The following is a 72089-nucleotide window of genomic DNA, read 5'->3' on the forward strand; positions in this document are numbered from 1 at the left end:
ACCCCTCCACGTGTGATAACCATCTCATAGCAACAATCGGGTCCTGAACTCCATCAAAGGTGGGAGGCTTCGTATTATCGAAGTCCCGATACTGAAAACCCCGACCAACTCCTCCCCCTTCCGCTGCTACAGCCGCTGTAGCCGCCGCGGCAGCCGTCTCTGTGAGAGCTGCATAGCGCTCATCAAAATACTCAACCATGGCGGTCTTGATCGACCCGAACTGTTCCGGCAACTCAGCCCGGAACAACACAGCAATCTCATCACGCAGGATCTCACGAATCCTCGCATCCAACTCGCACGTGCTCATATGACCAATAACCTCGGGCGGCACAGACCCGTCCGGAACTCCCTCTCCTGCTCCCGATCCTGACCCAGATCCACTCCCAGCATGCCTCGGAATCTCCATACTGAAAAATACCACAAAATCTCAGACACTTCCCACTATCCCGGGAACTAACTCTCTCAACCCAACCCTAGAGGTCATGGTTTCCCTGATACGCGTATGGGTCCTGTGGTTTCAGTAGTACGGGCCCATACTAACTTCCACACCTACCCATATTTGTATGAAGTACTACCACAACACCCTAGTGAAAACATGCATAACAATGCTCAACCCTCACTACTAGAGGAACAATGGAAATCTCTCACAAGGAAACCCTAGGCTACAGGCATCACAAATCAGGCAGCATTATCATGAAATCCTGAAGATCCCTAGCCTAGCACTAGCATGCTGTTCTAACAAAGCTCAAAAACAAATATCATGTATGGTATTTTGGGGTTACTTACTGGCTCCGGATGATCGTACCTCCGCGTCCTCCTTTACTCATATTGAAAACCATTTTAAATTCTCTTTTGAAAACTCTCCTCGATTTGAGACTGGAGTCACACGAGTGTTCCTCCAATTCACTCAAACCAAGGCTCTGATACCAACTTGTAACACTCTAAAAATTTCAACCAATTTAAAATTTTCGAAAACAACCTGATTCCATTAAAGTTATTACAAAAAGGTTTTCAATACAATTTATTTTAAGTATTCCCAGAATCTCATCACAACATAAACATGAGGAGCGGTACGATCACGCCTTCGCCTTGCCACGGCCTCCTAAAGAACCTGAAAAACATAAAACCACAACTGTAAGCCCGAAAGCTTAGTCAGATATCCCCAAAATACCAACCACATATACCATACACGCATAACATGCCATAACATATCCGATCACAGAACAGCCATGCACTTCGGGTCTACTGTGTGACTGGTCCGCAGTACCGGCCAACAGTCCACCTGGTCCACCCTCCGAGTCTAGCCATATACCTCAAGTCTGCAGTGTGATTGGTCCGCCCGCACCGGGCCTTCAATCTACCTGGTCCACTCTCCGAATCTAGCCATATACATCGAGTCTGTAGTGTGATTGGTCCGCCCGCACCGGGCCTTCAATCCACCTGGTCCACTCTCTGAGTCTACAGTATGACTGGTTCGCCCGCACCGGGCCTTCAGTCGGCCTGGTCCACTCTTCGAGCCTCGGCACGTCTGGTCCGCCCTCTTGGGGCCTACAGCCTATCCGGACCGCTCGCTGGGCCTTCGGGACAACCGGTCCACCCTGGGTATCTTGGCCTACAGCACAAAGCAGGACCCGCCTCAACCCAACTCCAGTCCAAACAACCATGTGCACATAAACATACAATCATATAACAATTCACAGTCAACAAACCGATCAAACAGATCACATAACATATCATCATCCTAACCAGGATACCGACCTAACCGGTCACTAGCATAGCATCACCCTACATCTCAGGATACCGATCTCAACCAGGTCTCTAACATATACCATCCTAGCTACCAGGATGCAAACATATCAAAGCAATAACATAAAAACAAATACCCTGATCTCAATCCGATAAGGGCCGGCCTTGGTGCCTTAAACCCTGTTGATATAGTGAGGATAACTCACCTCGAAACTGCCGACTGAACAGATAACCCAAGCTGCTCCGATTACTGATACGGTCTCCACCACTGGACAACTACCAAGGCACTGAACTCAAAACAATATTCAACAATTACCAAAATGCCCCTGGAAATCAACTGGTCAACCCTTGGTCAAAGACAAGGTCAAAGTCAACCCCAGACTGACTCTACTCGCCGAGTCAACCCGATGACTCACCGAGTCCCCATGCTCAGCATTTCCTTCAATCCGCGACCCAACTCGCCGAGTCACCCCGAGAATCGCCGAGTTCAACAACTCTGAGTCCACTCGCACACAACTCACCGAGTCACCCCTTGACTCACCGATTCACGGCTCAACCGGAAAAGATTGGGACTCTTCGACAAGACTCGCCGAGTCCAAGAGCAGACTCGTCGAGTCTAAGGCTATCTTCAACCTACTCGCCGAGTTGTTCTTCCAACTCATCGAGTTCCAGGCCATCTTCATCCAACTCGCCGAGTTGTTCTTCCAACTCGTCGAGTTCCAGCCTATCTTCAAGCAACTCGCCGAGTCTACCCATGTGACTCGTCGAGTACCACCGGGTCTGAATCCATACAGAGGCTTTCCAAGCCATGCAGATGATCCAAACCATAGATCTACCCTTCCTAAGGCCAGCCATCATGTAAAGTGGCAAACTTTACGTGAATTCAAGGAGATCTAGGCACTTACACTCTAGGGCTAGGGTTTGGGACAAAATAGCTCCTTCAAACACTCATAAACAGGGACTTTTATGCATTCAAGCCTTTCTCCATTCCAGATCTGAGGTAGCAACCTCAGATCTAACCTCTAACTCCAATACACCAAAAGATATGATCTCTAGCACCCCCAAAAATGATGAATCTATACAATAGCAGCTCAAACAATGAAATAATACCTCAAAAGGAAGCTCCAAGAGAAGATTAATCTGGATCCTTGTAAAGCCCTTTGATCCAAGTCTCTTCTCCTTCAAGATTTCTTCAACAACCACTTCTCCAAGCTCCAATTCACTCAACGATGGGGTTTCTTCATGAAATTAGGGCTTTTGGAACTCAAGGGATGATAAGGAGGCTGGGGAGGAGACATAATGTTCTTTATATAGGGCTCAACCTCCGGATTTAGGGTTTTCTCCACTCAGCACCAACTCGCCGAGTCCACCCATGCTACTCGCCGAGTTGGTCACTTAACACGCGACTAAAGTCGCGACCCAACTCGCCGAGTTGCCCTTTCCCATTTACTCTTTTAACCCTTCAACTCTACTCTTGATATTCCGGGATGTTATAGTAATGATCCTCATCCAATACCAAGCAAAACCCCGAAATTTTGCACACAGGTGCATCACCATGTCGTGGAAAAGACTGTCACATCGTGGTGAGCAATCTGATGCAAAAATGGCAGAATTTCAACTTTGAAAAAACATGTAGTATCAAGTATAATTGAAAACAAGCCTAGGCTTTGATACCACTGATGGGTTTTGAGCATTCTAACACTCCTACGGTGTGCATGCAACCCTAGAAACCTTGGATCTATGTTTTCTATATTATATATGCAAACTTTCATTTTTCCAAGGTTTCATCCTAACTAGCATATCATGGGGTATATGTACTATAAAAACTAGTAGAATGACATACCTTTCTTGTCGCTTAGATTCCATAAGACTTAGTGAGCCTAGCACCCCAAATGTCATGCCTCAAATGCTTCACAAAACACCACAACTCTTGGAATAACATGAGAGAAGAACACTTGAGCACAAAATTGGGCAAGCCCTCACCTTTTTCTCTTAGTGTCAATTTTGCTTGCCATGGGACTCTTTATATAGTGTGCCACATGTAGGGTTACACCATGTGAAAAGACTTTTCATTTCCTCCATGATCCATGGGTTTTAACCTCCATGGAGCACCCTATGGGTTTTAGCCCAATCTAATGAATCATGGATCATAAGCCCACTATATTAGAATGGATGATTTACCAAATCAATCCCCATATATTTAATTAGTCTTTTGATCACAAAATTAATTCCAAATTAATTCTTGATCAATATTAATTAAATAATATGATTTCATATTAATATATTAGAGCTTATAATATATTAACAAATCATAAGTGTCTTTTTTCTCATTTTGTCTATCCAACTGCTATGATGTCATGCAGCCCAAATAGACCATGCTAAATCGGGTCAAGCATATACCAAATATAGTTATGGACTTAGACACCTTATCCAACAGGTGACACATGGTGAGGCAAGAGGTTTTGGATCTGGATCGGGTTCGGGCATGGGTACCAAACCAATTGATGAGGGACTATGAGATTTCATCGTATCTGAGATTACGTGAGGCATAATTGATGTGACCCCGGTGATGTTCGGGTCGATCAAGGAGAGGGTATCATCGAGTTGGTAGAGGATTATCTCCGAACCTTTAGAGTCGAGGTAGTTGTTGGTCAGTGTGGAGCCCACACTCTCTCCTTCAACGATTTCGGGGGGGGGGGGGGGGTGCGTGGCACAAAGTTCTTTAGGGAAAAGCACCCCATCACCTCCAGACGATGGATATCAGATATGGAGTGTGCTAAGATGACTAGCTTCTTCCCAAAGGATTTGAAGGTGAGGTTTGCTACAGGTTTTCTGAGGGAGAAAGTATGGGATTGGTGGGAGGAGGTTGGTTATGCCCTGGGAGACCCAACCATTGAGGCCGTGACTTGGTCGGATTTTGTGACCCGGTTCCAAGCGGAGTTTGCACTGGCTGTTGAGGTGCAACAATTGGCAAGGGAGTTTCTAGATATGCGACAAACGACTAAGATCGTGGCAGAGATCGCCACCAAGTTCTAAGATAGGGATTTATTGGTAACCTAATATCCTACAGCTGAGGATATGAGAAATACTCGATACCATGACATGCTGAGATTAGATATTAGGGATTTTGTTAGTTTTTCAGCCTCTCTGACATGGGAGGACATGATATCCAGGGCCCGGGAGCAGGAAATTGATTTGGAATACATCGGGAAGAGGAAGGCAGAGCAGGTGTGGACAACTGTGGTTTTAGAGAAGAAACACAAGGGTTTTGACTCTAGATCAAGGGGCCAGCAGGGTCGGGGCCGCTGTGGAAAGTAAGGCAAAATGCATGACTGAGTTTTCAGTGCGGGTGGTTTGGGTTGTTATAAATGTGGCCAGACAAGGCACTTAAGCAGGGATTGCACTCTTACCATCACCAACATGTTTCATGTTTGATCTGCTTTCATTACAATCAGACGGGCCACAAGAATGCCGATTACCTGAGTTTGGATGGATGAGTGGTTGCAACACCCGCTCTAGCAATGTTTAGGACCACTGATAACCAGGAGGGCAAGTAGGTGGCCCCTGTAGTGAAGATCATGGTTTTCAGCTGAAGGCCAAGGAGGCGTGTGCAACTCCTAACGTGGTTACATATATGTTTTCCATTCATTTATGCGCTTTCATTATTGTTATTGCTTATGTTTCATGTTGTGATGTTTAGACGTTCTTAGTGAACAAATTGCATGCACTGGTTCTTTTGTATTTGGGCGCTACCCGATCGTTTTTATCCAAGAGGTTTGATGATGCTCCTGGGAGCTAGATTATCCGTTGGAGGTGGAGATATTTGATGATCATTCAGTGAGTGTATCGAGAGTTCATCGAGTTTGTACTCTTGAGTTATTCTGAGAGAGATATCTGATTGATTTGGTTCATATTCCTTTGCATGAGAGCAAGGTCATTGTAGGGATGGACTGGTTAAGCCCTAATGGGGCGATGATTTACTGCGGGCACCAGTTAGTGCAGGTTCAAACCCTAAGTGGGGGGAGAATTAGTTATTCATGGCAAGGGTGCTCCGTGCGGATTGACTCTCTGTTCAGTCGTGAGAGCCATGAGATATCTTCAGCAGGGTTGTTCGGGTTTTATGGATTACGTTTTAGACACTAGGATGGAGATGAAAAGAATGATTGAGGATGTGCCAATAGTTCGTGAGTATTCATACATGTTGCCAGTGGACTTTCCTGGAGTGCCTCCAGAGAGGCAAGTGGAGTTTCGTATTGATATGGTCCTAGGTGCTGCTTTGATAGCCAAGGCACCTTATTGGTCGGCACTGTCAGAGATGCAGGACATGTCTACATAGCTACAGTAGCTTTTAGACAAGGGGTTTATCAGACCGAGTAGTTCACCATGGGGAGCACCGATTTTGTTTGTGAAGAAAAAGGGCGGCTCCCACAGGATGTGCATTGATTATCGGAAGCTGAATAAGCTAACAGTGCAGAACTATTATCCGCTTCCAAGGATTGGTGATGTGTTCAACCATCTGCAAGGTGCGTCTTGGTTCTCCAAGATCGATCTGCGTTCAGGCTACCACCAGATGAGATTTAGATATGATAATATCTAGAAGACTGCATTTAGGATTTGATATGGTCATTACGAGTTCGTGATGATACCTTTCGGTCTCACCAATGCCCCAGTCGCGTCCATGGATCTCATGAATTGGATGTGCAGACCAATGCAGGATCGGTCTGTTATTGTATTTATTGACGATATATTGGTTAATTCTAAGACCAAGGAACTTTATGAGGATTGTCTGTAAAGAGGTTTTAGAAACTCTGAGGAGGGAAGGGCTTTATGCCAACTTCTCCAAGTGCGAGTTCTGGTTGAGCAAGGTTTAGTTTTTAGGTCACCTTGTGTAATCAGAAGAGATATTGGTTGATCTTACCAATATTAAGGTCGTGATGCAGTGGGAGGTTCAAAAGTATCCATCTGAGATTCAGAGCTTCTTGGGCTTAGCAGGGTATTATTGGAGGTTCATGGAGAATTTCTCTAGGATCGTAGTTTCGTTGACTAAGTTGACGAAGAAGACAATTACTTTCTGTTGGGAGCCTGTTCAACAAGCGACATTTGAGACTTTGCAGAAAAGGTTGTGTGAGGCTCCGATTTTGAATCTTCCAGAGGGTGTGGATGATTTTGTGGTATACTGTGATGCGTCGATCACAGGTTTGGTAGTGGTGCTGATGCACAGGGGTCGGGTTATTTCTTACACTTCGAGGTAGCTGAAGCCTCATGAGGTGAACCATCCCACTCATGATTTGGAGATATTGGTAATACAAAAGGGTTTCTAGGAGATGTTGTAACGCATGGTTCCTATAAGTACTTAAACTTATAATTTATTCAATTTTATTGAGCAACTCGATGAGTTGGTGACCCCGAACTCTCCGTGTTGAAATGATATGTACCGTGTATTTTAAGTGACCAACTCGAAGAGTTGGGAGGTCTCAACTCGATGAGTTGGCTGGAAGAAATGAAACCCTAATTCCTTGATTTTGCACCCTATTTAAATAACTTAAACCAGACAAGCTGGCCTCATTTCAATCCTCCATTGTCCTAAACCCTAACCTCGAAACCCTAAGGCACTTTTGAGTGTTTGTGAGCTATTTTGAATGCTTTTGTGTGTGTTTGAAGCCACTGAGAGAAAGGGAAGTTGGGCGATACAAGAAGGAGCTGCTAGATCTCGAATCATTGATTCATTTTTGACACTTTTCTGGTATAAAGTTCTAACCCTGCCCAATGTTTGATTGAATCTCTTTTTGGGTTAGTTTTGAGGTTTTTAGCCATGTTTGGGTGATTGGTGGGGTTGAAGGTCGTCCCAAGTGCTATCTCTCCAGATCTATGGTCCTCATGAGTTTTTATGGCATAAAGGTGCCAACTTTATGGTCCTAAGAGCTCCATGCATCCTTTAAGCCTTTGCTTTGGCCTTTTAAGCTTCATTTGGCCATGTATGTGAGTAAAGTTGAAGACTTTCGTGACCTTTTAGCCTTTAAGGTCCAGATCTGTGTTCATGAGCTCAATCTTGAAGATATGGTGGTTTTTGAATTAAGACATAAGCCTTTTAGGATTAAGGTTTGAGCTTAATGCCTTTAGGGTGGTTCTTAATGGATAAATTTGGAAACCTTACCCTTCTAGGCGTATTATCAGTCTAGATCTAGAAGATAGGGCTTCGGTTTGAAGAATAGTAACTTAATTCATTAAGTGGGTTGGCCGATCGAAGAACTCAACGAGTTCTTAAGGGATCTCAGCGAGTTGAGTTGGGATTGTCTCGGTTCTGTTGAAAAAGGAGGAATTCGACAAGTTAAAGGGAAACTCGGCGAGTTGGATCAAAATATTGCGATTCAGTGCTTAATGGAAAGTAGGCGAGTTGTGGGATAACTCGACGAGTTGAGTCAACTAGGAGCATTGACTTTGAATTTGGTCATGTTTGACCTTTAAGGGGTTTTGAAATATTGATCGGTATCTAGGGGATTGTTTTTGTTTAGGGGTGAGTAGAGCTGTTTCTAGGGTCGGGGATTTATCCAGTTATCTTTCAACATTCGAGGTGAGTTTCCTTATCGGGTTTAGCGGGTCGAAGGCACCAAGGCCGGCCCATGTTTATATTCTGTTGTTAGTATGCTAGTTTGTCTACGTGACTCTTTCATGTGTTGTGTTTATATGTTTTTCTGGGTCAAGGCCCGATGCTGGGCGGGGCCCGATGGATATCTATATGTTATGTATTTTCTGTAATTATTGCATTTGTATGTGTTTATTTTAATATATGTTATTGTACGTTGGGTGGGGCCTATTTTACCGAGCTCAACTCGATGCCGGGTGGGGCCCAATGTCGGACAGGGTCCGAAGCCGGACGAGGCTCGATGATGGGCGGGGCCCACTATTTTGCTTATTGTATGATTGTTATGTGATATTTTGGGGGAACTCACTAAGCTTCGTGCTTACAGTTTTCAGTTTATGTTTAAGGTACTTCTGGTTCTAGAGGGAATAACTCGGGATGACTGCACCGCACACACCATTGGATTCCGCACTCGCTGGTTTACTCTGATTTTTTGACAATTAATACATTATTTTATCTATTATTAAAAACAAAATTTTTGGGACCATGTTTTAGGTGTTACAAGGTTAGTGTTCACCATTGAATGGGAAAATAAGACGATGTGAAAGCAAGATGAACAACAACGAAGACTAGGGTTAATGTCGAGGGCAAAGGTTGACCGAGAAAGGGAAGAAATATAATTGAAGAGTGGAGAGAGGGGGGGGGGGGAGAGAGAGAGAGAGAGAGAGAGAGAGAGAGAGAGAGAGAGTATGTGTGTAAATGTATGTTTGTGTGTGTGTGTGTGTGAGAGAGAGAGAGAGAGAGAGAGAATGTCATTGACAAATTGGTTACAATTTGATATATGTTAGGACCTGATATCATGCGATAACATATTTTCTAATATCTTAACCAACTCTCATTCCACAAGTATATATACATTAAAGTTACAATACATGAACTCTAATATACATAACATTTAAAAGATGCAACTAGGTCTTATACACATAACACTAATATTTCTTTGATTTGAAAAATTAACCTATAAATAGGATCACTTAAACGATGGTTGCATGATTCAGCTATGATGTTACAAATATAATTAAATAAGATCAATTAACCGACCATAGACGAATCATGATTTACCTATGATGTTATAAATATAATCTCAAATATTCATAAAATAAGAGTAAATCATCCTTTTGTTAGAAAAAAAAAAAAAAAACAACATATTAGAAAAAAAAAATCGACCGTAACATACAATCCATACGTTAACATGAATTTTAAAAATATACAGTACAACTTTAATCTTTTAACTTTATATAATCCATCACTTTTGCAACCCTTCTATTTTATAAATGTTATTTTCATCCTCCCAATTTCTTCTACTTTGTAAAATACATTTTCCCCCCTTTTATTTTTTAAAATATTACTTTCATCCCCTTAACTTTTGAACTTTATAAAATGTCATTCTTACAACCTCCATTTGAAAACTTTTCTATTTACCACTATAATATATATATAATATGATTTTTTTTGATAACTTTTGTTCTTTAATTTAAAAAAAAAAAAAAAAACTAATTTTTTATTTGTTTTTGTGATGTATGTATCGACATAATTTAAAGGTGGTCAAATGGTTGGACGTATTTAAATTCGAGTTTGTTTACGTTTTGATTTTTTTTTTTATATATTCTCGTGTTTATTTTTATGTACACTTATTATTCGAACTTCAGTTCGTTATTTTTAATTAAAAAAATATACATTGCAGCAATAAAAACATGTAAAAACCCGCGGCAAAACGCGAACTCAATTACTATTATCATTAAAAAACAAAACAAAAATTAGAGTAAATTACACGAATGGTCCCTATGGTCTGAGTCAATTTGCACGCTTGGTCCCTAATTTTTTTTTTTATTTAGAAAGTCCCTATTGTTTGTTTTTGCTATGCGTTTGGTCCATACTGTTTGTTTTTGTTACACGTTTGGTCCCTATCTTACCTAAAAAATGTTATTATTTAAATAGGAAAAATGGTGGGGTATGTAAGGTAATGTGAGATGGGTGGGGTTGGTTTGTATTTATTTAAATAGATTAAAAAAATTAAGGGCAAAATAGTCTTTTTAGGTAAGACAATCACCAAGTGTGTAACAAAAACAAACAGTAGGGACCTTCCAAATTAAAAAAAATTAGTAAGAGACCAAACATTCAAATCACCCTAAACCATATGGACTATTCGTGTAATTTACTTCAAAAATTACTCTTATCAATAATGATGTATTGATGTAAACACAAGTCCTAACTTTTTTGTTGAATAATAACAAGGAAAAACATGTTAACCACGATTTACCTATCTCAAAATGCAATGTACATGTTAAACACGATTTACCTACTTCAAAGTCTATGCTCTCGTTGGTTCCTCTATGGAAGACATTATTAGGCCCTACCCACTCAATCACATCCTAACAATGATTTATAAAGGTTTTCACCGTTTTTCACATCATCCGAAGTCCGAACACATCTATTTGGTTTACAAAATGCGGAATATAAGCAAAGGATGTTGTTTTACATTTATGTCTACCATTAGCCCAACCATCAAGGCCAGCAGGTGGGCACTTGTTCCTTGATTTTCGTTTACCTTTTATATGGATATTTTAATGATTTTGTCCGCATTAAAGTTTGAAAAATATAATAATAAGACAAAACACTAAAGCGAGATCAAAATCGAGGGAAAAATATTAGAGAAAGTTTGAATTCGAATCATAGATATGGGCAACAAATTACCAACTGTGTATTAAGAGATATATAATAAAATTTCGAGTTTGACATTGCTAGTTTGACATCGTATACTTAGTTAAATTAAATTTGATTATATAGTCCATGCAAATTTGTGCTAAAATATATGATTGAAAAAGTAAGTTTTCAAATTTAAATATGATTATATAGTCCAACTAGATTAAAATCGGTAGAACCTATAGATGATAATTTTAAATATAATTTAAAAAACTAATTATATAATAAAGTAATATATCATTAATTTAGAAAAATTTATAAATTATAATATTATATTTTTTTTTAATAACTTTGTAATTTGTAAGTATTTAATTACACATATAAATCCACCTATTTTATAAAAGTCATGAATTTAATGCAACATAGTATCATTCAGAAGACAAACGCATGGATTGTAAAAAAACTTTATTTGTATTAAACACTTACTTTTGGTGCATGATTTTTATTGAACATATACGAGTTGTAAAATCAACCACAAGGGAGCGGGTGGGAAGAAAAAAAGTTTGTTGCCTAAAACGTCACTTTTCCCGTTGTAACTTACCATCTTAGTAAATCTTCAACTTCACTATCTCCATCTTTTTCTTTCATTATAACATCCATCTTCTATTTCTTTCTTTTTAATATTGATTTTAGAAAAAGAAGCATTTCTTTTAGAAAATTGCACCATATATTTGTGGATTATTGGTAAATTAAAGATCAACAACTTTTGCACGTAATTTATCAGCAATCAATATATTAAATGACTATATCTCTAGATTATTGTTAAATCTATATGAGAAAAACCAAGATTTTCTAATAATTCATTAATCTATTAAGAATGTTAGTATAAAGATACATGTATACATATGCAAATATGTAATTGCATGAGCTAACATCGATCATAGTATCTAGATGCTCCCTAATTTCAAACCAGCTTTCAGAAATATCTGAGAAGGAATACATTATCACTTCAATATGTATTGGGGCTTATATTTAATTGAGTCAATCTCCTTAGGTAGATGATCTAGTAATCAATATGTCATCGACATATACAAGTAATGCCACATAATCAGACCCATTACCTTTAAAAAATAATGAATAATTTGATTTGGATTGTGTAAATCCACTTTGTATCATAAAAGTAGAAAATTTATCAAACCATTACATTTTTTTATCGTCAAAGTCAACAATGGATTTACGAGCATTTTGTGACTCAAATTGGGGCAAGTGCATGGATACTCGTCGATCGGTGACTGGTTATTGTGTATTCCTTGGCGATTCATTAATATCGTGGAAATCCAAAAAGCAGCCAACTATATCTCGATCTTCTGCAGAAGCAGAATACCGAGCGATAGCATCAACCACATGTGAATTGATTTGGTTAAAGCAATTACTTAAAGATTTTGGAATCAATCATGATCACGTTGCTTTATTATTTTGTGGCAACGATTCAGCTATTAAGATAGCTAATAATCCAACATTTCACGAAAGGACGAAGCACATTGAAATCAATCTTCATTTTGTACGGGATAAAGTGGTTGACAAATTTCTCATATTGATGCCAATTCGTACAAATTTCCAGCTTGCAGATTTGTTTACTAAACCATTACTAGCTACCAAGTTAGCTTCTTTCATGTCTAAGATGTCATTGCAGAATATATATTCTCCATTGTCATCTTGAGGGGGAATATTGGGGCTTATATGGAAATATAGGGCTTATATGTAGATATAGAATAGTTGGAGGATTACTATTGTAAATATTATAATTGTTGTATATATTCAGATTACGCATTAATGAGAAAATAAGTTTGATTCATTTTCCCTCTTTCACGTATTAATATGGTATGATTTGAATGAAAAAGAACATTCCTTGTTATCGAAGGAAAAGGAAAAAAAGAACATTATAAACAAAAAACTAACCATCTATCATACTAAAAAGTTATTAAAGGAGAATCATAAAAAAAGTAAGGGCCCCGTGTACTCAACAAATTGGGCTTCGGATTTTTGGGCTCTCGGTCTTGGGCCATGTTTGGACTTAGGTGTTTAGAGCTTTGTTGAACCATCATATTTTATTTGGGCTAACGTTTCATGTTGGGTGCACATGGAAAAAGGCCCACAAAAAGGAATTGTGCCTAATTAGGAAAATTGGGTCATAATTGGGCCTTGGGGTGACCATTTTGGTATTGGGCCTCTTAGTGTAGCTGGGTTGGACCTTGGTCTTGGACCAAGCTAGGTAAAGGGTAAAATGGTTTTTTACCCAAATTTAGACTGATGGTTATGGATTGGAATCCAGTTATTAATGGAATGTTGTTGGTATTGATAGCTCGGGGATTTGTCGGACCAGCAGTCAGAGATTTATCAATGTGATTAAGCAATTTGAGGTGATTTTCTTCACTGGGTTTTAGCGAGTCTAAGGAACCAATGTTGGTCCAAGATATGTTATGTTAGGATGCTAGATGTCTTTGTGACTCTTGCATGGATTTGTGCTTGTATGCTTACGAGGCGGGAACCGATGTTTATTATGTATGATACTATATGGTTATGCTTATATGATTGTGTGTTAAGCGGGGCCAGTTATGTGAGTTAGGGCGATGCTAGTTACACTCAATGGGCGGGGCCTGTTATGTGAGTTAGGGCGAGGCTTGTGACACTCAGTGGGCGGGTCCCGTTATATGAGTTAGGGCGAGGATCGTTACACTCAATGCACGGGGCCCATTATATGTTTGACATGTGTGGTACGTGGTATGTGGGGGAAATTCACTAAGCTTTGTGCTTATGGTTTTCAGTTTATGTTTCAGGTACTTCCAGTGCAAAAAGGAAGAGCTCGGGGTAATTGTAGTGCACACACTATATTATTTCGCATGTTTTTGATTACTCTGATTTTTTGATGATACATTTGATTTACCATGATGATATTTTGGATAACAATTTTATTAATTTAAAAATCGAATTTTTGGTCTATATTTAAGGATGTTACATTAATATTGGATTTTTGGTCCCTAATGAGTACGTTGGGCGTATGCTCAGTGTAATGAAGATTTCGTGCATCAACCGCTTATACTCTATGCTTCGAGGGTGAGTACGCGGGGCGTACTCCTCAATTTGTCTTTTAGGTCTTTTTGAGGTTTAGGGCTTGTTAGCCCATTGGACTTCTGACTTTGGGCCATGGATGGACATATGGTTTTCTTGGAAGTGGGTACATGATGGTTTTGGGGCACAATCGGGTTATTAAGCTATAATGGGCTTTTGTTGCTTTTGATTTGGGATTTGGGTTGCCATTTTGGGCTTTTGTGCATTTGGGCTGGACCTTGGTTATGGAACAAAAAAGAAAAGGGTAAAATAGTCTTTTACCCTTTAGGAAGTTGGTTTATGGAGTGGGCCTCAGATTTTGGGTTATTGGGTTAATTATTGATTAAGATTGTATTTTTATTAGTTGGTGCGAGGTTATCCGGTTCAGCGGTTCGAGCAGTTATTTGGATATTAACGGATTTAGGTGAGTCTCTTCACTGTGTTTAGCGGGTCGGCATTGGGTTATATGTTAGGATGTTATATGTATGCATGTGTTATGTAATGGTATGTTTATTGAGCACGATCGGATGTCAGGCGGGGCTTGATGAGTATATTGTATGCTAGTTATAAGTATGTGTTTTATGCTTATCGGGCGAGGCCCGATGTCGGACGGGGCTCGATAATTGTATGGTATGCTATTGTCTTTGTGATTATCGCATGTGTTCGTATGATTATATGTTTATGTGCTTAGATGTATATCGGGCGGGGACCGATGTCAGGCGGGGCCTGGGGATTGACAAATCTATATACCGGGTGGGGCTTGATGCCGGACATGATCTGATGTTTGGCGAGGCCCGACGAAGGGCGGGGGACCAGTATGTGATTATTATGTATGGTATGTGGTATTTTGAGGAACTCACTAATCTTTGTGTTTACAATTTTATGGTTATGGTTTCAGGTAGTTCCGGTTTGAAAAGGAAGGGCCCGACTTGATCGCAGCGCATCCCCCCATGTTTCCGCATCATGATGATTTTGGGATTATACTATGATAACTGTTTTCTTATAAAAATACTTTTGAATATTTGGATAAACAAATATTGAATGTCGACTTAAAGATAACTAATGTTTAGGTTGAATTAAAAATGGAAATTTTACCTCATAATCTTGGGTCGTTTAAATAGACCATTACATAATTTACTCTTCTGTTATTTTTTCCTTTAACATCCACATAAATAGGGGTGTAACCGAACCGAGTTAACTCGTGAAATACCCGGGACCGAATCGAAAAATACTCGAAATCGAATCAGTTCAAATCGAGTCGAGCTTGAGCTTAAGCTACTCGAGTACATTATCAAGCAGAGCTCGAGTATAAATACTCGGTTCGTGAAACTCGTTATCTTAATCGAGTATTGTTATATTTACACGTTTACCATTTATTTTCTTCATATTTACATATTATACAGTCAAGTCGAGTCGAGCTCATGAGCTTCATTGTATTTCTACTGTAATTTAATATGATTTTTTTTCAATAGCTGATCGAGTTGAGCCGAGTCGAGCTCTAAAGACTTGGTTAATTTATCGAGCTTGAGCTCGGGCTTGAAATTAAGGCTTGAGTCCGGTTCGAACTCAAGTTTTTTAGTCGAGTCGAGTTTCAGAATTGGCGGTGTTCGACTCGTCTCAACTCAATTACACCCTTACATATAAGCACACACACACACACAGACACACAGACACACACACACACACACACACACACACACTCTCTCTCTCTCTCTCTCTCTCTCTCTCTTTCTCTCTCTCTCTCTCACACACACACATCCCCTGCACCACCCTTATTTTCATTGATATTGATTCATGTTCAACAACCAACAACCATACCCAAATCCCATAAGAATGAAAGTAAGGGAAATGTAGATATGTATACATGGCTTATAACATATGAAAGTGGGATCCATCCATATTGATTCATATTTTACTTTTAAGTTCATATAAACATCACCCATATTAAAAAAAACATGATGAACATTGTTCCTTCAAATCCTTCTTTAACCTCTAATCATACAAGCACAATCTCCTTCTTCAACAAAAATAGTTGTTTTGCTTCTATAAAAAATATGCCTTTCTTATTATTGCTTTTACCGCCTTGTGCCACAAAAACTTAAGTATATTAGAGAAGGGAGTAATTGTTCGAGGGGAAGCATATGAAGCATTAGACGAGGGTGTGAATATATGTAGAACCCAATAAATAAGGATGTGCTGAGCCACAAAGATGCGGGACGTCGACTATAATACCATGTAAATATATGTAGAACCCAATATTGTCTCTCCAAAAGAGGCCTTGTAGAGAGAAGGGTGATCCAACACATATAGTCACTTATAAGACCGTGTCGTACCAATATGAGATACACTAACAGGAAAGATGGGGGACTCCAACATATATAGTCATTTATATTACCGTGTCGTACGGAGGATGTGAAATAAATTAACAGAGGAAAATTAATGGTGGATCTTATTGAGGAATGAAACTATGGGTGAAGGTGACGATGGGGGTGGCTATTGAAGGGCACTGTGAAATGTGAATCAAACATATTTGATCGTTTATTCATTTATGACCTACGCATGTTTGTGACAATTATCCAAAGAGCCATTAATAGAAACTACACAAACGACATTTATAAAAGTATAACAGAAGAAAAAAAAAATAATATTAGTATCAAGACCCAAATAAAAAGAAAATCCTTCAAATAAAAATGTTTTATTGAGCAAAACCAAAAAAAAAATATGAAATACATGGATAATTTTTATAATTACTAAAAACGATATATATACATATTATATGCATTTTCAAAGACAATATTGGCCCAATTCCATATGCAAATTTAGAGGCCCTTTAAATTTCAATCAAAATTCAAATTGTATTTGAAAGAGAACAGGTTGTCTAATTTTTCAAGGAATTGAATTTCTATTATTGGGCCGACAAGCAAAGGTCGTTTAATTTGCTCATTAAATAGAAAAGATTTTTTTGACTGTTTTTAAAATACATATAACATGTATTTTAAATGAGCATGAAATAAGTTAGTAATATGTTTTTATTTAATAATAATTAGATTTTATAAAAGATTATTATTTTTTATACATCAGTTTAATTTTATTTAAGATTCCTAATTATACATCGCATACGATAAAATTTACTAATTGGATTAAATTCATAACAAAATTTAAAATATAAACCAAAAATAAAAAAATAATATATTTTATCTGGTATAGTATAAAAAGTAGAATAAAAAAATAAACAGTCATGGGATTTTATAACAACTTTTTTTTTTTTTTTTTTTTTTTTTTTTTTTTTTTTTTTTAAATTGTTGACAACTTAAACACATTAAAAATAATTTGTTTCAAACCTTAAAAAAATATACTTAGTATATATATTAACCACTTTGTAGTTTATACACAAATTTTGAAATAATTTCATTGAAAAGATAAAATTGGGCCAAGAGGTAAGAAAATAAGAGTTCCATAAGTCCATTATACGCACTGTATAAATATCCCTGAAAAAGAAAAGGTTAAGGGTTTAGGAAATTTTCCGGCGACCTGGAACACACAATGGAGGCCACCGATGAACGTAATCACTACACAGCCAAGAGAAAGCGAGACATCAATGAGGACGTCGATGATTCCCCAGCCGTCGCAAACGGTGGCGTCGACTTTTCCCTTTTAGAAGAAATCGAGAAGTCACAAAACTCTGTTGAAGTTCTCGACGTTAAAACCCTAAAGAAACTCGTCCTCTCCTTCGAACGCCGCCTTCGTGACAACATTGCCGCCCGCCTCAAGTACCCTGACCAGCCAGAGAAGTTCGCTGATTCCGAAATCGAACTTCACGAAGAGATCGAGAAGCTCAAAATCCTTGCTGGAGCTCCGGAACTCTATCCTGACCTAGTTAACCTCAACACGATTCCAGCCATTCTTGATCTTCTAACTCACGATAATACCGATATTGCTATTGACGTTGTTGGTCTTCTCCAAGACCTTACTGATGAAGACGTGTTGGACGAAAACGATGAACCTGCTCGGATTCTTGTTGATTGTTTAATCGAGAACAACGTGCTTGAATCGTTGTTACAGAATCTGTTGCGATTATCCGAGACGGATCCGGATGAGGTGGCAGCGGTTTACAGTACGCTTTCGACGATTGAGAATTTGATTGAAGTTAAGCCTGCGGTGGCTGAGATGGTGTGTGAACGAACTAAGCTGTTGCGGTGGATTATTGGCAAGATAAAGGTTCGAGAGTTTGATAGCAATAAGCAATATGCTTCCGAGATACTGGCGATTTTGCTTCAAAGCAGTGTGGCAAATCAGAAGAGGCTAGGTCAAATGAATGGTGTGGATGTGGTGTTGCAGGCTGTGGCAATGTATAAATCGAGGGATCCAAAGAGTTTAGACGAGGAGGAGATGGTTGAGAATCTCTTTGATTGCTTATGTTGTTTGTTGATGCCATTGGAGAACAAGGAGAGGTTTTTGAAAGCTGAAGGGGTTGAATTGATGATTATTATCATGAACCAGAAGAAATTGTGTTATGGATCAGCCATCAGAGCTCTTGATTTTGCAATGACGAATTATCCACCTGCTTGTGAACGGTTTGTTGATGTTATGGGGCTTAAAACCGCTTTCCCTGCATTCATGGGTAAGGCAAGTTCACCTCCCTCCCTAGTATCATATCAACATTGTTTTGATTTTGTTTCAAAGCTTTATCATTCTGCAACTAGCAACCTCCATATTTTGTTACAATTTCTATTGTGTTCTTCACAATCATCTGCAAATAATCATAAGAAAAGATTGCCTTATTACAACGTTTTATCTAATAATCAATAAGTGCTTAAATTCTCTCCTTCCTTGTGCATTTCTGGTATATATAGGGCTTTGTGCTTAATGCATTAGCTGATTGTTATTAAGGCATAATTTATACTCTTTCATGTTTAGATTTTATAGATCATAACCTTGAGTTGATTTTACTTCAGATTCCAACAACCAAAAACAAGAAGAGATCTAAAGAAGAATTGGAGGAACGCCTTATATCATTGGTTGCATCACTTTTTGGTAAGAAGGCAAGTGAACTTTGATCTTGTATGTTTATTTATACCTTCGAGTCACTGTTTTTCAAGATTTTAATTTTCTGTCATTTTTAAGTTAATCTCTATGGTACAATTTAGCTCATGTGACAATATTACATATAACAATTCTTTTAATTGCTAATTAGTAGTGAATTCTTTTGTTCAACATGAATTATCAAAATCTTGGCCTTTGATTTGGATGATATATGCATTAACAGGTGGAGTTTTGAGGGGTTCAAGAAGGGAAAGATTACTCAGTAAATTTGTGGAAAATGAGTATGAAAAGATAGACAGGCTAATGGAGCTTTATATTAGGTATTTCATTTTCTCCCATTTTTCTTTTACAAAAATACATTAGTATCATGTATATACTCAAATCATTTGTTTTTATTTTCTATAGATATTCAAACAGAGTGAAAGAAGAATCCGAAAGGCTGAATGATCTTGAACTTGATGATCTTGAGGTTTACTTTTTTATATTCTCCTATTTATTTTCTTGCATCTTTTGGCAATCATGGAACTAATAATTATTATTATTTTATAATCTTGCAGATGGATGAAGATGAAAAATACAATCGGAAGCTAGAATCTGGACTCTATTCTCTTCAGGTAATGACTTCTTTTATAATCTATACAATATTTCACTTTATAAAAATTAAAACAGTAAATTACACAAATGCCCCCTATGCTTTGGGGCAATTTGCACGTTTGGTCCCTAACTTATTTTTTTAACTCTTAAGGTCCCTACAGTTTGTTTTTGTTGCGCGCTTGGTACTTGTCTTACCTAAAAAGACTATTTTGCCCTTGATTTTTTCATTTATTTAAATAAGGTGGGGTAGGTAAGGTAAGGTGAGGTGGAAGTAGGGTTGGGGTGTGTTTATTTAAATAAATTAAAAAATCAAATGCAAAATAGTCTTTTTCGGTAAGACAGAGACCAAGCGCGCAACAAAAACAAACAATAGGGACCTTCCGAGTTAAAAAAATAAGATACGGACAAAACGTGTAAATTACCCCAAACCATAGGGACCATTCATGTAATTTACTCAAATTATAAAAATTAGAGATAATAAAATTTCTTTTGTTTGGGGTTGCACATTACAGTTAATTGCAGTTATTTTGGGTCATCTTTGGACATCCGAGTAAGTATTATTATTATTATTATTATTTTTTTTGAAGGTTTTCTTGATAAAACATTTGTTGATTTCAACTATAATTAATATTTGTAGGCATCCTCGGATAAAGGCAAGAATTGAATTACTACTTAAGCAACAAAAGTTGACTAAAACAGACGTCAAGAATGTACTACAGGTAAATATATATACTTTTTACAAATTATTAGTAAAAAATAATTATGAATATAAAAACTAGTTTTTAAATAATTGTTTGTTTAATGAAATAGGAATATCATGACAACATTGGTGATCTTGATGGCCCAGATGAGAAAGAGAAAGCACAAGCCAAAATCCAGAGATTCATCGCAGCTTTGTGAACTATATAAGTTGTAATATGTTATGAGTTAACCCAACATTGACTTAAATTCATGTACTTTGATTCCTTATATTCTAACTTGTTTTTCATGTGTTTATTACAATTCATTCCAAATGCGTTGAGTTGATATGTAGCTTCATTCCCAATAGAGTTGTATTGTGTTTGGGTTTATATAATTAGGTTAGAAAAAGTCTTCTTATTTCCTAGATGCTTAAACATGCCATTAAGAATATCAAAAGAAGAAAATATGAACTTGCTTTCAACATTTCGATAAAAACATATTTAATGTTGTAATTCTATGTAATAATTAGTTTGTGCCAATCCATTTACTTAGAAATCTCATTCCTATACTAGCTGTATTTGAATCATGAAAGATCAAAGAGTGTGGCTTAGTCCAAGGTTAAAAGAGTCTCTTCCTTGGAGATGTTGCATATCTTGACATCAGTGGCGGAGCTAGGATTTAAAAATAACGGAGGCTTACAGCTTCACAGCGTAATAATATATTAAAATATAATGTTATATCCAAAAAAAGTACTATAGTTTTAAATTTTAAAAGAAAAATTTGTCGAGATAGCAGTTATGTCTATCATTATAATAATCAATCTTTAAAAGTTTTCAATTCGCTCATATTCATCTTCTATTCGCCTGAAAAAGAATAATTTGTCGAGATAGAAGCTATGTCGATCATTATAATAATCAATCTTTAAAAGCTTTCAATTTACCCATATTCATCTTCTATTCGCTTGAAAAAGAATCATCTTCTATTCGCTTGAAAAAGAATCACCATCATTTTCTTGCTAATAGTTTACCTTATAATTATAATAAACCAAATTATCAAATATAATTAAATTATTAATTATAAGTAACATAAAATAAGATATTATAAGAACCAAAATTTACTTCTTCATTAGATAATTGAAATTGGGTTGATACAACAGTATAGGCAGAAACAATTTATTAATTGAAAATTAACCTTATCGGCGAGTAAAAATAGCTACACACTATCTTGGTGATTGATGAATCGTCGATTAACAAAAACTATTTATGAAGAAATGATATATGATCAATAGCAAATTAAAATAAGATAAATAGGATGGAGACGGTAAGATTTAAGTTAGAAGCTATTTATGAACAAATGAATATATAATCAATAGGTAATTAAAATAATAAAAGAGTTTCTAGCCCAACAGTACCTGTGTTGCCTCACTCATTGAGGTTGATGGTTCAAGTCACGCAGCGGACATATATGGAATTTAGGAGTAGCTTAGAAGTAGTGTATATTTGCTGTTTAAATAATAATAATAATAATAATAATAATAATAATAATAAGATAAATAGGTTGGAGGCGGTAGGAATTAAAGTTAGACATGGGGTAATCTCATTGTTTATATATATATATATATATATATATATATATATATATATATATATATATATATATATATATATATATATATATTTTGTTGAAATTTGATGAGAGATTTGGGTGGGGGGGGGGGGGGGGGGAGGTTGAGCACCCGACAGTCCTTCTATTTTCTTTGCCTCTGCATGTTAATATTCACATGGATGATGTGATAGTTTTGACGTATGAGTTTGGATTTATGATGTGAATATGGTTCTTTTTTTTCCTAAGTAACTATAATATTGTTATCAAAAGGTTTTAAATGGTCCCGAGAAACTGTCAACGACTTCAAAATCTACAATGAATCACTAAACTACATATTGGAAAACCATTTAAATACATTATATTTGTAATGTATTTAAATGGTATCCACAAGCTTGCTAAATCCAGAAAGAGAAGGAAAAGGGAGTTAGGAAACACAAGGTATATTAAGGATATTAGTTAATGATGTGGATATTAAGAGGAAATGAGGTAGTTACTTTCATTCTTTATTTAATGAGTTTAGTAAACTCATGAGGAATATAAAATTGGAGGAAATTGATGGGCACTGACAATCATTCAATGGGTGTCTTAACATAATTATCGATAAATAGGAAGTGAAGTAAGCATTAAAGAGGACGAGGATGGACAAATCCATCAGACCAAACCAAATCCATATCATTGTATGGGTGTGACTTAGGAAGGAGGGAGTGTGAAGCAGTTGACAAACCTCTGTAACATTATCTTAAATTCAGAAAAGATGCCTAAGTAATGGAGTTATAGCAGTGTGATACCCATATGTAGGAACAAGGAGATGCACTAAGTTGTGGAAACCATAAAGGTATTAAACTTCTTAGTCATATAATGAAAATTTTGGAGAGAGTGTTGGAGACTATGACGAGACATGATAATTAAATTAGTAGCTAAAAATCAATTCGACTTCATGCATGGGAAGTCTTACTAAAAACCAATTCGATTTCATGCCTGGGAGGTCCATGACTGAGGCAATCCACCTACTTAGATGACTTATTAAGAAGTTTACATAAAGAAATATTGACCTCCACTTGGTGTTCATTGAACTAGAAAAAGGTACACGACAATGTATATAAAGGGACGATTTGGAGGACTTTAGAAGCTAGAAGGGTCTCAGGTTGTTATGTAAGGGTTATAAACAACATGTATTGTTGTTCAGATCTAGAGTCTCAACTCCATGACAAGCTCCAGCAACTCAAAAACCACAAGATAAGGGGAAAAAAGCCCTAAAACCCCTAGAAGGAGATCTATCAAAAAAAATGCTCAAGGTGGTAACTTTTTACCTCCAAACTGAAGCTAGCACAGAAAAACACTTGATCCAAAAGCCTCTTCTCATTCCAAGGCTTGATGCTCCTTAATCTCCTTCCAAAGTGCACTAGAAAATACAAATCTTAGCCTTTTCTTCTCTCACAAGTGACTACAACTCGATTAGGGTTTCTCTCAGAAGGATATTGTGACAAGGGTGGCGGAAATGAGGGCTTAAGGTCCTTTAAATAGAACACAAACCCTGAAAATTAGGGTTTTCTCACTCAGCTCCAAATCGTCGAGTCGGGGTCCTCTGACTCGTCGAGTAGACTCTAAAAATCACATGGCCATAATATTCTCTACTCGGCGAGTTGGTGCTTCCAACTCGTCGAGTTGCCCTCTCAAAATGAATAAAATAATTTAAATGCCATACCTGGGAGTCGGGATTTTACAGTTGAAGGTTCTTGTTCTTGAGACTCTTGATAGTTTTCATAAGGTTTTACGACAGATCAACAAGAGGGATAAACTACAACTATGGTATGATTTATTTTCTTAAATACTTGGGTGGCCATAATAGGTAACGTACTTTTATCCTATTCCCATAATAGCACAACAGTTATAGTTTTTTACCCATAGTAGCCACATACTTTAAGACTAAAATTTTGAAACTATTTGTAAGTATGTTGCTTCTTTGTTTAATGAAACGTAAGTAGAGTGTTATTATTGGTATTAACTTTTCTTCCTAACCATAGTATGACTTATATACATGTTTGACTTATAATTTGAATTTGGAGCAGGGACACAATTAGAAAGTTGAAGGTAAGCACAAATTGAAGAGTTTGTGTTGATTAAAGTAAAAATAGGAATTACATGAACAAGTTCAAAGGCATGTGGGGATAATAGAAATACAACGAAGACAAACACAACTTAAATAGCAATTGGAGGGTTTTATTAGATAATTTAACACTTGGTAATCCAGCAAATGGTTTTTAGTTTTGTTGTTTCAAACTAAGTTGTTAAACATTTATTATATTTTGTATGTAATTGTATTAGACATTTTTAATGTATTAGACAATTTGTATAGTATGTCTATTAAATTAAGTTGTTTATTAGAATAATGTACATGATGTTAATTGAAGAATATTTGTCATATAAATGATTTTAAGTTGTTCAATAATAGTCATGAAAAACAAAAAAGTGTGACTGAAGTCAATAATAGTCACTGTTTAATTTATTATCTCTCACTATAAGTTAATAATAGCTATGGAAAACGAAAAAACATGAGTAAAAATTAGTTTATGGTCATGGGTTAATATATTACGTGTCGCTAAAAGTCAACAATAGTCATGACAAATGAAAAAACATGTGAAAATACTAGTTTATGGTCATGTTTTAATATATTACATGCCACTGAAAGTCACCAATAATCATGAAAACAAAACAACTTGTGAGGGAAAGTAGTTTATGGTGACGGTTATCAAAAAACAATTGAAAAAACTACAAAAATTGGTACCCAATGGTGACGGTTTTTACCTATAGTAAAAGTTTTTATGGGTCATAGTCATCACAATTAAACGTCACCATAACTTACCTTTAGTGATGCGGCCTTTCGTGATACATTAAATGAAAAAATAAAGTCATAAAATGTCTATAATGACAGGTTTTTTGCGTGGCCAAAGACCAGTTTTGTACTAGTGTTTGTCAACCGTGTATTACACGAGTTATAACGTAGTTGTTAATATAAGTACCATATGAAAATAATAAGATATTTTCACATATATTGATTTCAATTGTATGTTTACATAAACAAACTAAAAGACTTCTAAAAAATAACTTACTGTTGTAACCATATATTTCACATTGACATATATTGTTTTCAACTTGTGACAACCCGAAATTTCCATTCTGAACAAACAATATCACTTCAATAGAAGTTATAACAGTTACAGTAAATTTTCAGACTTTTCGGATAAATTTGAGTAATTCAGAGTTTACACTTCAGGAGATATCAGGAGAGTGGATGCACTAGGGTTTCGTGCAACACTGTTATTCCAACACTCTGTCATATTAGAAATCATTTCGGGAATAAAAATATTTTCTGCCAAAATATCTCAGGACTATAAATAGAATTCTGAACCAAATTCATTCATTATTCGCATTTCCAACTAGAGAAAAGTCATTTTCTCTCTCACGGATCTTCGGGTTTTTATCCCAAATCGTGAGTACACTTCTTTAGTTGTCTTATAATGCTTATAATGTGCTTAATAACTTAGATTACATAGCAAATCTGTGAGATTCAAGAGTTTACCGCCCAAGAACGTTCTTGGAGAGTAAACTCCTATATGTGGCTTAAATGCTACCTAGTTTTTTCCCCATGTTAGGTAACTACCTTAGGCTTGTATGCTAGTGTATATGACTAGAAAACATCAAAATCGGATCAAGACCCCAAGATTTGGGAGTTTACCGCCCAAGAACACGCGGAGAGTAAACTCCATTTTAAGGGCCAAAAGTGTCCCAATGTCCCTCAAAGCCTTAGAACTCAACATAGGGACTAGCATTACATGTTTTAGACCACGAAACTATTAAAATCAAGGATGAAAAGTGAGTTCACGGCCAAGGGTGTTCCAGGGCCGTGAACTCCATGTTTAGGTGTAAAAATGCCTTGAAAATCTTCCTTAAGCCAAGAGACAAATTAGGACAAGTACCCTAGTATGTCTGGGGCAAGCAAACACCATTAAAACACCAAGAAAAGGGTGTTCATGGCCCAAAATATTCCAGGGTCGTGAACTCCAATAAATGGTGCCAAATGGTGCCATAATTCCTCCTAAAGCCTTGAACAATTGCCTAGAACATATCCTATGTGAGTATGGGACTTGAAAGCATCAAAAACATCATTCCAAGGGAGTTTACGGCCGTAAACTCCAAGGGAATATGGTCCCAGGGCCGTAAACTTCTAAAAGGAGTTATATTATGCCCTAAACTCTTCCATAGACCAACCCATTAAGTAGAAATGATTATTAGGGCCTTTTAGAGCATCAAACATCAAGTGGACACATAGGTATGAGTTCACGGCCGTAAACTCACTTAGTAGGGTCATTAGGGCCGTGAACCTCATGGTGGAGTATTCCTTGAGCCCTACACACAATAGCTTCCCCTACAAACACTTAGATGCAATCCTAGAGGCTAATAACACTTGATAAAGGTGTTTAGCATGTCCTAGGGTGTCTTGACTTGTTTATTAGTTGTTTATAGACTAATTTGTTACATATATGTGAAATTATATGTTAACTAGGATCATAGAGGGTGTTCAAGACTTCACTTGACACCTAGCGGTCCTACCTCTTCAGTTCATCAGTATCACCCACAATAGGTGAGTTCATACCCCTAATCAATGTTTTAAATAATTTTAAATGCTTTAATGGGGGGGGGGGGGATACAAGTAGAAAACAACATGTTATTAAATCATCTATATGTATTTTATAACTGTGTTTTCATTCAACAGATTTCACATACTACAAAATGTGATGCGTGAAATGGTTTTCTATCTTTAAAATACTTTGTTATTAAATGTATTACTTTTGAAATGGCTATCAAAATGACATCAAGTCACTTTTATATTTGTTCAAAACCCGTAGATGTCTTACAAAACCATTTTACATTCTTGAACTAAACTATGCATATACACTTATAATCTTATATATGTATTGTTGTTATAGATTACATCTTTCATTTAGTTTCCCACACCCTTGAGTAGTAAGAGTGTATAAACCTACTTGAACAACCAATTACCTTTTAGTAAATTATCATAGGGATAATTTGAAGATACCAAACATTATTCCTATTACAAGGAATCACACAAGAGTCAGTTCATTCATGAGTCAACACCAGTACATTACCTGATACATGAACATGTTTACATATACTTACCTGATACATGAACACACTTACATGAATGCCATACATGAACACTGTTACATAGGTGCATTATCCTGTATTCACTTACCTGGATACTTGTACTTAGAACTACGAGGATGATTTATTAGTACTTTCTGTATAAATTATCTTTCCTATCCCGGTTCAATGGGATATCTCGGCGGGACTAACCATTCCGAACCCCGCTGATTAGCACCAATGGTCGATGACCATCTACGGAGGTCTATGGTTACTATTTATATTAGGTAGATCAATATCTAGGCGGGACTAACCATTCCGAATCCCATCTGATTAACACCAGTGGTCGATGACCATCTACGGAGGTCTATGGTTACTATTTATATTAGGTAGATCGATATCTAGGCGGGACTAACCATTCCGAATCCCATCTGATTAACACTAGTGGTCGATGACCATCTACGAAGGTCTATGGTTACTATTTATATTAGGTAGATCGATACCGGGGCTAACCCCTCCACCCACCTGCTGCTGCTACAGAGGACAAGTGGACAATCTTCGGATGTTCGTTAGGTTATACCTTTCGCTTATTGCGATGTTGTGTTACTCCTAGTACCTAGTGATAACACTTACATTTATACTTTTTCTGGACAATCTTCGGATGTTCATTAGGTTATCTATTTCGCTTATTGCGATGTTGTGTTAGTCCTAGTTCCTAGTGACAACACTTACACGAGTATATTTTTCCTGTTTACTTTTATTTTGTGATACTTTCACATAAACGATGAGTTAGACTAAGTACTTTAGTACTAGTCAATAGAAGGAAAAACTATCATTTTACTTACAAAACATTTGGGTCTTGGTAGAAGACTACATTATCATAACAAAACATTTGGGTCTTGGTAGAAGACTACATTCTCATAACAGAACATTCGGGTCTTGGTAGAAGACTACATTGTCATAACAAAACATTCGGGTCTTGGTAGAAGACTACATTGTCATAACAGAACATTCGGGTCTTGGTAGAAGACTACATTATCATAACAGAACATTCAGGTCTTGGTAGAAGACTACATTGTCATAACAAAACATTCGGGTCTTGGTAGAAGACTACATCTCAAACTAATAAAAAATAAGGGATTTTCTAGGGCTTTTCATACTTACATCAACATTTTCATTTAAAGGTTTACATGACTTTTAAAACAGCTTTTAGTAAGCAAGACAATGACACTTAAATACTTATGAATTCACCAGCTTTAAAGCTGATACTCTCTTTCAAAATAACTTGTATTCTCAAGTCATCAGTAGACAGGTACGGTGGCCAGGTTTTGAGAAGACGGAGCAGACAAATATCGTCTTTTATTTTGATTGTATATTTTTGGTGTCTTATTACAATGAAAGAACACACATGTATTAAAACTTTACTTATAATGCAATGGATGATGTTGTTGCTTGTTTACTATTTTACACTGTTGTGATATTGTACATGACGTCATCCACCCCGGAACGTTTCCGCCGTTCTTGGTTTTGAGGTGCGACACAACTAGACATGCAGAAAATCTGTATATCATTGTTTCAACTGTATGTTCAAAACTGAAAAAAGAAAACATCATTTGCTACCTAAATCAAACATTTTTGCAACATTTCATTTTATTTATGCTTGCTCTATATACTCCTCTCGTATTGAAGGATCAATCAACTGGTAGTGGTTTGCCACTTTCTCCATTTCGTCCTTGTGCATTATAATTAGTCAGTTAGGTGTTGTTTTTTTTTTTTCTAAAAAACCACTTCTGACCACTTATTGTTTCACCGCGCAGCACTTAGCCATTCGCACATGTTTGTTTTTTAGAAGACTTCTAACTTAAAAACTCTTGCGCGTGTGCTGCGTGGCGTATCACTAGACCATCTGCTTCAAACCTCTTCACACCTTAATTTAACTTATTGCGGCAGTCTGCAGACTTTAAAAGACTTTTTATTACATGTTGCCGCCGTTTGGTTCACCTCTTCTGCTACACAGGGTTGTAGAGGTGGTTCACAAACTTCAGGCATTTTCGCTTTGAGAAAACAAGCAACACATTAATGTCACATAGCAACAGTTTCACAACATACTTGAACCTTAAATTTATCAGCATCATATTTTGAGCTTTGGATTCCTCTATATCTCTGCAACTCGAATCCATAAATCTTTCTACTCTTAGTGTTTTTGTGTGATGCATAGTGAAAATTTCACAGTCGACATTCTATGTCCTCTGGGGCATTGGAAGTCTATATGATGTCACATGTGGAGCTCAAATAGCTTCGACCTTAGACGATTAACTAATAAATCTCATATAATTTAGAAGCCTCAAATGTTGAACAAAAGTAAAAAAACAAAGGTTATTTGCAAGTTGTTTCAATACTTTAAATAATGTTATATGCTTTATGTTTGGCACTTGCCAATTTCGTAGAAGGGTAACATATTGGTCTTCAGTTACAAACATGGCACACGACTATATTTGCTAGGGTTTTACGGTTATATAATAGTATTTGCAGCTATAGATTCCTATTTAATCATTCTTTAAACAATCATTTTATTGTTAATCTATATGGGATTGGCCTAATATTTACATGTTTTACGGTTATATAATAGTATTCGTAACTAGGGATTCCTATGTAATCATTTTTGAAACAATCGAGTAATATAAGAGTTTTCTGGTTCCTGCGTGTGGACGTAGATCACTTCGACCGAACCACGTTAATTCCTTGCCTTGTTTTGTTCTTTAGCTTGCTTGCGTAAAATTGATGATATCAATACTTGGCCTCTTTAGATTGAAAAAGAACAGATATATATGATTCTTTTACAAAACGGGGAAAAGACCTCTATTTATATTAATTGAGATTAATTGTTCGGGTCTTCCTTTGGGGGTTTAGGAGTGGGATCAGTTATGGCTCTAAACATAGCATTGATGGTAAAATAGTGGTGGCGATTAAGATCAGATCCATCTCTGCTTTGGTGTAGAGTAGTGTCAGGCATACATAACCTCCGGTCCAAACCTGATGATCATTATACAGATAATAGAATTGCAGGTATATGGAAAAACATAGTAGGGGAAAAAAAGGAATTGGTGAAACTTGGAATTCTGTCGTTAGGGGTGATCATGGAGTGGAGGTGTAGAATTGTGTTTGATGGGCTCTACTCGGTACATTGTTTGAGGAACAGAATTGACCAATGTATCCCCTCCAACATTTCGAAAATGGAATGGTTAAAAGAGGTTCCACCAAAAGTTTCATGTTTTGTGTGGAGTGCAAAACTAGGCAGATTTCCATCGGCTGTGGCGCTTCAAAAAAGGGGAGTTTGGTTGGACTCCATAGCTTGCACGTATTGTAATCATGAGGAGGAATGTGGGGATCACATACTATTAAACGTCCGTATGCAAGAGAGGTGTGGGAATGGATCCTAAAATGGTGTGGTATAAATCACACGCCATTTCACACAATTGTGGAAGTTCTTGACTTCGCCGCTGGATGGGGAAATTGTTATCTGCTATGGAACCTTGTGGAGCCTTTGGAAGGCGAGAAATGATCGACTATTTGATAACCGGCAAACATCACAAGCAAAGGAAGCAGACATGATAAAATCTCTTGTTTTCACTTGGATCAATTTTCCGGGAACTTTTGGTAAGTCCTTGAATTGGAATGAATGGTGCTCAGTTCCGTTGTTGAGTATTTAAGTTTCATTTCTTGTACTTCTTAACTTTGTACTACCCCATCTCTAGTTACTTGCTAGAGGCGGTTTATTTATTTATATATATATATATATATATATATATATATATATATATATATATATATATATATGTTTGCCGGTTAAAAAAAAAATTGTTCAGGTCTGAAATACTGACGTCAGTGTTATGGGTGGATAACATACCAACCTTTTGTCAATTTCATCACCAACGGTATAAAAAAGATCACCATGAAGATGTATCATCATTTACCAAACAAACAGTACGTCATAACTTTTAAAGAACTTGTACTTGCACATTTCTATTCATATTCATATGTGAACAGTAAGTTCAAATCATTAATTTTTATATAAACATTAAGTACGAATCATTGGTGAAAATTTTCTATTTAATTTTTCCTCGTGATTGAGGACATATATATCGAGCTTGTTTGCAAAGATTTGACAATTTGACTTGAGCCTTTCCTTAATTACTCATAGTGATCATGATACTTGCTCGTTCTTTGTTCTAAAGCCTTCGTTACTTCGATATGCTAAACAAATCGACATTATTCACAAAATGTATAACAATACATTAAGAACATCAAATGAATTACATTTTTTCACAAAATGTATAACAATACATTAAGAACATTAAATGAATTACATTTTTTTCACATTTAGAACTAAACAGCCGCTCCTTAATCAAATTTTCGACATCCACCACCATGTTTATGCATGTTGATTGCAAATTTGCCCCTTGAGTTTTCTCCCTCTTTTCTTTCACTAATATCTGATTGCTCTTCACCATCGGGTATAGTTGTCATTGACATCGTTGTAACCGGCATTGGATTCACAACTTGCATGGCTTGTTCATCTAAAGAATCTAAAGTCTTCTCTCTCATCTTTTCTTCACCAATATTTGATGGTTCACCACAACTAGCAGTACCTTTCATCTTCAATTTAGCAATCGAACAGTTACCACCTATGGCATTTGTCAATTCAATTAGTTCCAATATTCATGGGAAGATTCGATCAAATGTTTAAGATAGCACAAAATTAAGGATTTGATTCCATCATTTTCACCATTGCCATCTACAAATTCAAGCGCTCTACTGATTTCAGTTGAGGAGTTCAAACCGTTGGTTTATAACTATACCTTAATAGGTTTCAAAATTACAAAAGAGTTACAAAAATGCCACTTTGTTTAGGTTGAAATGAATTGATTGTTTAAGGTCTATCTATTTGGGGGGGGGGGGGGGGGGGGGGGGGTATATATATAGGCACACATCAATTCATGAGTACTACTTATTTGGGGCGCTTACTGTTACAAAGTGTTTGATGAACTTTCTTGTACTCAAGTAGTCTTCCGGAGACTGGATCATTAAAAGAGTGTTTGATGAAGTTTGTGAATCTTTTCTTGTAGTCTTCTGGTGGGGCTATAGTCGGCAAATGGTTTTTAGGTACCTTAAAGTGGGACTTGAACCAGTTCTCTAGTTTCTTGTCAGCCGTATATTGTCTGACATAATCGATTATGCCGCATACAATCTCCTTATTTTCAGCGTCCACTCCAACCAACAAGGAATAATCCATCACATTGATGAACTAAACATTAAAAAAAATTACAATATATAAGCCAGTCTGGATTGTCTAAAGATGAGAACGAAAACAAAAGAAGGAAGTACTCACGTGGAGGAAGGAAGTATCGTTTTGTATGGCAAGGTGCAATTCCCACAATGATCTGCTATCAACGTACAAAGGAGAATGTTGCATGTCATCTACTAAATTTTGGTCTAACAGAACAACTCCCACACCATCAGTAGCAGGATTGAAACGATCATAGAGAGCTCCTTTGATGTCATACTGTCTAGTAATGTTTCGTCTATAAGTAATGTTCTCCATCACCATTAGATCATATTTTTCCCGACTTGTAAATTTTGTTACCTACAACCATTTATATCAGAAGGGGAAAAACATTAAAAAAAGCAAAAGCAAAATATTGAGAAAAAAACCTGATAAAACCCAAGAAATTTTGCAAAGCATGATAGATGTCCTTTTTTCAGGTGCGCAAGATAGGCCAAAGCAATTTCTTGCAATGAGCAAAACTCAGTCTTGTTAATTTCCTTGATAATGAAGCGGTCATCCAGTGTTTTAGCAAAGAAAGATTTGCTCTTTCCTCCTTTGGCATCCCAGGGCTTACAACGACTTAGTGAAGAAATGTAATCGAGCTCCGATAAACCACAATCACTACGAAGTTGAGCAAAGTCTTTGTGAAATAGACAAGCTACTGAATATTTAGGTTTGTCAGCTAATCTTCCCATAGAGATCACTGGGTGAAGATAACTTGAAGAATCCGGCCATTCTAAACCATCAAAAATAGAATTTTCTGGAGGACCATCAGAATCCATGAAGCTGAAGCAGCACCAATTTCGGGAACTCAAAGAGGACATCTTGTGTAAACTTTGATACGTTGTCGCATCCTCATTGGGGTCATCTGATGAGTTGCTCCGATCTTTTAGAAAAGCTAACGCACAAGCAATGATACTAGACAACTCATCCTCATAATCCGATACTATATAGTTATTGTCAGTACCAAATGGAAAATGAAGTCTTGACCCCTCTTCAGTAATCCTTTTGTATATGATGGATCCTTTCTTATAACTGGAAGTTTCATACCTTGGCAAGTATCCTCTCTGAAGATCCTCCAAATAAATACCTTTTATTTCTGAGAAAGACCTCCACATCCACGCCTGAGGATCTGCTGCTTTTAATGAAAGCACGCCATCACTACCACACTCGGTAACTTTTTTCTCCTTAAAACATGATTGTTTTTTCACACTGGTTTGAGTTTCCACCACATTTTGAAGCCAACGAACACGCTCATCCCAGATGTACGCATGTAGTGAAAGCTTCCAGTGTATATGATTCAAGTAGAGAGGCTTGTATAACCATTTATTCACACTCATGCTTGTAGTCATGTCAACCTATTGTGTTAGATGGATGATTAGAAAAGACGAGGATAATAATATAAACTATGCAACATATGTCATCATGAAGATTTCACTTAGGGCATTCACAGTACAATGTTTAATAGATTGTCATATCATCATTCTTTTTCATACAACTTTATCATTTTTTTCATACAATACATTGAACTCTACATAGTTCAATGGAACATATCTAAAACCAATCATTTATTACAAACCCTAATTGATGACCTTTCTTTAAGGATTAAAAATTTGTATATCTTGCCATCTCTTTTCTGTATAGATTTCAACTTCATGTATAGAATCGTATTCAGATTTATCTTTTAGAAAATGGAAGGATATTAAAATATGTTCTCATTTGGTTTCTCCATCCATTATATCTATAAGCAAGATTTATCATCTACAAAAGAAAAAGAAAAATAGGAACCAAATCAAGTAATAGAGTACTGAAATATCATTTAAATCTATGAATCATGAGAAAGTAACTGACTTGAAATTGATCTTGCTCTTTCTTTAACATCTCTTTGACATTACATGATCCTTCAAGGTTCAACTTCGACCCAACCGACTTGTTTTCCATCTCGTTCAGAGAGTTCTCAACCTCGGAAAACATTGAATGCCCTTCTCGGATCACCTTCCAAAAAGTAACATTTTATCAAATTATTTACTCGGTAAATAATATACAAATACATAAAAGTGCAACGTGTTTTTTTCCATTTTATTGAAATAAGTCACAACATACTCTGAGTCTTTTATGGATTTAGCCGGTAAACATTTATTGTTTTTGCTATCATTTAGGACAATTGTTCAGCGGCTAAATCGACATAAGATATTAGCTCAGTGGATAAAACGGTGAAAGTAGGTTGTGCTTTTCTCAGCTTGTCCCTGAAATGGAACCAGGAAAAAATGGTTTCTTTTTTAAAATTCAAGATAAGCATAATGGTCTGATTACTACTGGAAATGGTTAAATAGCTACATCGATAAAGTTATAAGTGTACAAGTGTTATTTTGTATGTTACCCACAATAATATAATAATATACAAATGCTATTTTTCCTGAATATACATACATCCTCAACTTCTTTTTGCAGAAAATCTCCTTCAATTGAATGGCTAAATTCAACTTTCCTAGGCGGGAGAGACACAAAGTAAGTAGACACTGTTGAGTATTTAAACCTTACAATCATGGAGCCTAATCTGCATGCTCCAAAAAAAATGATTATATTAGTCTTTTCATCTAGAAAGTAATTATGAACTCGAATTCCTAGTACACATCAAACAGTGCATGACTTATTGACAGGTGAGGTGGCATACCCGAAGAAGTGAAAATAGTCACCATAATAGAAATGTCCACAGCTAAATGGTATACACCATAGATAGCGATTTGACAAGGCATGGTCTATGATCTTTCCAAAGGATACACCCCGAACAGCAATAGGAACCAATACTCTTTTAGTAGAGTTTAAACTACCCTTACATTTTTGACACGAACTCCACATCCAAAGTTTTCCTTCGTTTTCACCAGGCAAGTGCTTATCGGAGGGAAGACGTTGGACTTGAACTGTGATTTTCTTGTTGTCATGAGCATAGTAGGAAATATGAGCTTCTGGCAGTTCATTACATGTTCCACACAAAAGATTCTGCATAACAAACAACAAAGTTATTTTTGACGTATTGGGTTAAATGCAAGAAAAATAGCAACATACTGTATCCTATATTCACATCTTTTTATTACAACACTTTTAAATCTTGCTATTATGCCATTGTACTTCAAAAAATCAATCTAACCGGTTACAGCACGTTACCTAATTTTTTTCTTACTAGGACATTGTTGGAGATCAAGCAATATAACAATAAACAAGAACAAGGGTAACAGGGGTAAAACTGGAATAAAGACAGCCGAATGATTTCCTTTATTGAATGAAGACTACTTGCAACCTAATGATTAAGGTGCTATACAAAGAAATTTCGACTGATGAATTGTGATCACTGAACTACTCTATTTATACTACTAGATTTAACAGAAAAGAGAAATACTAGGGTCAGTTCATTTTCTAACGGTCATGACTGCCCACACTTTTATTTTTCCTAATTACCAGGTCAATCCTTGACCAACATTTCTCCCCCTCGAGGTTGACCTTTCTTCTTCAGATCTTCTATGCCAGTTACATCTCAGCAAACTTTATCCTTGGCATTGCCTTTGTTAGAACATCAGCCTTCTATTGATCTCCACTCACATGTTCCACTTGAATCTGTTCCCTTTCAACACACATACGAATAAAGTGGAACCTTGTGTCTATGTGCTTGCTTCTACCGTGAGACACCAAATTTCTTATGAGTGCAATGGTGGATTGGTTGTCGATTAGCAGCTTCACCTTCTGTGCTTTCTTTCCCATCAGCTCACTGAACAAATTTCTTAACCACAGTCCTTGACATGCTGCTGCAGTTGCAGCCATATACTCGGCTTCACATGAGCTAAATGCCACTGTTTTCTGTTTCTGCGATGCCCATGTTATGATATTTCCTGAGTAGTAGACTACTACTGTGGTTCCTCTTCTGTCTTCTCTATCACTGTTGTAACTGCTGTCAGTGTACCCCACGAGTCTTCCATCACCTCCCCTCTGATACTTTAGCCCATACTGAGTTGTTCCCTTCACATATCTCAGAATGTGTTTTATAGCAGCATGGTGACTTTGTTTGGGGTTTTGCATAAATTTGCTCACCACTCCAACACTATAATTGAGATCTGGTCTTGTATGAACCAGGTATCTTAAGCTCCCAACAAGTCTCTTGTACATTGTTGCATTCACGGGTTCACCTTTTTCATCTTTGGTTAGATGGAGTTTTGGCTCCATTGGGTACTGAGAACTATTGCACTCTTCCATGCCTGAAACCTTTAGGATCTTTTCAGCATACCCCTTCTGTGTGAGTATTATACCATCTTTACCCTGTACTACTTCAATTCCCAGGTAATATGATAACAATCCCAGATCACTCATATCAAACAAACACTTCATTCTATCTTTGAATACTTGGATTCCCTTCTCACTTGACCCAGTGACTATGAGATCATCTACATATACTCCAACTATGAGAGTCAAGTTGGGTTTGTGTACCTTGTAGACAGCCTGTTCTTGAACACATCTGGTGAATCCGAGTGACTTGAGTGACTGGTCAAGTTTTGTATTCCATGCCCTTGGTGCCTGTCGCAACCCATATAGGGCCTTGTGAAGGCGATATACCCGGTCTTCCTTGCCTTTGACTGTGAATCCAATGGGTTGACTTACATAGACTTCCTCCTTAAGATCACCGTGTAGGAATGCTGACTAGACATCCAGGTGATGTACACGCCAATTTTCCTTCGTCGCTACCGAGAGGATCAGTCTTATCGTCTCCAGCCTAGCCACCGGTGCAAATGCGTCGTCAAAGTCGACATACCTTTGTTGAACGTCAAAGTCGACACCCCTTTGTTGAACGTCAAAGTCGACACCCCTTTGTTGAACGTAACCCTTGGCGACCAAAGTCGCCTTAAATACCCACTTTACCCCTATCGCCTTGCGATTTGGGGGTAGCCTGGTTAAAGTCCAGGTATTGTTTTTCTCGATTGACTTCACTTCCGTTTCCATGGCTCGTTTCCACCCTTCTTCACTTGATGCTTCTTCGTAGGTTGTGGGTTCATCATCGACCAGTAGTAGCTCATGATTTATTTCGTATAGATCCCGTATTTCTTCTTCCCCCAGCCTTGTCGTGTTTTCATAGATGTCATTGATTGAGCGAAAACCTCTTATTACTGTGTTATCATACGAGGCTACGGACCCGCTTCTTGATTGGATCGCCGATACTCGACTGGGAGGTGTCAGGTTGGTACCAGGTACATACGACTGTGTCGAGTCTTCAACTCATGAGTCATCCAATCCAGTGTCTTCGAGAGATCGTTTAACGGCATCAAAGGGTCTTCGTTAGTGTTAATTGACTGATCAGGATCTTGGGCCGACTGGGATTGGGCTCCTTCATGGACAATAACATTGGTCCAGTAAGGCGTTGAAAGTGGCTCCCCCGTTGTTTCATTATTCCAAGCCCAAGGCCTTACTTCGTCAAAGATCACGACTTGAGTTATCACTATCCGTCGACTGCTAGGGTTAAACATACGGTACCCTTTTGTTCCTTCTTCTGTTCCCAGGTACACCATTGGCTCTCTTCGATCAGTTAGTTTGCTCAGGACTCACAATTTCTTCACAAATCCCACGCAACCGAAGATCTTCAAGTATCCGATCGAGGGTTTAGAAGCTTTCAGTGATTCGTATGGGGTTACATCTTTGAGCGCTTTTGTGCTTGTTCTGTTCAAACAAATACACTGAATGTCTCACGCCCTCTCCCCAAAATTGATCAGGTATCCCCATAGCCTTGAGTAGTGCCCTAGTCATCTCTAAAATCGTCCTATTTCGACATTCCACAACCCCATTTTGCTGTGGGGTGTGTGGTGTTGTCAACTGTCGCTTGATTCCCGCCTGCTCACAAAAGAACTGGAATTGATTCGAATTGAACTCACCTCCACGGTCAGTTCTTATCATCTTGACTTTGTGGCTGCTTTCTTTCTCAACTTGCAATTTGAACTTCTGAAACATGCTCAACGCTTCATCTTTTGTTTTGATCAGGTATACCCACATATACCGTGAGTAGTCATCCACAATTAAGAGGAAATATTGATTCCCTCCTTTAGTTGTTGGGGTGATGGGTCCGCATAAGTCTGCATGCACTAGCTATAGTGGCTCTTTAGCTTTCCACGTGGCTTCCTTTGGAAAAGCTTGTCTTGGTTGTTTGGCCAGCATACATCCTTCACACACCTGTGATGGATGAGTCACCTAGGGCATGCCTAATACCATCTTCTTACATGTCATCTCCTCGAGTGTTCTGAAGTTAGTGTGTCCCATGCGTGTGTGCCATAACCATGAGTCATTGTCTATACTCATGGCTAAGCACACAGGCTTCCCAGATGTAAGCTTAATTTTATAAAGTCTGTTCTTGGATCTCTGCACCTTCATAACTAAGCTTCCTGCTTCATCATACATTCTCAAGAACTCTTTCTTCATCCCTATATCATACCCCTCTTCGGTCATTTGTCCCAGACTTATTATATTACTATGTAGGGCAGGAATATAATACACATTTGGGATGACTAATTGATCACCATTCTTGCAATCAAATAGGAGAGCACCTTTTCCTTTGATCGGAACCCTGGACTCGTCACCAAATCGAACCTGCCCCGTTACTTTCTCGTCAAGTTCAGCAAACAAGGCCTTGCATCCAGTCATATGGTTACTAGCTCCATTGTCTAGATACCATATGTTCTCTTCATTGTTTTCTTTGAATTGGTTTGGGTAGACCTTTTCTTCATTCAATAGGACTACTTCGCTATTCTCTTCACCACAAACAGCTAGCAATAGGGTTGGTTCTTCTTCATCAGCAACCAAGTTTACTTCTTGGTCCTGCTACTTCTTTCTCTTGCACTCCGATGCATAATGACCAAGCTCTTGGCATTCATAGCATCTGATGTTGCTCTTGTCTCGTGGCTTTTTGTTTGTGTTGTTCGTCTCCTGTCGTGAGTCACCACCCCAGCGCCCACCTCTGCCACGGGATGAACCTCGCCCTCGTGAGCTGCCTCTTCCTCCCCGGTTGTTATTTCCTCCTCTTCCTCGGCCACCTTATGAGTTTGGCTTGCTTGAACTCTGGTGGGTTGATGAACCTTCTGCCTTGGCAAGTAGCAGGGCATTATCTGCCTGTGTGCTTGCCTTCCGGAGCCAGAGCTTGTCTTCATAAGCCTTTAAATGCCCAATTGTTTCTTCAAATGGCATTGATTCCATGTCACAACTTTGCTCCATTGCTGCCACCAGATTTATAAACTTCTCTGGGACTATATCAAACAGCTTTCTTATCAATTCTTCATCTTCCAATATTGCCCCTACACTCCCAAATTTAGAGATCATTGCTGAGATCTTCCCAGCATATTCATCAATAGATTCTGTTTCCTTCAAGTGCTTCAAACTCACTCGTCAGTACCCTCAGCCTTGCCTTTTGGACCCTCTCTACACCCACATACCGTGACTTTAGAGAGTCCCAAACTTCCTTAGCTGCCTTCTTCTTAGCAGCCTGTGCAAGTATTTCTTACTGGAAGATGAAAGCTTGAGTCTGCTTGCTCTTCTTCTCATCCACAACCACACCGGTTGGTGGCTCAATGGCATCCCATAACCCATGGGCATTCATGATTGCGTCCATCTTTATTGACCATGTAGTGTAGTTGAGTGATGTCAACATAAGACACTATAGAGTGAAGAGGCTGTCCTTTGATTGATTGGATGATGATGGAGCTGTCAAATTGCTGAAACGAGGATACTTGGGCATACATAATGATCAGGATCTGTTGACGCTCTGATATCAAATGTTGGAGATCAAGCAATATAACAATAAACAAGAACAAGGGTAACAGGGGTAAAACTGGAAAAAAGACAGTCGAATGATTTCCTTTATTGAATGAAGACTACTAGCAGCCTAATGATTAAGGTGCTATACAATGAAATTTCGACTGATGAATTGTGATCACTAAACTACTCTACTTATACTACTAGATTTAACAGAAAAGAGAAATACTAGGGTCAGTTCATTTTCTAACGGTCATGACTGCCCACACTTTTATTTTTCCTAATTACCAGGTCAATCCTTGACCAACAGACATTGTACCTTCAAAAATCAAGTTAATTATAGCCGAGACAATTTCTTTACAATTGCGAGACAATTCTATTACTTGGTAGAATTTTCAACCACAGCACAATGCGGTAATGCGATGAAATGAAATAATAAACATATTGGAGTAAGTACCCTGATTGAATAAATCACCCACCATATATATTTCACATAGAAGATAGAATACTGAGGTGAAATAAAAAAACACTATCATTTTCAAAAGCACTAAAGCATAAAAAATGTGAAGATTGAAGAAGTAACCTGACTGAATAAGTCATCCATCATAAACTTCCCAATGGGCATATCAAAATTTCGGTAGAAATTGATATCGGATAAACAGGCAGTCTCTCTTTTCAAATTTCTTCTTGATATCAAGACAGAATACCTTGCTAAACCTAACACTGCAACAATTTCATACTTATGTTCGACAAGGTCTTTATTGCAGTTTAAGAATATCGTCTCTCCAGTGGGGCCAGTTGCAGCTGCCTTTTCAATGTATAGGCTCTTACGGATCAAATGATATGTCATGTAAACCGCAAATTGAACAACACGTTTAATCCTTTTAAGTTCATCACCTTGACGTCCCTTGAGCAAAATCTGTCAGCGTCACAACGGAAGATATTTACAACTGATATATATATATATATATATATATATATATATATATATATATATATATATATATATATATATATATATATATATTAAATTGGTGCTTCTATATATACGGATGACTAAGAAAATATAAACTCACTGTCAATCCTGTGTGCGTAGGACAACCCTTGACAAACATTATTGTCTTCACAGGCCTTTGTCCATTATCACGGAGAGTAGCATGTTTTTCTGTAATCTTTTCAAAATAAAACGATTCGCACTTCCCCAACTCTTGGACATTCAGCAGATTATTAAAGGATAATATTGGTGAGGCGGTACAACGAGCAACCGTCTCCAGACGGTGTTGTTTCATTCCCAGGACTAGTGTCATCCCTTTTCCAAGAATATATTCTTGAATATCATGAGAAATGGTTTCCTCAACTAGGACCACGTTCGGATTGAGCTTCTCTATCATCTCCATACCTTTCTCCTGCTCATGCATCATATAGCACATCACAGCATTAGAGACAATAATAAAAACAAGTACAAAGGGGTAAACACCCCACCATAGCCAACATGGGGAGGTAAATCACAATGATGCGTAGACTTGAACTTATGACATCATTTATGGATTCTTTATATCCTTAGTACTAACCTGCAATAGCACATATACGAATAAGAGGTTACAGAATCTAATTAAACTTTTTCTTCGAGTTTACCTGTTCTTCCGTCGATGAAGAAACACCTCTAATCAATAGCAACTTTGGATTTCTATACTTTGTTGGCATTTGTTCGTGAGCTGCATGCTTTTTGAAGACTAAGCCCCGGAAAACTTTACTGCAAAAAGTAACCCAAATTTAAAAAAAAAAAAAAACCAAATAGCAATACTTCTTGTGAGGTTGAACAAGTACGTACCCAAAAGAATACGACAAACATAAGAGCTTTTTAGATGCTCTTTTATTCAATCAAATCTCTTGTGCTTATATATATAAGATAGAATCCTATATAGGATTTGGTTGTTTGTAGATGGTTAATATGCAATTGTTTGTGCATAGGTTTATTGATTCTTCAACCAGAACCAAACTTTGTGGATTTTCCTAACATAGTTGATTTTTGACCAACAGAGTAATATAACCCTAATTACAAAGTGAATTGATTAGCTAAATTTTAACCGGACAGCATTTATATAATTTTCAACAATTAACGGTAAGTCTTTGTGATGTCAGAGTTAACTGTTTCTTGATTGAGAACTATCATAAAATCATATATATATAACCAATTGATTAATGCATAGCAAAAGTTAAGGGAACTAATAGGACAACCTTTGCTTTGGAGAACCTGTTGCAATACATTTGACTTTGATATATAAATTGGGATCCACTGCTTTTCCCAAAAAAGCATCTGGTTTCAGATATGAGACAGCTTCCCATGATAAATTTGTAACTGTATCCACCCATGTATCACCATCATTTCCGGAACAAGAAATTCCCATAGACATAAGAGGATGCTCTACATGTTCCTTAAAATTGGCTTTCATAGACTTAGTCAGTTTCCCTATCATTTCATCTTTAAACCTGAAGCTCCAACTCCATTCTTCTCCAAGGCTGCTTGAAATACTTGGCTTTCCCCATTTCATGCCACCAACATCATCAGCAACATTAATACCCTCAATATCATCCTTTTGGTATTCTGGTTCAGGGGGGATCCAAATCTCAGAATCAATACATCTTTCCCTGCTTGATTCTTCTTCATGTCGCCTAAAATGGGAAAACAAAAAAATTAAATAATTAGGCAAAGGACCCACCAATACATATGTTACCCATCTAACTTTTTTCTTTATTTCCACGGCGATGGTCATATGGATTACCTGTCATTTGAGGGCACACCATAATCATCTGAAACATAGCATTCAAATCGATTATATATGACTTCAAGAGAAATGTTAATTGGGATACAGATGTTACTTGGGATGCAGTGAATTTATTACTACAGGACATATATGGAAAAAAAAATACAAAATCTTTAAGTCCTTTATCTGAAAATGATATTAACAAAGTACTTATGGATAATGCCGATGCCGAAATTAAACTACCAGGCATCATATCCTCCAACTCTTCTCCTTTGGCAGAAACTTGGCCTGAAATTGTAACCCTTTCAAGATTAAGGACCCTGCAACATAAGCCAGAATATTGCGTCACTACAAATGGCAGGAAACTCTAGAAAGTAGAAAACATAGGGTTGTTTCCAGTGTTCCATATGTAAAATGTAAACATCGATATATAAATAGAGAAAGAAAAAACTATAAATTAAATTGAACAGAGCACATTCAGTACTAGTATGCAGTTTTTCAGGAAACCAGATTTATCGGTTTTTCAAACTACAACATTCCTTCACCTCAACTTAGTCATATATCAAATACTAGTTATAATTATGATCAATACTCAAAGTGATCAGCAAACAAACAAAACCGTAACTAGTCTGGATAATGAATATTATGCAAATCGTCTTATAGGAAAGCAGAAATAAATAGCTATTTTCCTTAGATAACATGCAACTCCAAGCGCTATTTAACTATATCTTAGCTGTAAACTCCGTAATTCAGAAATATCATGTAGTCAATGTTCACAAGAATAACTAAGATAATAGAAGAGCAACCTATCCAATACAACAAGCTAATACCACTTTGAAATCAAATTGGTGTTTCATTTTAAGTAGCAACATCGAATCATTAACAAACAAATACCAGTATCAATATCAGAACTATGGACTAAAATACATTAAAAAAAAAAAAGAAAAGAGCAACAACAAGGCACCAACCTGAATCTGATGTCCCGATTACTATCGAAACTGCGATAAAAGTGATTACTGGGGAGACACGATTGAAACCCTGATTGCAGCGGCCCACATAGACGAACTAGAGAGGCAAAAAAAACTGATGAAGGGAAAGTAGAATATGGAAGGACGGAGGAGTTGACCCCGACGATGAGAATAGCTGTATACACGAAGAAACACTTTCCAAAGTGAAAATCAATGGTAGGTTACATATACAATGGGTAGTAGGTGATAAATAAGATTATATAGTAGCTATATGTGTCTCTTCGCACACGCAAATTTAAGAGTGAGAATCAATAGTAGGTTACATATATTATAGGCAGTAGGTTACATATATTATAGGCAGTAGGTGGTAAATAAGATCATATAGTATAGCTAAATGTGTCTTCGCACAAAGAAATTTTCAGACTAATCAATGGGAATATGACTTTGGAGCATCTTGATTTGTATAGTTGTATATTTATAATTTGATTAAAAAATCATAGCTTTTTTTTAGAGTTTGGTAGTTCGAAAAAGCTTTAAATTTTTTTTATGGAAATCTCCTATTGCGGATGCTAGGGCCGAGCAAAACCGATAAATTGAAACTGAAAAACAGAACCAAACCCAAACCTTCATTTTGGGTTTAGATTTTTCAAAACCGAAAATTTTGGTTTGGGTTCGGTTTCCACATTAAAAATCGATCCACTAAAAACAAACCAACCTAATAGTTTTAAAACCGAACAGAAACCGACCCAAACCCACAGATTTAAACCCATAACCCATCAATTAGTATTAACTTATAACCTTTCTAAAATTCTGTAAACTAGTTGGCTCTTAATCTTTCTTAATTTTTTAAACTAGCTGGCTGATTTTAATATTTTGTGTTTGGTAGGTATGGTATTGAATTTGGCTAAATTTGTTTCATTTTATTTAGAATTGATACAAAATGTGTTAAAACCAAAAACTCACCCACAAAACCCAAAATTGAATCCATCCAAAAAATAAAGTCAGGGGGTTTCAAAACCCAAAAATCGAACTCATTGGTTCGGGTTATAACCCAAAACCGGCCCAAAACTGATCAATGTTCGATCCTAATGGATGCTCAAAGCATCATAATAGATGAGCTTTTTACTTGAACTTTTATATTAAAAAACTCACACTAGTATAAAATTGGCATATGGCATCAGGTTTTGAAAATTGGATAATCTTGGTTTTCATATTTCTCACCACAAGAGGTTATAAAGTAATTCACATGATTGTTTTCATGACATTTTACCGATAATGAGTCACCATTGCAAATCAGACTTTAGACATTAGTTTTATATTAAAAAAAGTGACAAGTCATGCAACGACCAAAAACAGTGGTCATAAGGTGTTGAAGTTTCATTTCAAGTGATTAAATCCTATATTGAAATTTGTATCATGAAAAAACCCGTGACAAGTTGTGCAACAGCTGAAAATGAGGGCCAAATGTCATATTTGATAATGGGTTTTTTATGTTATATGTACATTTACCTTTGGGTATTAAGTGAGACGTAAAGACATAAGGTGTTAAATACATAAAAGGCGTCAACGTTTCAGTTTAAGTGATTCCATATAGTTATTTAGTTTAGATGAATATAAATGTTGAGTAAATATGTAATATGTATCATTGGGATTTCATTTTGAACCCCAAATAAACGAATTTTAGGCAAAAACACTTATTGACTTATGTTGGTGAGCGAAAGAGTTTTTTAAAAAGTGTTTGGATTAACTTTTGTGGTGGGAAAGCTAATAAGTCAATACGTTGTTTTAGATTAAGTGGTTGTCTTTTTAATGAGTATTTGACTTTTACAACCCAAAAAGTGATAAGGAGTTTTGAAATGTTAGAAATCCTAACTTGTTGAAATCTCATATTTGAATAGTTAATGAAATGTTATTTTAAAAGTCCTTTTCATATTGACAAACATGTTTTTTGACTAATTGACTTTTCAAAAAGTGATAAGTCAATAAGTTGTTTTTAAATAAAATAACAAAAATCCTAGCTTGAAGTCAAACAATAAAGTAACCATGATAATTGTAAAAATAAGTGTATAAACAACATCAAAAAATTTAAACACATGCATTTTTACTACAATAACATATTTAGTTGCATTAAGTTACAAATTAATTACTACCTATTTACATTCATCAACAAAAAACCCAAAAAAGTATCGTGTTTACATTCACATTTACCATAAAATGTTATGTGCCTACAAAACAAGAGGTTGTCTTACAAATTTATAAAAACCAATGTACTCCTGATACCATTTACAAACACGCAAAAAAAAATCCAATACAAGATTATGCTCAGCAAATTGAACAATGACCTCTACAAGGGTATGGTCTTCACATTTTAAAGTCATGACTTGATCTTCCAAAGATTTATGTTGAACAATTATATTTTGCAACAATTGCCTAACTTTTCTTGAACAATCAAAAAATTAGGACCATATACCATCAACTTATCAAAACAAGTATCTAGTATGTCCAAACCTACAATTACACATTAGAAATAAACAATAATTTTGGTCCAATATATAACAAGTTCCTTTTGTCCACCATAACATACATATAACAACAAATAGCCAAAAATCAAAGTTTTAATACGCATAGTAAACTTAATTAAAGTGTGTTCCTAATGAAGACCTTGTAGAAATTAAGAAAACATTTTAAATATCAACAAATATTTGCTCTTGTGATGAGGGTTATGTCTAAGGGTATCCATAATCCATTGAACTCTATAGAGTTGAATGAATTGCCACATCATCCATCAAAAATCTATACAGCAACTCACACCCCATTATACCATCCTAATCACAATAAATTATTTTGTTTATGGAAACATTCAATGATCAATGAAATACTTCTTTCAACTCTACTCCATGTCATCACTCACTTCATTCAACTTATATTCAATCTAGTCATCATGCTATTCAACTTTTATACTACATGTATTATGAATTATATTGCAATAAAAAGAAACATTTATATGAAAAAACATGTATTTAGTATATACAAGACCTTCTTTGCATGCTGGATGTCTTTTGGAGATGTAAACCATCCCAAACATAATTTGCTTCAAAATAATCTTCTGTTCTAGCAGTACTTAACAACTTAAGTCCACCTTCGAAATTACCATTGTAGAAGTACTCAATCTATAATTAACATTAACATTAACATTAGTACCAATAATAACTAAACAAAAATTTTAAGTTTTCGAACATTGATGATCACCATTCATTCATACAATTCCTTTTCGGTATGAGGCCTCGGGGGTTTTTTTCTACATACTTATCAATAAAGGCCTTTTGTGTTCGTTCCAAAGCCTTACCTACAGGAATCTGGTGAAGCGAGGAACATTTATAGGCATTACCTTCCTTTCCCGCTTCATTCATAATTTTACAACTAATGAAGTTAAAATTTAAATTTTAGAAGAAAAAATCAAGTTACTTTCGGTAATGTTAATGTGACATATACAAGTATAAGTATATGTAAAGGGTGTGTGAGAATTACCAAATTGTAACGTCCGTGTTTCTGGGCTAAGCACTAAAGATGATGTAATAGTCTAGATTAACCTTTGTAACTCGTTTTGAAGTAATAAAGAGGAATTATGTGATAGCAATAAGATATATGCTTCCGAGATACTGGCGATTTTGCTTCAAAGCAGTGTGGCAAATCAGAAGAGGTTAGGTCAAATGAATGGTGTGGATGTGGTGTTGCAGGCTGTGGCAATGTATAAGTTGAGGGATCCAAAGAGTTTAGATGAGGAGGAGATGGTTGAGAATCTCTTTGATTGCTTGTGTTGTTTGCTGATGCCATTAGAGAACAAGGAGAGGTTTTTGAAAGCTGAAGGGGTTGAATTGATGATTATTATCATGAACCAGAAGAAATTGTGTTATGGATCAGCCATCAGAGCTCTTGATTTTGCAATGACGAATTATCCACCTGCTTGTGAACGGTTTGTTGATGTTATGGGGATTAAAACCGCTTTCCCTGCATTCATGGTTAAGGCAAGTTCATCTCCCTTCCTAGTATCATATCAACGTTGTTTTGATTTTGTTTCAAAGCTTTATCATTCTGCAACTAGCAACCTCCATATTTTGTTATAATTTCTATTGTGTTCTTCACAATCATCTGCAAATAATTATAAGAAAAGATTGCCTTATTACAACCACTACAAGAAATAAAAGTGTTACCAGCGACAGGCATCGCCACTAAAGGTCCAATATGTCGCCGCTAAAGGGTCGTCGCTGTTGGCTCGTCGTTGATGCTCCATTGATCGCCGCTGATGCTCCATACGTCGCCGCTAATGCTCTCCGTCGCCACTAAAGGCGTCACTGCTATTAATATGTATTTCTATTCATACAAATACACATATACATATATAATACACATACAAAATTCACATATACATACGAAAATACATGCACATACATAATACACATATACATACGAAAATACATACACATACATAACACACATACATATATACATAGGATTGTACATACAAAAACACATATACATACATAAAATACATTCAAAATACACATATACATACAAATACACATCCATATCTACAAACACAAAATAAACATATAAATACACATTAATGCTAGAAATTTAGTAAGGAGAAGTGAAAAGGAAAGGAAAAGGAGAAAAATGGAGCAAAGATGAGTGAAATTGCGACGTTCTTTGTCAAATTCCGATGAGGTCGACGATAATGGTGAGAAAGAAGGGAGAACACAGAAAAATGGAGCAGATCGGGGGGTTTTATTGTCGACGGCCTTTAGCGGCGACACATGGGAGGGAAAACAATGCGAGGTTTTCTACGTCGTTGGATCATCTCTTAAATCAATGGATGAGATTAAAATGACGCGGATCACCAAGATAAGCTTTTAGCGGCGACGCGCACTCTTTAGCGGCGACACACCACGGGATTTCTTATGTCATCCTAGCCATAGGATCATCTCTTAAATCGATGGATGAAATTGAAATGACACGGATCGCCAAAATAAGCCTTAGCGGCGACCGAGGCTTTTAGCGGCGACAAAAATGCGTTTGTTTTTTGTCGCCGCTAAAAGTCTCCGTCGCCGCTAAAGGCGTCGCTGCTATTGTCGGTTATTCTTGTAGTGAACGTTTTATCTAATAATCTATAAGTGCTTAAATTCTCTCCTTCCTTGTGCATTTCTAGTATACTCTTTCATGTTTAGATTTTATAGATCATAACCTTGAGTTGATTTTACTTGAGATTCCAACAACCAAAAACAAGAAGAGATCTAAAGAAGAATTGGAGGAACGGCTTATATCATTGGTTGCTTCACTTTTTGGTAAGAAGGCAAGTGAACTTTGATCTTTTATGTTTATTACTTTATTTATACCTTTGAGTCACTGTTTTTCAAGATTTAATTTTCTGTCATTTTTACTTTAATCTCTGTGGTACAATTCTTTTGTTCAACATGAATTATCAAAATCTTGGCCTTTGATTTGGATGATATATGCATTAACAGGTGGAGTTTTGAGGGGTTCAAGAAGGGAAAGATTACTCAGTAAATTTGTGGAAAATGAGTATGAAAAGATAGACAGGCTAATGGAGCTTTATATTAGGTATTTCATTTTCTCCCATTTTTCTTTTACAAAAATACATTAGTATCATGTATATACTCAAATCATTTGTTTTTATTTTCTATAGATATTCAAACAGAGTGAAAGAAGAATCCGAAAGGCTGAATGATCTTGAACTTGATGATCTTGAGGTTTACTTTTTTATATTCTCCTATTTATTTTCTTGCATCTTTTGGCAATCATGGAACTAATAATTATTATTATTTTATAATCTTGCAGATGGATGAAGATGAAAAATACAATCGGAAGCTAGAATCTGGACTCTATTCTCTTCAGGTAATGACTTCTTTTATAATCTATACAATATTTCACTTAATAAAAATAAAAAAATTAGAGATAATAAAATCTCATGCTAATCTCTTTTCTTTGTGGACAGTTAATTGCAGTTATTTTGGGTCATCTTTGGACATCCGAGTAAGTATCTTGGATTTTTTTTTTTGAAGGTTTTCTTGATAAAACATTTGTTGATTTCGAATATAATTAATATTTGTAGGCATCCTCGGATAAAGGCAAGAATTGAATCACTACTTAAGCAACAAAAGTTGACTAAAACAGACGTCAAGAATGTTCTACAGGTATATTAATATAATATTAGTAAATTATAAATTATGAAAAGAAAAATTAGTTTTTAATAATTGTGTGTTTAATGAAATAGGAATATCATGACAACATCGGTGATCTTGATGGCCCAGATGAGAAAGAGAAAGCACAAGCCAAAATCCAGAGATTCATCGCAGCTTTGTGAAAACTATAAAAATGTTATGAGTTAACCCAACCTTTACTTAAATTCATATACTTTGATTCCTTATATTCTAACTTGTTTTTCATCTGTTTATTACAATCCATGTTGCAAATGAGTTTGACTTGATATGTAGCTTCATTCCCAATAATAGAGTTGTAATATGTTTGGGTTGAAAATTCCCTTTTATCTTTCTTGCCCAATTCACAATACCAATCTCCATCAGACGAGGACCAAAATACAAGCATGCATTCCATCATTTTATGATATCTTACAAACATAAATCAAAATACATAATTTTTTCAATGGAAAATGACACATTAGCCCTCTAATGTTTTGAACATTTGCTCATTTAGTCCTTTTAAGTATTTTATGTGCTTTATGAGGATATAAACTGTGAGGAACTTGTCTTTTTAGTTCGGATAATTTATTGTACATTTGCCCACTTACATACAAACTTCAATATTGGACAAGTTTTATAAAGGAGAAATCTAATATCCTTTTATTTTTTTTTCTTGTACCATTTTTCTAATACAGTGATACTTATCATATATTTAATAAAATTAAGAGAAAACTTTATAAATGGTCCATATGCTTTCTAGAAATCTGGCATATAAAGTTAAAAAAACCTCATAAATTATCCATGTGGTTTCAAAACTTTTTACCAAACAGTTATTTTAACTTGTTTTGATGTAGATTTAGAGGGTGTTTGACAAAGCTTAAAAAATAAGTTTTTTTTTGACTTATTACAGTATAAAAAAAAAAATGTTTGGATAAAAAATAATTTATATCTGTTGGTAACCTCTAATAAGTCAAAAAATAATAAATAACCTATCCCTTACTTATTAAAACTCTTTATTTAACTAAATAAGTTATAAGTAAAAAAGTCTAAATAAGCTTGCCTAACAGTGGCTTACTCCGTTTAGAAAATTAAAATGACTTTTTTATCCTTTATATATTTATTTTTCATTTTTCATTATTTCTTTTTAATAGTATATTATTATTATTATTAAATACATGAATTGACCATATCTCTCTCTCTCTCCATTCATCTGTTTCTTTCCAAGTTAATATACATACATAAAAACCTATAAACTACCATGATCAAACTCTTTCCCAGATCATTTCTCATACGGGTCGTCGTCATCATCCAATCCAATCCAATCCAAGATCCTACCTTCTTCTTCATCACCATCCTCACAACACTAACATATGAATCATAAATTCCCATAAAGAACAACCATTTTCTGGGAATTCGAGGAGGAATCAACAGGTCTTCCAAAACCCCGATGATGCTCTCAATACACCCAATTCATCATCATCTGATACATCCAATTCATCTTTTCTCATTTTTCTTGGAACTGTGTGAAGGGGAAAGAAAAGGGTAGATCTTGGTTGAACCCCACTCTACTCGCTGATCATGCTCCCTTCTTAGTAAATGAAATCAATGCTCATAGCCAAATATGAAATCAAGCTATCAAAGCTGAAACTAAAGCTCAAAACCATACCAAAATAATATTTGAAATCAAAGCTCAGAACCGAACCTTATAATCAAAATCGTACCTGAAATCAATGCCACATAAGATGATTCTCACCTTACTGATTTTAGGGACAATAAATTTGGGTATGTAAAGAAGCAGAAGTCGTGATAGATCGAAATTCAATGGATTTTTGCCCCAAATACGATAATACTTGTGTCCAGGTTCGTGGATGACATAGATCGAAAGAAGTAGAAGCCGATTTAAAAGAATAAGGATGTCAGTGAAGTTGAACCCTAGCCCTCAACTTTCTTTTGCTCTGATGGATCCGCCGCCACCATCGACCTCATTTGTTCCCTTCAAGCTACCTTCTACAATATCAAGCATTTTGAAAACAAAATTGATATGCTTAGAGGAAGAGAAAGGAAGGTGGTTGTTGGTGGGTTTTGGTTACAGGGAGGAAAACAGGTGGAAGGGGAGTGTGTGTTTTTGATTGTCTGTTCGAGAGAGAGAGAGAGAGAGAGAGAGAGAGAGAGAGAGAGGGGGGGGGGAGGCACAAGGTGGGGTTTTATTTATTTTCTTTTATTTTTTTTAAATAGATTTAAATCAAGAAAATCAAAAATATATTCAAAAGGGTATATAAGTCTTTATGTGGGTGAGAGACTGTTTGTTAAAATTTTTGAAACCACAGGAATGTTCTATGATGTTTTTTGAACTTAGGGACTATATACCAAATTTATGGAAAACACATGAACCATTTATGAAGTTTTTCCTAAAATTAACAAATTTTTATTACGCTTATCATCATTTAAAAATGGTATGATAATTGGTAGGAAGAATAAGTAGAAGGTTATTTATTTAACACCCGAAATCTAGAAAGCTAATTAAGGAAAGATAATCTTCATTTAAGAGGCCAACTCGTCGAGTTCAAGGGGGAAAACTCGACATGTTGGAATAATTTGGCACACAAGAATTTAAAAAACCAACTCGATGAGTTGGACGGGGTTTGGGAAACCCTAAATTCGGGATTTTGCACCCTATTTAAACAACTTTAACCCCATGAGTTGGCCTCATTTCCAGCCTCCACTGCCCTAAACCCTAACCTCGAAACCCTAATGCATTTTTTGAGTGTTTGTGAGCTAATTTGAGTACTTTATGGGTGTTTGAAGCCATTGGAAGAAAGGAGAGTTTGGTGATACAAGAAGGAGCTGTTAGATTTTGATTCCTTGTTGCAATCTCGACACATTTATAGTAAACGGCTTAACCTTGCTTTATGAATGCATATATCTTATTCTCAGGGCTCTTTTGCTTGTTTTGGTCCAAATGGAATGGTTATTGGGAGTTGGACGTCCCATATGGGCAAACCCTTCAGATTTAGGGTCTTGAGGGGCTTTTATGGCATAAAGATGCCAACTTTATGGTCCTAGAAACTCCATGCAACCTATAAGCTCTTGCTTTTTTTCCATTTAAGCTTCAAATGACCATGCATGTGGATAATGTTGAAGACGTTATATGACCCTTAGTCTCTAAGGTCCAAATCTATGTTTATATGCTCTATGTCAAAGATTTGGTGATCTTTAGATCAAGATTTAAGCCTTTTAGGTTTAGGGTTTGAGCTTACTTCTATTAGAGTGGGTTTTAATTGGTAAAGTTTCTTCTAGGTGCATTCCCAGTCTAGATCTGGGATATGGGGCTTGGATTTAAAGAATAATGACTTAAAGCATTAATTGAGTTTGGCAGATGGAAGAACTTGACGAGTTCATGGGGGAACTCAGCGAGTTGGGTTGGGATTGTCCCGATCCTGATGAAAAAGAAAGCAACTCGACGAGTTGAAGGATAACTCGACGAGTTGAGTCAACTCGATGTGTTGACTTTGACTTTGCCTTGGGTGTTGACTTTGACCTTGACTTGACTTTAACCAAGGTTGACCCCTAGAGGGTTATGAAGTATGGAATGATTTCTAAAGGGTTGTTCCATGTAAGGGGTTGGGCCCAATTTGGAAAATTGAGCCATTGATGGGCTTTTATGGATTTTTATGGTTTTGGGCTTGGGCCTTGGTTGTGAGTCTTGTTGGGCTAGGGGTGAAACTGTCATTTCACCCCAAGTAATGATTATGGATCATGGTATGGAACCTAATTGTTAATCGGGTGATATTTGATATGGATAACTCGGGGAGTCGACAGGGCTGCAGCTAGGGATTTCTTGCAGTGAGCTTTAGCGTTTGAGGTGAGTTTCCTCCTGTTTGAACGAGTCGAAGGCACCAATGTCGGCCCGTATTTATGATTGTATGTTTTCTGGACTAAGGTCCAATGTCGGGCGGTGCCTGATGAATGTTATATGTGTGTTTCCGGACTGCGGTTCGATGTCGGGTGGTACCCGATGTCTATGTGCATGTTTTGGTATACTTGATGTCTGTGTGATACTTGTATGTTCCTGGTTAAGGAGGTGAGTGTGGGCGGGGTCCCGTATCTCATCACTAGCTGAGTGTGGACAGAGTTCCATATCTCATCATTAGCAGAGTAGGGGTGGGGCCCATGATAGGTGAGGCCTTAAGACTGGAACATATAGTACTGTGTATGATTTCTTTATGTGATAACATGATTATGTGATATTGATTGTATGTGTATATCGGGCGAGGCCAAGTGACAGGCGAGGCCTGGGATGAATAGATTTGTATACCGATCGGGGCTCGATGCCAGACGGGGCCTGATGCCGGGCGGGGCCCGAGGACAGGCGGGGGCCCAATATGTGGTATTCTATGGTATGGGGTAGCTTAAGAAACTCACTAAGCTTCGTGCTTACGATTTTCAGTTTTGGTTTCAGGTACTTCCAGTTGAAAAGGGAAGAGCTCGGGATGACTGCATTGCACACACCATGATGTTTAGCCTGGGATGTTTACTATGATGATTTGATATGGATACTATGATTTATGAACAGGATTGGATGTTTTGTTAAATGTTGTTTATTCATTAATTTAAAATTCAAAATTTTTGGGACCATATTTTGTATATCTTACAAAATAATTAATGAAGTATTTTTTTACTAGGTTTAAGAAATTTAACCATCTCCTTTAGGTACTTCTTTTACTAACTTCCTTAACCATAAGTTGAGGACTCTGAAACCATGTCTGACTTCTAGACAGATAGAGCCAAACAAACCTCAAGCATGCTGAGCAAGACTCACATATTTGATTCGACAATTATACGATACCCCGAACATTATATCTAACCAACCTTGAGAGAAACTAAGTCTTACCCTAATCTCGAAGGCTCCGAGGTTGTGCCTGACAATGTGGAGAACAAACCCATCCTATATGTCAACCTTTCTAATAGGGAAATTTGCAGGTCCGTTCTAACCGAAATCCTTACCAACCTTGCTCCATCTAACAGATAGACTGAAGAATGAATTTCATAACTAACTGCTAAAACCGACACCCATACTCATGGATGCACAATGAACTCCAAACAAAAGCCGAAAGTGAAAAGGGTAACCTAGCCTATACATTAACACGACCCTAACAACCCTTAAGTCGAAACATAGGAACGACTAAACAAACAATGACAGATCTGATTCAACCCATGTGAATGCTATGACCCAACCATAGTCTTACAGTTAATCTAACCGCTACAACCCAACTGCAGTATTTCATGCTATGATCCAACCATGGTCTTCCATATGTGAATGCTATGATCCAACCATAGTCTTACAATCACTTCCGTTGCTATAGCCCAACTGCAATCTTTCCTACCATGATCTAACCATGTCCTTCTGTAACATCCCGAAATATCAAGAGTAGAGTTGAAGGGCTAAAAGAGTAAGTTGTGGAAGAGTGACTCGGCGAGTCCATGGATGGACTCGGCGAGTAGAGTCGCGACTGGGTCGCGTGTTAAGTAGCCGACTCGGCGAGTCAGTAAGGAGGACTCGGCGAGTAGGCGCTGAGTGGAGAAAACCCTAATTCCCGGGGTTGAGCCCTATATAAAGAACATAACAGCCCACTCTCAGCCTCTTTATTCATTCCCAAGTCCAGAAACCCTTAGCCTTCGTGTGTGAGTGATCATATCTCCTTTGGGAGCTTGAAGGAGATGATTATTGAAGGGATTTTGAGAGGTTGAAGGCTTGGAGCAAGGGGCTTTGCTTGGATTCCAATTACATTGCAGTTGGGGCTTCCATTGGAGGTAATATCTCGTTCTTGGACTGTTGTTATGTTGTTTCTTCATTTTGGGGTTTGTGGGAACTTGCCTATGGATGTAATTGGAAGTCTAGAGGTTAGATCTGAGGTTGCTACCTCAGATCTGGAATGGAGAAGAATCAGAGAGCATGAAAGTCCCTGTGTTGGAGTGTTTAGTGAAGCTTACATGTCCCAAACCCTAGCCCAATGTGCAAATGGCCTAGATCTCTATGGATTCACGTAAAGTTTGCCACTTTACGTGATGGATGAGTTGTAGGAGGCTAGATCTATGTTTTGGAGCAATTGCATGGCCTGGAGTGCTTCTGTATAGATTCAGACCGGTGGTACTCGGCGAGTCACATGGGTGTACTCGACGGGTTGCTTGAAGATGAGCTGGGACTCGGCGAGTCGGATGAAGATGACCTGGAACTCGGCGAGTTGTATGAACAACTCGGCGAGTAGGTTGAAGATAGCCATAGACTCGGCGAGTCTGTTCTTGGACTCGGCGAGTCTTGTCGAAGAGTTCCGATATTCTCTGGTTGAGTCGAGAATCGGTGAGTCAAGGGGTGACTCGGTGAGTTGTGTGCGAGAGGACTTAGAAGTTGTGGGACTCAGTGAGTCTCGGGGTGACTCGGCGAGTTAGGTCGCGGATTGAGTGAAGTTCTGAGTATGGGAACTCGGCGAGTCATCGGGTTGACTCGGCGAGTAGGGTCAGTCAGGGGTTGACTTTGACCTTGTCTTAGACCAAGGGTTGACCAGTGGTTTCCAAGGGCATTTTGGTAATTGTTGATTATTGTTTGAGTTCAGTGCATTGGTGGTTGTCCAGAGGTGGAGATCGTATCAGTGATCGGAGCATCTTGAGTTATCTGTTCAGTCGGCAGTTTCGAGGTGAGTTATCCTCACTATATTGACAGGGTCTACGGCACCAAGGCCTACCCTTTATCGGATGGAAATTCGGGTAGTGTTTGTTGTTATGATATTGCGGAATATGGGCCGGAAGACATTACGTTATGGGCCGGAAGGCATTATATGTTGTGGGCCGGAAGGCATTACATGTTGTGGGCCGGAAGGCATTGCGATGTGGACCGGAAGGTCATGGCCTGGAAAGGCGTATGTGTGTAATTAGTATGTTGACTGATTCTTAGGGTGATGTTATGCTAGTGACCGGTTAGGCCGGTATCTTGGTTAGGGTAATGATATGTTATGTGATCTGCTGATCAATTGTTGACTGCGAACTGTTATATGGTTATATGTTATGTGTATAGTTGCTTGGTCTGGAATGTGACCCGGTATGCATGGTTGTTCTATGTTCTGTTATGTTATGTATGCTGTTATGTTATGGGCCGGAAGGCGATGTGTTATGGGCCGGTAGGCAATATGTTATGGGCCGGAAGGCGATATGTTTTGGACCGGAAGGTCGTGGCCTGGAAGGGCGTATTTGTGGTTGGTATTTTTGGGGGTATCTCACTAAGCTTTCGGGATTATAGTTGTGGTTTTATGTTTTCAGGTTCTCAGGAGTCTGTGGCAAGGCAAAGGCGTGATCGTACCGTTCCCCGCGTTGGTGTTTTATGATTTGAACCTGGGAAAAATACTCTGTTAAATAATGTATTGAAAACTTTTTGTAACAACGTTATTAAAATGGGTGGTTTTTGAAAAGTTTTAATTGTTTTGAAATTTTGGTCGTTACAAGTTGGTATCAGAGCCTTGGTTTGAGTGAATTGGAGGAACACTCGTGTAACTCCAGTCTCAAATCGAGGAAGGTTTTAAAAGAGAAATTAAAATGGTTTTCAAATTAAGTAAAAGGGGGACGCGGAGGTACGTTCACCCGGAGCCAGTAAGTAACCCCAAATTTACCATTCATGACACTTGTTTATTGAGCTTTGATAGAACAGCATGCTAGAGTTAGGCTAGGGATCTTCAGGATTTCATGATAATGTTGCCTGATTTGTGATGCTTGTAGCCTAGGGTCCCATTTGGGAGATTCTCAGTGTTCCTCTAGTGGTGAGGGTTGATAGTTGTTATGCATGTTCTCTAGGGTATTGTGGTAGTACTTCATACAAATATGGGTAGGTGTGGAAGGTAGTATGGGCCCGTACTACTGAAAGCACAGGACCCATACGCGTATCAGGGAAACCATGATCTCTAGGGTTGGGTTGAGAGAGTTGGATCCCAGGTTTGTAGGATGAGTCTGAGATTTGGTATGGTGTTTTCTAGTATGGAGATTCCGAGGCATGATGAGAGTGGATCCGGATCAGGATCGGGAGCTGGAGAGAGAGTTCCGGGTGGATCAGTGTCGTCTGAGGTTATCGATTAGATGAGCACGAGCGAGTTGGATGCGAGGATTCGCGAGATCCTGCATGATGAGGTTGCTGCATTGTTCCGGGCTGAGTTGCCGGAACTGTTTGGGTCGATCAAGACCGCCATGGTTGAGTATTTTGATGAGCGCTATGCGGCTCTCGCAGAGACGGCTGCCGCGGCGGCTACAATGGCTGTAGCAGCGGCAGGGGGAGGAGCTAGTCGGGGTTTTCAGTATCGGGACTTCTATTATACGAAGCCTCCCACATTCGATGGAGTTCAGGACCCGATTGTTGCTATGAGATGGTTATCAGACATGGAGGGGTGTTTCTTCATGTGTTTATGCCCTACTGATCAGAGGGTGAGGTGTGCTCTGAATCTGTTGAGGCTCGGGGCGAAGAATTGGTGGAGATTGACCACGGGGTCATATTCAGATGCGCAGAGGGCTGCGGTATCATGGGATCAGTTCCGAGGGATGTTCATCACTCGTTATGTTCCGCAGGTTGAGAGGGAGAGATTGGCTCAGGAGTTCCTTGAGCTGAAGCAGGATTCGGAGTCGGTGACTGAGATCACCAGGATGTTCACTGAGAGGGCGATGTTTTGCCCTGAGTTCGCTTCGGAGCAGGCCCAGATGTCCCGATATCTGAGTATGCTCAAGGGGGATATCAGACAGTTCGTGTCTGCGCGGAGGTGCGAGACCTTGTTGGAGTTGCAGGAGGCCGCCAGGCGGCGTGAGTTAGAGGTTGAGCTGCAGTTGCGTGAGCTGAGTCAGGCTCCGATGCAGTCGCAGCCGGCGCCGAAACGGTCCAGGACCGTTGATGTTAGAGTGGGGGATTGGAGCGGCCACACTTGTGGGAAGTGTGGGAGGGGTCACACCGGAGTTTTTTGGTCCGGTGGTGCATGCCGCAAGTGCGGAAAGGAGGGGCACTATGCGCGGGATTGTCGGCAGTCAGTGCCAGTTCGGGATTTGAGGATTTGTTATCATTGTCGTCAGGTTGGACATTTACGGGGCAACTGTCCACAGCTTTCTGCAGAACCGGTGCAGACTCCAACACTGGCCACTTTGAGGATTTCAGGTGAAGGTCAGGGTGGAGCGGAGCCCCTAGGGGCTCAGGGTCGCGCTTATCAGCTCGCGGCAGAGGAGGTCAGAGCAGTGCCGGATGCAGCTGCGGGTATGTTTCTTTCTTGATGTCTTGTTATCTTGCGATTATTGCGGTGTATTGTTTGTGCTGGTATCTTTGTGTGGATTTGATGCGGTATTCGTCGTTTTGCGAGTTTGGCATGGTTATGGATTCGTGTTTCGAGTTTTCGTCTTGGTATCCGTTGTTCCCTGAGGGTTTGGTATGGTTATAGTTTGATGTTTTGTGCTGGTATCTTTGTGTGGTTTTCGATGCAGTATTCGTCATTTTGCGGGTTGTGGTTTTGGTTATGGGTTATTGTTTTGGGGATTTCGTTGGTTATCGTTCGTGAGGGTTATTAGTGGAGATGCGGCATTGGGTTGAATGGAGGGTAGCATCTACATTCGTGGAAGGGAAATTTGGAGATCGGATTCTTTTTGAGCGGATTGATTAGTGAGGAGATGTGTTTTGCTGAGGGTTGCTAATGCTTGTGGGAAGCAGTTAGTGTGTAAGTGTTCTCTTTGTGCGGGGTTGTTCTGGAAGGTCGTTAATGGCGACCGGTGGTTGTTAGTCAGTGCTTTAAGTGGGGGAGAATTGGAGAATTCTCCGGGAGATCGAGGAGTATTTGAGGGTGCTTAGCTGTTGGGATTCAGCAGTGTTCTGTCAGCCCAGAGTATAGGCTGATAGGAGCAAGTGTCGGGCATGCGGGGCGGGATACAAACCTAGGGCATTTGATTGTGGAGGCTTGGAAGCAGGCCGGGATCAAATTTGAGTAGGTAACCGGGGTTATGTGATCAGAGTATTGGTATGCTTTATGTACGTGATGTGTTGTACTGCATTAATTCTATGGGATTTATGTTGTGCATGTTTATAGAGTTGGAACCGGAAGGTTCCTAGAGTTAGAACCTGAGGGTTCACAGAGTTTGGGTGTACGGACCCACAGAGATATAGCCTCGAGTGGCTAATATGTGTTATGTGAGTCGGTCCAGTCATGCTGGAGACTCTGCTGGTATTGTTGGATCAGTTTGAGATTGCGGATTGTGTATGTTGCAGTGTGATTGCATTGGAAGGTCTGGCCCCGGGTAGCGATCTTGTTTAGTTGAGGTAGTGCATGGGCTTGAGAGTCCCTGCGAGGAGAGTCAGAGTAAGTGTGTTGGATGGATAGCGGACACGCTAAGGGTGGTGTAGCGTCGGGCGAGCACCGTGGCATTTGTCGGAGTGACATTGTGGCCGGGTGGATTCCTTGGTAAAGGAAGAGAGAGAGAGGTAAGAGGTGTGTAACTCTGAGAGGGAGTGCAAGTTCACGGAAGTGAAAGCAGCAGAGCAGAGTTATGATTAGAGCAATTCGAGTATGGTTATTGAGCAGCGTGTTTGCGGCAGTGGATTAGAAGCTCATCCGGTTTGGAATGTCTGCTGAGGTCGCGGAGGGAAATCCGCAAGTGTAGAGCCAAGAGGCTTGGAAGGGATGCAGGGAGAGAGAGAGTCTTGAACTCTTAGTGTGATTCTGATCAGGGTATGGGTTGTATATTAGTGGTTCATCCTGGGGGATGTTTGAGGGTATTATCAGTGTATCAGGTTTTCCCAACCTGAGGGTGTTAGAGCTAGTTCAGCATGTGTATGCGGTTGCAAGGGGAGAACTCGTGGGAGTTGCTCTGAGATTGAGAATGGATCTTTCCGTCGTCACGGAATGGATAGAGTGGGATTCGGATCGGGGATCCGATGGTTCATGGTTTTCTAGCCCTTATGGGTCGAGTGATTGTTGGGATTTAGGGCAGTGATGCGTCATAGGTAATTCTCGGTTGTTGAGTGTGATTATCAGAGGGTACAGTCGGTGCCCGGTTCGAGACGGTGGTCAGGGCACCGTGAAGGAGGGGAAAGTGTGTTCGAGTTCGATAAGTATGCCTTGAGGGACCTGGTCCGGTTAAGGCCAGGTGGAGCGTTGTGGGAGTATCCTTGGAATTGAGTTGTTGTAGGCTTCGAGGGCGAACCCTAATATAAGTGGGGGAGAATTGTAACATCCCGAAATATCAAGAGTAGAGTTGAAGTGCTAAAAGAGTAAGTTGTGGAAGAGTGACTCGGCGAGTCCATGGATGGACTCGACGAGTAGAGTCGCGACTGGGTCGCGTGTTAAGTAGCCGACTCGGCGAGTCAGTAAGGAGGACTCGGCGAGTAGGCGCTGAGTGGAGAAAACCCTAATTCCCGGGGTTGAGCCCTATATAAAGAACATAACAGCCCACTCTCAGCCTCTTTATTCATTACCAAGTCCAGAAACCCTTAGCCTTCGTGTGTGAGTGATCATATCTCCTTTGGGAGCTTGAAGGAGATGATTATTGAAGGGATTTTGAGAGATTGAAGGCTTGGAGCAAGGGGCTTTTCTTGGATTCGAATTACATTGCAGTTGGGGCGTCCATTGGAGGTAATATCTCGTTCTTGGATTGTTGTTATGTTGTTTCTTCATTTTGGGGTTTGTGGGAACTTGCCTATGGATGTAATTGGAAGTATAGAGGTTAGATCTGAGGTTGCTACCTCAGATCTGGAATGGAGAAGAATCAGAGAGCATGAAAGTCCCTGTGTTGGAGTGTTTAGTGAAGCTTACATGTCCCAAACCCTAGCCCAAGGTGCAAATGGCCTAGATCTCTATGGATTCACGTAAAGTTTGCCACTTTACGTGATGGATGAGTTGTAGGAGGCTAGATCTATGTTTTGGAGCAATTGCATGGCCTGGAGTGCTTCTGTATAGATTCAGACTGGTGGTACTCGGCGAGTCACATGGGTGTACTCGACGGGTTGCTTGAAGATGAGCTGGGACTCGGCGAGTCGGATGAAGATGACCTGGAACTCGGCGAGTTGTATGAACAACTTGACGAGTAGGTTGAAGATAGCCATAGACTCGGCGAGTCTTGTCGAAGAGTTCCGATTTCTCTGGTTGAGTCGAGAATCGGTGAGTCAAGGGGTGACTCGGTGAGTTGTGTGCGAGAGGACTCAAAAGTTGTGGGACTCGGTGAGTCTCGGGGTGACTCGGCGAGTTAGGTCGCAGATTGAGTGAAGTTCTGAGTATGGGAACTCGGCGAGTCATCGGGTTGACTCGGCGAGTAGGGTCAGTCAGGGGTTGACTTTAACCTTGTCTTAGACCAAGGGTTGACCAGTGGTTTCCAGGGGCATTTTGGTAATTGTTGATTATTGTTTGAGTTCAGTGCATTGGTGGCTGTCTAGAGGTGGAGATCGTATCAGTGATCGGAGCATCTTGAGTTATCTGTTCAGTCGGCAGTTTCGAGGTGAGTTATCCTCACTATATCGACAGGGTCTACGGCACCAAGGCCGACCCTTTATCGGATGGAAATCCAGGTAGTGTTTGTTGTTATGATATTGCGGAATATGGGCCGGAAGACATTACGTTATGGGCCGGAAGGCATTATATGTTGTGGGCCGGAAGGCATTACATGTTGTGGGCCGGAAGGCATTGCGATGTGGACCGGAAGGTCATGGCCTGGAAAGGCGTATGTGTGTAATTAGTATGTTGACTGATTCTTAGGGTGATGTTATGCTAGTGACCGGTTAGGCCGGTATCTTGGTTAGGGTAATGATATGTTATGTGATCTGCTGATCAATTGTTGACTGCGAACTGTTATATGGTTATATGTTATGTGTATATTTGCTTGGTCTGGAATGTGACCCGGTATGCATGGTTGTTCTATGTTCTGTTATGTTATGTATGCTGTTATGTTATGGGCCGGAAGGCGATGTGTTATGGGCCGGTAGGCAATATGTTATGGGCCGGAAGGCGATATGTTTTGGACCGGAAGGTCGTGGCCTGGAAGGGCGTATTTGTGGTTGGTATTTTTAGGGGTATCTCACTAAGCTTTCGGGCTTATAGTTGTGGTTTTATGTTTTCAGGTTCTCAGGAGTCTGTGGCAAGGCAAAGGCGTGATCGTACCGTTCCCCACGTTGGTGTTTTATGATTTGAACCTGGGAAAAATACTCTGTTAAATAATGTATTGAAAACTTTTTGTAACAACGTTATTAAAATGCGTGGTTTTTGAAAAGTTTTAATTGTTTTGAAATTTTGGTCGTTACACCTTCCATATGTGAATGCTATGATCCAACCATAGTCTTACAATTACTTCCGTTGCTACAACCCATCTGTAGTCTTTCCTGCCATGATCTAACATGGTCTTCCAAATGTGAATGCTATGATCCAACCATAGTCTTACAATCACTTTCATCCTATTTCAACCAGGTGAGTGTTACGAGCCAAATTGTAGTCTTACAACACCCTTGTAATTGCCATGGACTTCCCATGGTCTTTTAAACAACCTAAAAAGACGGAAAGAAAAGCTAACACGAGACAGGAACTGTAGTCTACTAGACCCCATCAGGTGTTTGGGTCGTGCTTCGAACCCTAAACCCTTCATCATACAAGAAAATGCATACATGCCATCACAGAAACCTCGACATGAACTTAGACAATAACCCAAAATTTGCACAGCTACCAATGCTTCAAACCTTTAAGCGAAATAGCCTTGAATCCTCATTATTTGCTTCCCTGGTCACATTTGACTGATGAAAAACATTCCTTACATAAGCTTCAACCCAGACAACAACCAAAACCAACTATCCTATGAACATAGAATATAAAGTTCTAGGATGACCTACACTCGAAAATATTTCCATATGACAAAGAGATTCTCCCTCATTCGGAATTAGCTAAAATCTAACAACTTCATAACCATTCGAATTTCCAAGCCAATCTAATAACTCCTCTACATTGTTCCTAACAACCACACCTGTCATTACCAAGCATAAAGGAATCCTAATTCTTCAACAGAACTCAAGAGCTCCAACCTATGGCAACAACCCATGATGGAAAAATCCAAAGAGTTCCAACACACATTTACAACATCACAACATGTAACATCTTGATTTCCGAGGTAAAACATTTCTATATGCAAGTATGAGTTTGCTTGGATGACTCGACGAGTTGGTGCCTCAACTCGTCGAGTAGGGTCACGAGTTGGTGACATGTTAAGTGGATGGACTCGACGGATCGGGTATCTGACTCGTCGAGTTAGTGCTGCGGAGGAAAACCCTAATTGTCTGGGTTTGTGACCTATTTAAAGGCTCTTATGGCCTTCATTTGCGGCCACACTTTCCCTTGAGATACCCTATTTGATCCAAAGAGCATAGAGAGAAGGAGGGGGCTAATTTCATCATCTTGGTGCATTCTTGCAAGGAAGAAGGAGGTTGTTCAAGCAAGATCGACTTGAGAGGCTCAGATCTGCTGCTATTCCATTCAAGGCTGTTGTTTAAGGTATAAATCTATACATATTTTCGTATGGTTAGTAGATCTCATAAATTTAGGGTTTCTTAACCCTCTTTTAAGTTGAGTTATGAAGTATCTGAAGTCCCTTTGAGGCCTAGACATCAGATTTGGACCATGAGAGGTCCAGAGAGTCCCATGATCCCAACTTTATGCAGTCATATAAGAAGTATTGAGCCTAAAATATCATTAAGAGGGTCATTTTGTCAAATAGAGCTAGATATGTGATGCATGAGCATAAAGGTTGGAACTTTACGTGACTTTTGGATGCTAGGAGGTTGGATCTATAAGCTAGAATCACAGATCTAACCTCAGGTGGCTGAATGAGAAATCCGATGGAGCCAAGTCGCCGATTCCATGGGATGACTAGACGAGTCATAGCGGGTGTGACCTAGTAGCCTGAACCCAATGTTAACTCATCGAGTTGGGAGTCAACTCAGTGAGCTGAGTGAACCCTAGGAAGAACGTGGAGAATACGAGTGGACTCGGCGAGTCACATGTGTGCACTCGACAAGTGAGGTCAATCTTGGCTGTTGACTCGGTCTGGCTTTCTGTTGACTTCCTGGGTGAGTCAATAAGGGGCAGGAGGGACCAAGGAAGGTTAAAACAGACTTTTACCCATCCTGAGGGTAAAAAGGGGAAAAGAGGACTTAAGGAGTAAATGAGTAATAGGGCGAATAATGATCGAGATGCTTGTCTAATGTGTAGGCGGAGGCTAGTCCAGGATTTGCAAGTGCTGTCTATTACCTACTAGCCATCAGGTGAGTCTTCTCACTTTACCTTAACTAGAATGGTAGTTATGTATGACTGGAAGGTCTTATGTGCTTACACGAGCTATGTGATATTATGCATTTTGTTTATGTGATATTACGCAGTTTGTTTATGTGAGATATGTTCTTATCTATGAGATATGTATGTGTTATGTCATTAGTTGCTTGGTTGGACCGGAAGGTCAACAGAGTAGGACCGGAAGGTCAACAGAGCAGGACCAGAAGGTCATTAGGGTAGGGTCGGAAGGTCAACCAAAGTTGTGGAGCCAGAAGGTCCACTGAGACGCATTGACTAGAAGTTCTAGTGGAGCTATAGCCTCGAGTGGCTAATTATATGTGCGTGGAATTTTGGGGAACTCACTAAGCTTCATGCTTACCGTGTTATGTGTTATGTGTTTCAGGTTTTCTCCGGATCGCGGGACGACACCGACTTGATTGTACACACTAGAGAAAGAATTATGTTTCGAGGATCCTGGATTATTAACTGATTAAACTCGGAGTTATGTTATGTAACTAAATAAATGATGTTTTCTGAAATGTGTTATGAATATTATATGATTAAAAATGAAAAATTTGTTTTGAAAATTCACGTCGTTACAAGTTGGTATCTGAGCCTTGGTTTGAGGGATTCAGATGCACTTTCGGGTAAATCTGGACTCAAACTGAGGATTTGAGAAAATTTTTGAAAGAAATGATTTTTCTAAATCGAGCAAGAGTTTCTAAGAGAAAACGAGAAGGAGCAGTGTGTACAATCAGCCAGAGCCCGAACGGTGATTCCCAAAATACCCTATTCTTGTGCTATGAGATATTTTATGATATTTTGCATGCTAGAGGATAGGCTAGGTATTTCATATTTTAGGACTAGAGTGGCCTGGTTTGTGATGCCTTAGCCTAGGAGTTGTTGTTATCTGTGATGTGCTTCTGAGTATGTGATGAGTAAGAGTATCCAGCAGGAATATTACAGAGATAGAGTTTCGAGTAGATGAGTAATCTAGGAGAGACACCTAGATGAGCATTGGAGGAGCCTACTGAGAGAGTAGTTAGATGCCTGCGTGGGGTAGAATTGCCGGAGTTTGGTGACACCTATTGAGTATGAGTAGAGCAATAGAGTTGTAACATAGAGTGGGTTTTACGTGTTTATTCGATGCCCAAATGTTGCTTGCCTCGTGCTTTGTGGAACTCCCGATGATGGGAGTCAACTACCAAGTGAATGTGACGATATTCAGGAGGTAGATGACTGGCATCGTAGGAGTTTCTTAGTAGCTGATGGCGGAGAAGTGTGAGAACCTAGGAAGAGCCTAGGGAGTAACCTTAGTCAGATGAGTACGCTGCCAGAGTAGATCATTTTGCTGAGGAATGAGTACGCATGACAGGATTGGTGGCCGAGAAGGATGAGCAGCTACTTAGAAACTTTTGGATGGTTCGTGTAGAGAGTATGGGTAGATGTGGCAAGTAGTATGGGCCCGTACTACCGAATGCAAAGGACCGTACTCGAAACAAGGGGTATTCCGGAGGTTCTAAGTAGCAGATTGAGAAGTGATGTCATGGTTCGAGTACCATGCTAAGTAACAGATTGATAAGGGATGTCATGGTTCGAGTACCATGCTAAGTAGCAGATTGAGAAGTGATGTCATGGTTCGAGTACCATGATAAGTAGCAGATTGAAATGTGATGTCATGGTTCGAGTACCATGCTTGGTAGCAGATTGAGAAGTGATATAGTGGTTCCAGTACCATGATTAGTAGCAGATAATGCTTGTGTTTTTCCAGTTATTCCGTCGCGATTGATTAGGTGGAGATCGGATGCGATAGAGTATGAGGTCAGAGGGCCATGTTGAACGAGTTTCCGCGAAGCATTCCTTGTGAAGGAAGTCAAGATGATTCCAAGGTATTTTGGTGAGATGTCAGATGAAGTCGCAAGACTCAAGGATGAGTAGAGATGGCGTTTATGGAGGAATGCGGCCTGAGTTGAGCAATCAGTCGATAGTGGAGATGTCACCTTCTGTGACCTAAGTGGTGCTATTTCCGTTTCCTATGGGGAAACATAAAAGGTGTTGAGATTTCGGTTTCTGAGCTTGGGGGTAAACCCTGAGGGTTAGCATTGATGGCGATCTTCTGCCAAAGTATTTAGGCAGTATGTCTGCCATGAGGTAACAATATAACATGAGCAGGTTGTCAGTGGGTACTGATATAGTCAAGGACAAGGATGCACTCTATTTGAGTATAGTAGGGCATGTATTAGCTTCAATGTTGGATAATCAAGGGGAGTATATCGGGGGCGGTGGCTCTTATTGTCTATGATGGGTATCGAGTGTGGTAATGAGGTATCCGCTCTTATGATAACTCACATGATGGAACGTTGGTTGAGGAGTCGAGGATGAGGGGTATGATACTTCATTATTTCCAGACTGAGAGTCAGGGTTAGTATTGGACAGTTGAGATGTCTGGTAATGGGATGGTATGAAATTCCGAATGACTAGAGGCAGTTATGATGAGACGTTTCCGAGGATTTCATCTGAGATTCGGGGTATTTGGAGTTGCTTGATTTCTAGCAGGGAGATCATCGAGCGTTGCACAACACCTTCCAAGGGTAGGTGCGATGTTACTAGTAGAAATAGTCTGTGGGATAGACTGTTAATGCGCCAATAGGTGTTAGGTCGAACCCTAAGTGGGGGCGAATCGGGTATTTTATTGAAGGGATCAGAGTATTGTTCAAGATCGGTTGGAGAATTGGATATAAAGACCTACGGAACGGATTCACGAGACTAGTGTTATTGGTGGTCGAGGCAAGGTGTAGAGCAAGGTAATGCATGTTGTGCGTATTCAAGAAAGGATAAGTATCTCCATGGCAGGTGGCTATTGGTTGAAGACCTTGTGGTGGTTAGGAATTCTTCAAGGTTATAATGGTGAATTCGAGGGGGTTGACCCGTAAGGTTAGTTCGGCGATTGAGAATTTCTGGTGCAATGTATGGGCTGGTATTTGCAGTTGGGAAAGGCAGAAGTTGATTAGGCAACCAACTTCCGTGTCGTTATCAGTATGCTTGCATGAGTTCTGAGCATTATAGGAGGGAGTTTCGGATTGTCATCAACATTTTCTGAGTCATTGACCATTTCTCCATGTTTCAAATTGAGAAGTGGGATATTCTGAAATTTCGGGTTGTGCGACAGGAAGATCAGTGGTGAAAGAAATTATGCAAGGATGTGTTAGTGGCTGAGGCAAGTCAGCGAGAGGTTGTTGTGATGTTGCGGGAAGCCGTAGTACTCACTAGTCAGCGAGAGGTTGTTGTGATACTGCGGGGAGTCGTATTACTTACTAGTCAGCAAGAGGTTGTTGTGATGCTGCGGGAAGTCGTAATACTCACTAGTCAACGAGAGGTTGTTGTGATGTTGCGGGGATCCGTAGTACTCACTGGTCAACGAGAGGGTGTTGTGATACTGCGGGGAGCCGTAGTACCCACTAGTCAGCGAGGGAGTGTTGTGATGGAGTACTCTCTGATCAGAGCATGACGCATAAGAGTTTTAGGCTTGGGTAGCCCTAATATTTGAGTTTTTGGGAGCCTGGTGGTCGAACCAGGGGCGAGACTGGGGTTTCCATATTTTTCGGGAATTGTTATATTCTGAATTGAGTTGTGGTTGTCGCAACCAAAGGGAAGTGGAGAAGTGCTATACGCGCGGGTTGCGGGTCATGAGTCATGAGTTGAGTGCTTCATTGGGACGAGTGGTTCCAATTCTGGGTCAGACCAAACTCTCGAGTTTGAATTTGGCTATGGTGGTGCAATGGGTAGGTAAGATGAGATTCTGGATTCTGAGGTGGGTTCCATGTTGAGGGGTATTGTTTGTCATCTGATGTCTTAGACCTGTGTAGGTCAGTACTCGGGTACGGGAGGTACCGCGAGATGCATGGAACTATGTGCATTAGATGACAGATGTCAGGGTTGTGTCGATTTCAAATTGGGATTGTAGTATTCGTTTGGGGCGAAAATAACTTTGTGACTTGTGTGTCACAATGAACCGAGATAGTGTTGTGGGAAGGAAGGAGGCGAGACGTGTTGGGCATGTAGTGGGTAACCTTTGGAGGTCCAACTGTAAGGCCGAGAGTAGACCAGGTGCTAAATGTTAAAAAGAGATATATGGGGGAAAGTGAAGGATTACGATTTTTAGATGTTTGAGGACTTCTGAGCGAGCATGATCATTTTTGTTCTTGTGTCGAAGAACAGGGTGTTGAAAGTTTATTGTCCGGATGGTAGTTCGGTGGATGAGCCCTGGTGGGAGGTGAACCCTTTCGTTCCTTAGGGCGTGATTCAGATCGTTTTGTACATTTGGTATGAGTAATCGGTAGCAGATTGTTGCATTATGTATTATGAGAATCAAAGGAGCAGTGAGTTATCAGGGTTTGATGATTCAAGGAGCGTGTGTGGTTAACCGGCACACTAATATGGGACTAAGGAAGGATGGAAATGGGTAGCTCGTATATTATCATAGATCAATGGAGCGTGTGTGGTTAACCGACACATTGATTAGGAGATAAACGTCTTTGAGAGTACCAAGCTAATTTCCATGGTTATTCACACCTTGTTTGTGATCCTCGGCATCCCAGTCACAAACTTGAAGGGCATAATCGAGATTAAACATTCCATTGAAAAGTTCAATGTATCTCAATAGATCTAGGAATTTCAATTCATTTAAAACCTAATTTTTCATTTCGTTTTTCGTGGTGGAACTTGGTAAATCGTCATTTACCTACCTTCAAATATTCTGCAATTGGGTTACGACATCCCTCTTCCGAATTGTAGAATATCATGTTGGGTCCTAACCTTAATATTTCATTTTGGGTGTTATATTAAGGACTTAAATCAAATTACTTGAATTTCTTCCTTGTAGATGTCTAGTTCTAACAACTATGGTCTTCCTGAATCCTTTGGAAAAAGCTTTCCTCATGAAGATGATGTTCCACGATTGGATCCTGGAAATGGAAATCATGCTTCACTTCCTCCACTTCCTACAATAATTCTCCCTGACCCACATGTTCGAACACTTGAAAAGTTCAAGGTCACTCAAGCCCTATTGGCAAGCAAACACAAAGATGAAAGGTTTGTGTGTGCACACGTCTTGGAGATGAAGTCACACATTGATAGGTTGGGAATGTTAGGTGTTGATGTTGAAAGGAAGTTAGTTGTTGACTTGGTTCTTCAATCACTTCCTGAGTCATATAGTGAGTTCATAAAAGATTACTATATGACAGACCTCGATGTGACCCTCATGGATCTTACCTATTTGCTTATTTCTGTTGAATCTGCAATGATTTGGCACACTAGTAAAGCAAAGTTGATTGGTAGATCTACTTCCCAAACCTCCATGGACATAGGCAATGACAATGGAAGTCCAGAAAGGATTTCTTCTCATAAGGGAAGGAAATCAGCCATGATAAAAAAGTTTGATCATAAGAGAAAGGAAAAGTCTGAGATTGTCCCTTGTGTCATCCCTAAAAAGTCCATATGTTTCTATTGCCAAGAGAAGAGACATTATTTATGAAGCTGCCCTAACTACCTAAGAGATCTAAGAGATGGGATAGTCAAGATGTATGACTCTGGTTCAGGTAAAATCCACTATCTAACTCCATTAAGTTCCTATTTGTAGATTCTTAATACATGATGTGATAAGATTACATTTTGATGGTTTGTAGGATCGAAGAAGAGAAAGGAAGCTTAAAGGAAAAGAGTATGTTGAGTTTGATCGCGAAGAAATGGATTTCGGTCGCATGGTGTGATGATCAGATTTTTGAGCTGCTACTTAGGAGTTATGATAGATTGCTTAGGAATATATTTAGTAACATAGTTTTCATTTGTAATTGCGTTGTAAGGACAAGTTTTTCCACGTTTTATAAATAAAATAAATTTTGATTCTTGTCTTATTTATGTTTCATTGCAATGGCATTTGTGAAAATTGATGTTTATATATTTTTAGCAATATTGATAATGGATTTTATTTTTTCGTTTGTGGTAGTGTAAAAAATTTACCAAATAAGGAAATATTATCATCACCCAAGGTTCAATTGGTCAGAAACTTGGAATCATGTGACTTGTATTATGTGATGAATGAGAACCTTCATCTTTGGCAAATTTAGACTAATTCCTTGTTCACATATAGATGTGAGTCAAGTGAAGGACTAGGGAATCTGGTGCACAAAGTTGTCCGTTGTTCAAGTTCACCACAAAGAGCGATAAAAATGTTCGTCATGATTTACTAAAAGATTAGTAGATGTGATTATGCTTACAAGATTGAGTGTAAATCTGAATCATTGGAAAAGTTTCAATGTTTAGCAGAACAAATAAGAAGAATCAATTAGGCAGAAAGATAAAAGTTTCTCCAATCTGAAAAAAAAAGGAGAGTACTTGAGTATCATGTTTTATGACCGTCTTAATGATTATGAAACCATATCACGATTGATCCTCTAAGGACACCTTAGTGCACTAGTATGGCTAAGAAGAGGACTCGTAAATTTTTGGAATG

At 38.5% G+C, this 72089-nt stretch overlaps 3 protein-coding genes across 10 annotated transcripts; 2 read left to right on the forward strand and 1 right to left on the reverse strand.

The window, feature by feature from the left end:
* The first annotated feature begins 17456 nt into the window (after nucleotides 1-17456).
* Nucleotides 17457-20780, forward strand: LOC111895816 (uncharacterized). Its single transcript, XM_023891877.3, has 8 exons — nucleotides 17457-18763; nucleotides 19093-19171; nucleotides 19404-19500; nucleotides 19586-19649; nucleotides 19738-19794; nucleotides 20287-20324; nucleotides 20412-20493; nucleotides 20585-20780. The coding sequence occupies exons 1-8, from the start codon at nucleotides 17681-17683 to the stop codon at nucleotides 20672-20674; spliced, it is 1590 nt and encodes a 529-aa protein (XP_023747645.1). The 5' UTR covers nucleotides 17457-17680; the 3' UTR covers nucleotides 20675-20780.
* Nucleotides 20781-31478: 10698 nt separating this feature from the next.
* On the reverse strand, nucleotides 31479-44334 carry LOC111895847 (putative 1-phosphatidylinositol-3-phosphate 5-kinase FAB1D). 8 transcript variants are annotated; one of them, XM_042900239.2, is made up of 14 exons: nucleotides 44059-44334; nucleotides 43334-43410; nucleotides 43109-43136; nucleotides 42564-42998; nucleotides 41961-42078; nucleotides 41402-41731; nucleotides 40909-41244; nucleotides 35224-35549; nucleotides 34980-35106; nucleotides 34401-34544; nucleotides 32936-33907; nucleotides 32613-32867; nucleotides 32249-32528; nucleotides 31479-31908 (listed from the first exon to the last, which is right to left on the reverse strand). In XM_042900239.2, the coding sequence occupies exons 2-14, from the start codon at nucleotides 43341-43343 to the stop codon at nucleotides 31625-31627; spliced, it is 3645 nt and encodes a 1214-aa protein (XP_042756173.1). In that variant the 5' UTR covers nucleotides 43344-43410; nucleotides 44059-44334; the 3' UTR covers nucleotides 31479-31624. The 8 variants fall into 8 exon arrangements, with proteins under 8 accessions (XP_042756173.1, XP_023747675.1, XP_042756174.1 ...); XM_023891907.3 differs by having other exon boundaries at nucleotides 43301-43410; XM_042900240.2 differs by having other exon boundaries at nucleotides 43109-43227; nucleotides 44059-44333.
* Nucleotides 44335-47481: 3147 nt separating this feature from the next.
* LOC111895808 (uncharacterized) lies at nucleotides 47482-50493 on the forward strand. The gene is made up of 9 exons (XM_023891869.3): nucleotides 47482-47486; nucleotides 47669-48083; nucleotides 49322-49400; nucleotides 49581-49677; nucleotides 49763-49826; nucleotides 49915-49971; nucleotides 50072-50109; nucleotides 50189-50270; nucleotides 50351-50493. Exons 1-9 carry the CDS (start codon nucleotides 47482-47484, stop codon nucleotides 50438-50440), a joined length of 927 nt encoding a protein of 308 aa, XP_023747637.1. The 3' UTR covers nucleotides 50441-50493.
* Nucleotides 50494-72089: the final 21596 nt, after the last annotated feature.

Source organism: Lactuca sativa, chromosome 3 (genome assembly GCF_002870075.4).
Source record: "Lactuca sativa cultivar Salinas chromosome 3, Lsat_Salinas_v11, whole genome shotgun sequence".
NCBI classification, from domain to species: domain Eukaryota; kingdom Viridiplantae; phylum Streptophyta; class Magnoliopsida; order Asterales; family Asteraceae; genus Lactuca; species Lactuca sativa.

What these genes read in the sequence shown, in the direction of transcription:
- LOC111895847 (XM_042900238.2), bottom strand. Translation starts at nt 43,099, where the DNA reads ATGACCATCGCCGTGGAAATAAAGAAAAAAGTTAGATGGGTAACATAT. An exon ending in CTTCATCGACGGAAGAACAG is followed by an intron (nt 41,732 to 41,960) that starts GTAAACTCGAAG and finishes ATGCATGAGCAG; the next exon opens with GAGAAAGGTATGGAGATGAT. An exon ending in ACGATACTTCCTTCCTCCAC is followed by an intron (nt 32,529 to 32,612) that starts GTGAGTACTTCC and finishes TTTAATGTTTAG; the next exon opens with TTCATCAATGTGATGGATTA.
- LOC111895808 (XM_023891869.3), top strand. An exon ending in ATTGGTTGCTTCACTTTTTG is followed by an intron (nt 49,401 to 49,580) that starts GTAAGAAGGCAA and finishes ATGCATTAACAG; the next exon opens with GTGGAGTTTTGAGGGGTTCA. An exon ending in ACGTCAAGAATGTTCTACAG is followed by an intron (nt 50,271 to 50,350) that starts GTATATTAATAT and finishes TTAATGAAATAG; the next exon opens with GAATATCATGACAACATCGG.
- LOC111895816 (XM_023891877.3), top strand. Translation starts at nt 17,681, where the DNA reads ATGGAGGCCACCGATGAACGTAATCACTACACAGCCAAGAGAAAGCGA. An exon ending in TTGAACTTGATGATCTTGAG is followed by an intron (nt 19,650 to 19,737) that starts GTTTACTTTTTT and finishes ATAATCTTGCAG; the next exon opens with ATGGATGAAGATGAAAAATA. An exon ending in CTGGACTCTATTCTCTTCAG is followed by an intron (nt 19,795 to 20,286) that starts GTAATGACTTCT and finishes TGCACATTACAG; the next exon opens with TTAATTGCAGTTATTTTGGG.